The sequence below is a fragment of the Sceloporus undulatus genome, chromosome 9 (genome assembly GCF_019175285.1).
Source record: "Sceloporus undulatus isolate JIND9_A2432 ecotype Alabama chromosome 9, SceUnd_v1.1, whole genome shotgun sequence".
NCBI classification, from domain to species: Eukaryota; Metazoa; Chordata; class Lepidosauria; order Squamata; family Phrynosomatidae; genus Sceloporus; species Sceloporus undulatus.
The window spans coordinates 34,413,102-34,484,388 of record NC_056530.1 but is presented as its reverse complement, the minus strand read 5'-3'; the positions used below and the strand labels follow the sequence as shown (position 1 = coordinate 34,484,388).

At 44.4% G+C, this 71,287-nt stretch overlaps 2 protein-coding genes across 6 annotated transcripts; both read right to left on the bottom strand.

Annotated features, from left to right (window-relative positions):
• Window positions 1–15,852: 15,852 nt before the first annotated feature.
• CLK2 (CDC like kinase 2) lies at window positions 15,853–70,147 on the bottom strand. Of its 4 annotated transcripts, XM_042438922.1 has the most exons (20): window positions 69,947–70,147; window positions 65,924–66,087; window positions 64,488–64,692; window positions 61,062–61,152; window positions 60,596–60,662; window positions 59,110–59,226; window positions 57,214–57,380; window positions 55,658–55,752; window positions 55,287–55,416; window positions 54,961–55,043; window positions 52,710–52,789; window positions 50,913–51,003; window positions 31,727–31,804; window positions 30,343–30,474; window positions 29,296–29,416; window positions 27,666–27,794; window positions 27,047–27,206; window positions 25,786–25,887; window positions 20,020–20,137; window positions 15,853–18,541 (listed from the first exon to the last, which is right to left on the bottom strand). In XM_042438922.1, the coding sequence occupies exons 2-20, from the start codon at window positions 66,085–66,087 to the stop codon at window positions 18,395–18,397; spliced, it is 2,277 nt and encodes a 758-aa protein (XP_042294856.1). In that variant the 5' UTR covers window positions 69,947–70,147; the 3' UTR covers window positions 15,853–18,394. The 4 variants fall into 4 exon arrangements, with proteins under 4 accessions (XP_042294856.1, XP_042294855.1, XP_042294853.1 ...); XM_042438919.1 differs by lacking the exons at window positions 15,853–18,541; window positions 20,020–20,137; window positions 25,786–25,887; ... (3 more) ...; window positions 30,343–30,474; window positions 31,727–31,804 and adding an exon at window positions 48,759–49,227 and having other exon boundaries at window positions 61,062–61,155; XM_042438920.1 differs by lacking the exons at window positions 15,853–18,541; window positions 20,020–20,137; window positions 25,786–25,887; ... (3 more) ...; window positions 30,343–30,474; window positions 31,727–31,804 and adding an exon at window positions 48,759–49,227.
• LOC121915074 (complexin-3-like) lies at window positions 37,595–44,336 on the bottom strand. 2 transcript variants are annotated; one of them, XM_042438924.1, is made up of 5 exons: window positions 44,198–44,336; window positions 42,961–43,068; window positions 42,353–42,523; window positions 40,493–40,580; window positions 37,595–38,889 (listed from the first exon to the last, which is right to left on the bottom strand). In XM_042438924.1, exons 3-5 carry the CDS (start codon window positions 42,496–42,498, stop codon window positions 38,683–38,685), a joined length of 441 nt encoding a protein of 146 aa, XP_042294858.1. In that variant the 5' UTR covers window positions 42,499–42,523; window positions 42,961–43,068; window positions 44,198–44,336; the 3' UTR covers window positions 37,595–38,682. The 2 variants fall into 2 exon arrangements, with proteins under 2 accessions (XP_042294858.1, XP_042294857.1); XM_042438923.1 differs by having other exon boundaries at window positions 42,961–44,336.
• Window positions 70,148–71,287: the final 1,140 nt, after the last annotated feature.

Sequence of the window (71,287 nt, the reverse complement as noted above, 5' to 3'; positions counted from 1 at the left end):
TTTACAAATCACGACTCAATGTGTATCAGGAGGACTTCATAGCAGTCACACTGCTGGCGTGTTGGTGCAACAGCTCCATAATATAGCTATGTCTCTGCTCACACCCCACCATAAAAAAAATTCCACATCATCATTTTGGGTTTTGGCCCTAGTACTTAATCTGTCAAGTCGTTTTGAATGGATTTTCTGCTCTTGAGTATAGACTACCCCTCCTACTTTGGTGTTATCTGCCAAACTTTGATAGCTTGGTGCCCTCTATTTTTCATCAAGTCACTGATTTAGATGTTGATTAGCACTAGGGTCCAGGAAAAAATTGTGGCCTCCCACTTGTCACTTATTCTCTAGGATGAAGAAAGCCCTTGTTAGACTCTTGGTTTGATCAGCCTCAATCACCTCACAGAAACCAAAGGCCCATACAGATGGGCCTATGTGGCGGCCCTCGTCACATGCTAAGGGTGGCCGCGGGGCTCCGCACACACGTGCTCAAACCTAGCAATGCACACAGGGCATCAAAATGGCCGTGCCCTTCTACAGACGGATTCTTTTCGTTGGCGGAAAACCGCCGCCCAGTTTGTCCCTGCGTTTTTCCCCTGGCGGCAAACTAGGTGCTGGCACAGACCCCACCTTTTTGAGGGCAGTCTGTTTACCATGCCAAAACAAGCGTATTAACACCACTTCATACGCCTAAGCGATTTACTATTTGCCCCCACAACAATCTGGATACTCATTTTAGCGACCTCGGAAGATGCACGTCTGAATCAAGCTTGACCGTCCCTACAGTTGTCATTCATAGATTGGTGACGGCCGGAAGTGCTTCGTATCAGCTTCACCTGATACGCCAACTGAATCCCTTACCTGGACGAAAGCGCCTTGCAGCAGTGGTACTGGCCATGCTAATCTCTCCATTAGATTTCTGTAATGCAGTTAACTTTTACAGCGCTTTCTAATTTAAAGGTCCATCTCTTGCGGACTTAAGGTACCTTATCGCGAGTTACTCCATTTTCTCGGATTCAGCCTGCGTTTGTTTTCTCTCATCCAGCCACATTTACCAACCCAAGTGGATCTCCTCTACTCATTATCTAAGTCATTTATATATTTGTTGATGAGGAATAGCCCTAGGCCAGGAATCTTTGAGACTGGCCTTCCAGTTTGAAGTGCAGCCATTGATGATGACTCTTTCAGCTCAGTTTCCAACCAGGTAGGAGCCATCTGACAGTGTTCTCATCTGTTCCATATCTCATTTATTTATTTATGGTATTTGTAACCCCCTTCAGCCCTATAAGGCCTATCAATTTGCTAAACAAAATAGGTTAAAGGACTTTATCACATGTTTGCCGAAATCCAGTATGACTGATATCCGCAACATCCCACATCTATTACAACTCGTGACATAATAAAACAAAAACCTTAAGATTACTTGGCTATACGATTTGTTCTTGACCCTCTGCTGGGTCCTACTGATCACTGTATCAGCAAGATACTTGCACGACCATCTCCGAAATCCATCTTGATATTTTTCCGATATGAGGTCAAGTTGTGACTGGCTTGGGCTTCCTGGATCTTCTTTTTTGCCTTCTTTTGGGAGAAAGTGAGAAGGCACTGGGACAGTGACCCCACTGACCCCTTTGCCATTCTCCTTTGGTGCTCTCACTTGTTCTCCAGGATTAATAAACAATATGATACAGATGTTCTTCGTACTCCGGGATGCAATTCATCTGGCTGCATATTAAAACTTATTTATTTGAACCAGTGCTTCCTAACTAATCCTTATCAGACATTTGACTCGTATTCCTTTGCCAAAGTCTGTGCGGCTGCTGGAAGCACACTGCTTCCTTTTGGAAAGGAGTCTGAAGCTAACTAGGTACTGCCGTATTCTGTCTTTTCATTGTGATCTGTTAAAGTGACCATCCTTACTGAACAGTGGCCCCATGTCTCATTAGTCATTCTTTGTCTCATCATTCCTGATTAATGATCATGTGAATCTTATTTACTAGTTAGGACTACAAATAGGATTCAGGAATTAAAATGAACCTTTTCTATTACTGTTTTTTATGATGATTGTCACAATTCTATGTGCTGGTCTCAGAGGTACAGACTCCTCATGCTTTAATTGCCAAAATGAATACTCAAGACTTACCACAGGAGTGAAAGGCGTTCTCCACGACACAATGCCCAACCACTCCAGAGAATGCCAACTAGAGCGGTAGAAAGAGAAAGAAAAAAACGTTGGTAGACACACAACATTGCCAGAATCTTGACGTGGGAGGCCTATACCGGGATGAGCAGGTTACCACAGGGCTACTCTATGGTTCTACCAACCTGTGGTTCGGCCTCGTTCTGTACTGGACCAGTGCAGCCATCAAACAGCGTTTGTTCAAATGCCCCCACCACCACTGACACTCTGGATCCACTCGCCACTGCAGCCCTCACCTCTCAACTATCCCCCAGGTAGCACCCCTGCCATCTGCTTAAAAGCAGAACAAATGGCCAGGTTGCCCCCTCCACCTTCACAGGTTGCAACTGTGGACTGCATAGCGAATGTGAGGTTTTAGTGGCAAGTAAGGGTGACAGTGCCATATGGTTGCTGGATGTCATGGCAGAATTTCTAGGAATTTGGTCTTTTAGACCAGGACAATGGCTTTTTACAGCCAAAATTGGTCTGGAACCCAACAGATCAGACCAGATTCAGCATCCGGGGCATTAGCCTACATGTCTGTTCTGGACAATGCAAGGCCGGAGCGGAACATGAGCTTTTAGCCTGTGCAGTTCTGCCCCTTTGAAGAGACGTCATTTTGTCCCAATATGATGAGATCAGGCTAGCACAGAGCTAATATTATACTTTAAAATATGGCTGTATCGTCCTGCACAAATAATCCAATTTGATACCACTTTAACTCTCATGGTTCCATGTTATGGAATTATGGGAACTGTTAGTTTTGTGAGATATCTAGCCTTCTCTGTCAGAGAGTCTTTGATGCCACAACAAACTGCAGTCCCAGAATTCCATAGCCTTGAGACATAGCAGTTTTAAAATGGTTTCAAACTGTAGTATTTCTGCATTGTGAATGCACGCTACAGTTAACCTCCCCATTTCCAGATCCCCTTTTGCCAGGGGGTTTTTCACGACTTAGGGAGCTGGGGATGTTAGCAGGCGAGAACGAGAAGAAGGTTAAGAGGTGATGATTGAACACACTACTACATCTTGTAACTACCAAGGATAATGGTGCCAAGCGGTGGAAAGATCTGGAAAGCTTAATTAGAGTCAGAAATTGATGCATGGTTAATCAAACCCTTGGGTATCAAAATGAATAATTGGCCAATTTATTTAAAGAAACACGGGAATTACGCGGATATACTAAGATGGGAATCTTTATAGATATTTAATCACGATGGTGAGTACTGGGATAATAAGAAACATTCAAAAATTAGTGCCTCTTAGAATCACTGCTCTAATTATAATTATGGAAAATCTGGCTTCACCAAATTACAGAATAATTAACTTTTGTTTTTTAAAGATTGATTAATAATCTAGATTTACTTTAAGAATACTTCTAAGATGATAATACATTCCTCGAAAGGAAAAGAAGAAATAAAAGATGTGCGGTACGGGAAGGAAAACAAGACAGGAAGGCAGGAAAACTACGGAAGGCTGTTTAATATAGTATGAAAATACAAGACAAAAGATGGATTTCTGATACTAGACAATGTTTCAGAATATTGTTATGTATATAATTGTGCATTTGTCTACGATACGAATAAGATTCATACAATTATTTTACTCTATTTTAAAAAAAAGAAACTACAAATCCAAAACAGGCTCCCTTGCATATTTATGGGATGGGTTTTCCTCCCCCCTCCGTTTTATCTTCAGCCACGACCCATTCTATCTCTTCCCAGCAAACACAATAGTCTTATGACCACTCCTGTAAACAATATGCTTTCTTACATGGACTTTCATGGCCTACAAATCACATGTCAAGTTATTAACAGTTGCCTTCACAACAGTTTTGTGTTATGGCCTCGTATGTTAATAGCGTTGACAAGTGCATACCAGGACATGTCTGCGTTTCGGCCATCATAAAACAAAACACGAACAGCACCCTACTTGACACTCATTTGCTTACTCTGCAGAGATAACTGCATGATGATATCTTGCTGAGCAGACATTTGTTCGGATTAGCGGGTGCCTTACTGTCTGTGCACCTACTTATCTTGTTGCGAGGATGTCTTCTGCTATCCCAACAGTTTTGTTTCTGGTCGTATGTTCATAATCAATTAGTCACTTATGCCACGATGTCGCGTAAGTGTTCTCGGACCTGGCACCCATTCTCCATCATCAGGGCAAGGAGGAAAACTGCTCTGTCTCCGACGATGGCCTGTTTACAGCTCGCCACCTACAGTGCTTCGGGTCTCTTTGGATGGGTATGCCTTGTTTAATGATGCATGCGTTTCCCTCCTCCTCTTCCCTTCCTTCTGACCCTCCCCTCCCTCTGATCTGCCCTGAGTTGTTGACCTCTCTCCTGCCCTCTTCCTTCTACTACCTCTCCTTCTGTGTTATAGAATGCCCTCCATGCCCCCTTCTTCTCCCCCCAGCTCCTTCATCCTCATCCTTCCTCCACTCACTTCTCCAGGTTCCCCCCTTTCTTCCTGCTGCCTCCCTCTGACCGCCTTTGCAGCCCATCAGTCACCCTGATTCCCCCTTTTTTGCCTCCTGTCCTCCTTTGCCTCCCTGTGACCCCATTCCCCCTTTTTTCGCCTCTTTTTGTCACCCTGCCTCCTGTCAGATTCCCCTTTTTTTCCATCTCTCCTTTGGCTCTTTCCTCCTCTCTCCTCTCCCTTCCTCCTCCGATGAAGGGGGGAGGGAATGCTCTTTTGCCCTAAATCCCTCCCATGACTGGCCCCATATCCTGTCGGCGGGCCAAGTTCCTCTTCGCAGCACCCAGTTTTTTTCAAGAGACGCATTTTGCCTCCGCCCTGATTGCCAATGCCTCGCACTAGCGGCCATTTGTATTGAAACGCTTGTGATGTGATTGCCTCGGACCTGGATTGTCGGAGTAGATTCGGATGCCAATATTTGAACTTCCAGTGCCCAAGAGATCGATTTCTGGATCCGGCGTTAACGTGTATGTCTGAATCGGACCCTAAGTATTCTCTGCCAGTAGACACTCTCTACTGTTGTGTAACTCAATAGAGATTCTCAGGACCCTCATCAAATTACCAACTAACGGCCTTGCTTACGTAGGACGCCATGACAGTCGTTAAGTGGATTCAAAGTGCTCTAAATCCTCGTATGGATACCATCCTGGATTGCGACTGGAGGCCGCTCACCAAGTCCACATCTTATTGCTTCCAGTCTGTACCCTAGTAAGCCAACAAGCAGTGCGCACCAAAGTCGAGTGTTGTTGAGATTGTCCTCTGCATTATGCCGATGGACCTCCACCGACTGTATTTTCTGTGGCCAGTTTCTCGTGACTATTCACCATGATATCTGTGACTGTTTTCGCGCGAGGATATCCGACTGTTGCTTGCTCTGGCCGTGGGTATGTCGTTATTACGAGCAGCTGACCCAACTTGGGCTGCTCCAGTTTTAGGTTCCCCACTTGGAGACACTGACCCTCGCTGGGTGACCTTGCGGCCAGTCACCCCACTTTCTCCGCGCCTTGTCTGTTGTCACGATAATGCCATTTGCCACTGTCCTTATTGACATTTAGTTTGTTAGGCGGGAGAGTCAAGTAACTGTTTACACATTGGAGACAAGTGCGGGATATAATTGTAACTAATAAATATGACAGATAGCCCAGAGGGACGTTTTCTCAGGAGCCAGCACCTTTCTTATTAATTCTTATTAGCTGACTCTCAGTACAAGTAATTCATTCAATAATTTAGCCTACCTAAACTCAAAAGTGCTAGTCTCTGTAGTCTGAAAATTGTTATTTAGTTTACTAGAGGCCCAGCGCCTTCGATGCTTTCCAGAGTCCACTTCTGTGTGCCAGCCTGGGAATACAGGTCACTGCCATGGTTTTTTTTCTATCTGGCCATGAGCGCAAAAGGGAAGGTCGAGGAGCATTCCCTTTCTGGCCAGGTCCATTCACTAGTCTGGTTTGATTATATTCCTTGTGGCCAGGCGGCCTATCCTCAGGCCGGGTCCGCGGAAAATGTCTTTCTGCTTGAGGTCCCAATTTGGTTTCAACGAAGTCTTCTTGAAGCAGCACTCTTGTAGCAGGCAGAGCCCCACTAATTTGGGATAAGTCCCACACCAGTTCTGCCCTTTCGCACTCCCAGTTCTAGTGCTTGCTATCGATCCAGGGCTTTGTGTTTGGGAAGGCACAAAAATTCCTCTGGCTGAGATTCTAAGTACTGTCATGAAACTACAACTCCCAGGATTCCAGCGGGCTGGAACATGACCGTTAAAGTCGGACACACATGTTCTTGTAGTATTGTGTGCAGCTGTGAGGGGGGCTGGTCCCTTATACTACAGTAGTTCTCTTTAACAACTAAGAGGTGGGCCCGTTATAATTAGGGGCCCAGTTGGCTGAGGATCCTATCCCCATCCCTCCATCCATTCCAGTCCATCTCCAGCCTTATGGGGGATTGTATTTATCCCGCCCTTGATTCCAGATCCTGGGACTCGGGCCGCTTACTACGCTTAAAATGCACGGAGACCTGAAAAAGATCACCACAATCAGACAACATTCAAATAATATTCAACTACTACAATAAAATACAAAATATAAGATAAAAATGTCTTAGAATATTCATCTACACCATATAGCATTCTCAGGGCATTTGTTTACAGGTTTTCTGTTTTTGTGAATGCTTTCGTTGAAACGGACAGTTTTCGCTTGTCGTTGGCAGAAGGCATCAAACAAGAAGGGCCCTTTCTGCTTCTCCCTGGGAAGGGCGTCCAGAGGTCTAGGGGGCTCAGCCTATGGGGAAGCCTTCTGCTCGTGTCCCACCAATTGTGCGCTCCTGTTGGTGGTGGGATGGAGAGAAGGGCTCTCTCTGCGGATCTCCGGACACCTTGCGCCAGCTCTAGTTTAGAAGGAGATTGGTCTGCCAATGCCTCCTGTGACCTGTAGCCTTATAGGGGCTCTTTATAGGTCATCACCGCACTTTGAATTGTGCCCGGGCGAAACAGACTGGCCCGCCCGTGGCGCTGTTTCACCTGGGGGCGTTGGATGGATCTCTGTAACCTGACCCCCTTAACCGCCTGGCTGCAGCTCTTTGGACCAGCTGACGTTTCCAAACCTCTTCAAAGCGCATCCCAAGTATGGCGCATTACAATAGTCTTAAACAGGGATATAACCAAGGCCTGTACCACTGTGGCCCTATCTAGCATCTCACGGTAGGCTGTTGTGATTGTGCCACAAGTTTTTTTAACAGTGCAAACGAATCCTGCGCTCACTGCAGAAACCTGGGATCCCAAATTCAAAGCTGTGACCTTCGTCTTCAGGGGGAGTGTTGACCCCATCTACCACAGGCTGGGATTCCCTATTTCCCTGATGCTGCCTTCCACTGACCAGGAGCACCCTAGCATTAGTTTCAACTTGTTTGCCCTCATCCAGTCCATTACGTGTCTGAGATTGAGCGGACTGGTTTAGGACCAAGGGACCGTCTCCTTGGATTGTGGTGTGTTTTGGAACGTAGTCGCGTTGAGTGGTCATTAGCTAGTGCTGATACTGCCACCCTAAAACTCCGGGGGTGGTAACTCTCTCAGCGGCTTCATGTATATGTTAAATAGCATAGGCGAAACACAGAACCCCGAGGGACCCCATTAGTCTCAGGGGGTCGAGTATGGTCCCCCGCCACCACCCTTCTGGGTTTTGCCCCTCCAGGAAGGAACTGCGTCCTTTAAATAGTACCTCCAAGCCCCCATCTAGAGAGGCCAGTCCAGACGAGGATTACCATGTATTCCATGGTATTGTTGAACGCTGCTGAGAGAACCAGGCCCGACCCAACCCGGGACACACTTCCCTCGTCTCGTTCCCTACATAAGTCATCCCCAGGCAACCACGGCTTTTCCTTGTCTCATAGCTCAGGCCTCCAACCCATATTGGAAATGCGATCTTCTGATAATCCATTTTATCCCGAAACCCCCTGGAGTTGGGATTCTAGGTGCTGCTCAAAAAAAACCTTCCCACAAAGTCATACTTCTGAGCTGTTTCATAACTGTCCATTGGGGGAGAAATACCAAGTCCCATCAATACACAGGAGTTCAGCCAAAGTTGTCGAATCATTCCCCCTCCAAGCCATCCATGCATGCCCATCGTGCCACACTGTTGGCAAACTTCACCGGAAACCGTCCCAAATGGGGCGCCAGTGTCGGATGCTGTTTGCTGGAATCCGTACGGTTTGCGTGGTCACCACGTACTCAGAGTTCACCCAATCACGACCCCAGGCTCCTCTGGATGAAGCCCCGGCGGGAAGGGATTTGATAATTGCTGCAGGCCAGGGCACGCCGAACCCGCAGGTGAGTGGCAGCTTCGTGGCGTTTGCGATGTGGCTCCGTGAATAGCTGGAGGTCAGTGGCGGCTGGGCGGGCATGCACGGTACCCCGGGAGTGAGGCTCGTAATGGGCTCCGTGGCATGTAGTCACGGGGAACGCACCTATTCAGATGTAACTACATGAGAAACCTCTTTTCCCTCAGCTACATCTTTTATGTGTGTGATGCTCTTTGCTGGTTTTTTTCGCTTGTTTATGAGAATGAGCAAGATTTTAGCTAAGTGTTGTATATGCTACTCTAATGGATTACACGACATAGACGTAGTTTTTTTTCGTTTCCAAGTTTCGGTTTGATTATGAATGCATGTGTCTGTATAGATGTGGTTTAGTTCTCTATGTTTTTATATGTTTTTACTGTATACATGTAATAAAATCTCACTACAGAACATTAATTTTAAAAGTAAAGAACCACTTCAAGTCCATGGGGGTGCGACTTCCTGCTGTGTGATCACTTAGGCCTATTCTCTGTTCTACATATCCTTCTTTCTTTCCCAAACTGTAAATAAGCCAAATGTTGTGTTTGGCTTCTGGATGTTTTCTGGCTTCCCTAAGTTTCTTTTTGCCTCTATACTACACAAACTCTGTTGTGCCCGCTGCCATACACTGGGGGTCTGGCCTTTATTTTGAGTGTGATCAAGGCTCACGTGCCCCTGAGGAACAAGTGCCTCTGAGCATAAAGCGACTGCCTCTTCGTGCCTAGGTTGTCTGCGGGATCTAGATGTGAAAGCGATTCTCTGACACGCCAGAGGCAGGCATCCAGATTTTAAGATGGCTTCAGCACCAGTTCTCTTTGACTTTTAGATAGTTTCTTATCGAGCGAGGTGCCTGAAGTTGCCTCTCACTGCATCGGTTCCCGGAAAGCAGAAATGGTGCTAACCTTTGGATTCTCTCCCCTTTCAGAGCCTACTACTCAATGGTCAGGAATCTCCGTGGGTTTATGCACAAGATATAACTACGCACATCATTAAGGGACTGGCATCTGCGGGGGCCTCCTAGTACATCAAACTAAAATGGCAGGTTCTACTAGCACTGTTTTAGATCTATAAACTTTTGTGCGTCTATGTGGACCGGTCCTCTTATCCTGACCCCTTTGCGGGCTTACGGTCTGTCTAATCCCGCCCTGTGTTCTTATTGCTTAGCTTCTGGGTAGAAATTTTCCCACCAGAATGTACGTGGAGGACAAACACCGTTCTGCCCTCTTCAACAATGTTTGCGTAAACGTGTTTTTTTTTTCGGAAATAACGCATGTTGTTCGGCCTGTAGAACGCATTACTGTCATCCCCAACAGCCAACTAGCCCTGTGTCCGTTCCTGTAACTGGTTCAGTGGCCCTGATTTGCATTCAGAAGCACTAACTACCACTACTATGAATAGAAAAGAAGGGGAAGTTTTGCCTCTTGAGCACCAGCGTCTGACTTCTAGAACCAGTAGTTCAAGAACATTGCTTTTCTCCACATTAAAACTTGTTTCATACATCTCTGCTATCCCATTTGGAACAAGCACTCAGGTCCGTCCAAACGCCCATGGACAGGAGAAGTTGTGGGACGATTAAGAGGGGAAGAAGTTTTTGCTCCTCTTCCTTTGCAACTGGGCTTAGCAACCTTTCTTCCCCCAGGGACCAGAGACCCATAGGACTGCAGGTAGAGCTGCCTGCTCTCAGCGGGGCCTACTTAACATGGTTCAGACCAGTCCGCACCACTAGAAATGAGGGGCCGTGTTGATGCCACGGAATTGCTAGCTGGATCACACCAAAGCAGCGTTTTGAGAGAGGAAAAAGAGACATAGCAAGTGCGTTTGCGGAGTTCGCTTGCACTGATAGCCCTTCCTTGGAACTGTATCCCTCTGTTGCCGGGGCCCACCCCGATTGCCTGCCTCCCGCACTCACAACATGGATCTGGGAAATGGGGTGCTGGAACTGATTACTGTATGTTCATCCAGGCCCAAGTTCCCCCAGCTGGTCTCTAACTGAACCACTGGCAGTCACTCTGCATGCTGCCAGTAACCAATCCAAGTCAGTCCCCATTTTTAATTTGGTGTTGGGATGGTAGATGCCGTCTTTGTGTGATAGAGATTGGTGGACTCCCCGAGTTTTTTAAACTCCCCAAGATATTTGTCCTGGCTGTCTTTAGCAGCTGAGTTTTCAGATGAGGGGCGGTCTTGCAATCACACACAGGAGGGAGAGCGCGGCAGGAGGGAGGCTTGGTTCTTCTTTTACTCGCGCAGGCAAAATCTCGTTTGGACCTTGGAGGCCTCAAACCTCTGACCTGCCTTGGACGCTAGCTTTTACAAAAGAGATGGGGTACAACCGTTAAGGCACAGCTCTATTGACGGGTTCTAAAAATACATCTCTGCAACGGTTCCTCCCTCTCTCTTTCTTCTGCTGGACACACTTTGGTTGCGGTTTCTTGTCCACCTCTGGCCCACCTCCAAGCCTTGCTAACGAAGCCTTCAACTTTCTTTCGTTTTGATGGTGCGTGCACGGCACCCGGATCCCCTTCTCTGGGTGGATTCTAAGGGAAGTCCCAGGGCCTATCAGCCTTGCCTGCTCTGTTCCAAAACACCGTGCTGCTTGGCCCCTCCCCATTGCTCCCTCCTCCCCATCTCATCTTTCCTTCCACCCCAAACAGTGAGTTAGAACGCAGCTGCAGCCTTACCAAGGATGGGAGGAGGCTGTTTGGCCACCAGCTGCAGGGGAGCTCTGGGTCCGGGGATGCTCCAAGAGTTCACCTCCCTTTTGCCAGTGCGCTCCGCATTCCCTCTGTCTCTGGATGGATGCTCTGGCTGGTCCTGATGCTGCGGGGAGGAGGCCGCGCCTGCTTGCAAGGCTTCTTGGGCTCTGTGAGTTCCCGCTAACTGGAGAGCAAAACTGTTTACTGTGCTTGAGATTAAACCCACCTTGGGGGGGCGGAATGTCCTGGATGCCTGCCCTATTTTGCAGCTCTTTGTAGCTATTGCTCTTACAGGAGCAAAGACCCTTCTCTCCATAACAGTCTGCCAGGTTCAAACTATCGACTCTAAGCCTTTTGAGGAGCGGCTGGGATGTACCCTAATGGTTACACAGCTGGATGGCAGGGTGTGCGCTACACACACAACAGCAACACAAGTCTCCTTTTAGTGAAGGCTTCTACCTTCTCGTTTTCTTTCAATTCACCCAACTGCAGATCGTTCTACTGGGCACCGTGCACCCAGATTTTTAATCTCCGATGCGAATCAGGATTCATTAGGCAGAGTGAGATGGTCATTGCACATGCCGTTTTGGACTGTTATGAAACGACAATACATGTGTGGTATTTGTTTTCACTATTCCTTCATTATTGTGATGGTGGCGAGTGACTTTGAATCGTCTTGTAGCAATAATTAATATATAACTACATAACCTCACATTCTGGCACTACTAGGAGCAGGGCTCCCTTTACTGCTGTTTCTTCAGGAGCCAACGCGCTTTGGGGTCCTCCGGCCTCCTGGGTGCATCATTAAACGGACGAGGACCTCTAAATCCTTTGAGCAAACTACACTCGGCGTCTTGGGGATTCTGCAGGAAAGGGATGGGGGTTATCACAGGATTTGCAAACCTGCGGTATGGGCCACTTGAATCTTCCTGTCTAAACGTGATTGTGTTGCAGGGAGTCGAGGGTGTATGTATTTGGGGTTGGGCGTTGTGGGTGGTTATTTGCCATTCAGTACGAATTCGGTCCCCCTAGAAGAAATTTCCTTCCGCCCTCCATTCTAACACGAACAGCTAGTAATTTTTAACCTCACCAGAGCATTTAAAACTATAATTTAGGCTTTAAAGGGGCCAGTAAGTGACCAAGAGAATGGCAACACAATAAATATAAGAGTTCTAAGTGTGAATAATTTTCAGTGCCTCACTCTCTGCAATGCTAGCAATTTGTGGACTCAAGGACAATTTCACTTTGGGGAACAGAATACATACTGGGGGCAGGGCCTTCATTTTGTCCCTCGCCCCATTGCTGCACTCATGCAAGGGAAGGTGCATGATCCAGCCCATTGCAATATATTCCAGTAGTTATTTGGAAAGCAACTTGACTAGTTTTTTCTTCTTCTGAGTGTAATAGCTGATTCCACAATGCATTGAACCCCACATTCTATCCCACAATGTAATACATCCTAGCCCACTTGTGACACCCTGGTTGTCACAACAGAGGTTGCTCATTCTCAGTTCCCTCATATAACTGCACATTGTTCTGTTCTTGGTCAGCCAAGGCAAGCTCTGCCACACAGGTGGCCACCTGAGGCCCCAGACTTGATGTCATGAAGGAGTAGCAAAGTATTATCGATTTCTGTTATTATTGTACTTTTATGACTTCCAACAGAGGAAAGTCACTTGTGACATTTTCTGCACCATGTGCCAAAATAACACATCTAACTTTTGAGTTCTATGCCAAAATGGCATCAAAATGTGTTTGGATGGCCCTAAAGAATACTGTGTTGCCAATGAATGAACAGCCAAGAGAGTGGTATGTACGTTTTGTGGCGTACACACTCTCTCTCTCTCTCTCTCTCTCTCTCTGTGGGTTATCATCAGTTCAAGATCCATCTTGGCACCTGCAGCAGGTCATGTGGATAGTATGTTTGTGGTTATGAATGGTTGAGCAAGATGCATTTACACTTAGATCAGAATGTAAAGCTGCAGTCACATGCAGACTGTGGACCTTATCACACATGGGGGGTTTGCAGCTCAGATCCACAGTCACTCCTGCTGTAGCAATGCAAAGCGTGATGTTTTTTCACACCAGATCCAGAGTCACTCCTGTCCAGCAATGTGAATTAAGGTTAAAACATGATGTTTTACCACACCTGGTTGCCTTTCCGTTGCCCTTCCAAATTGAGGGGGGAAGTGAAGTCAGTTCAATTCCAAGCAAGTCATGTGATGCGGATTCAAGCAAAGGGGAGTGAGTACACATTGTATTACCACACCAGAGCATACTTTGAAGGTTCAACGATTCGAATCGGCACCTTTGCACATGCTCAGTGGGCCTCTGGACACTGTCCTCCTTCCCTGTCCCTCCTTAGCTGTCATCCTTCATCAGGGTCTAGGTCGGCAGGGGATGATGGGATTGGTGGCAGGCTGAAGGAGGAGAGCAGATCGGGGTCTAGGAGAAGGTAGGGGATGATGGGATTGGTGGCAGGCTAAAGGAGGGGAGCAGATCGGGGTCTAGGAGGATGCAGGGGATGATGGGATTGGTGGCAGGCTGAAGGAGGGGAGCAGCAAATAAAGGCTTAATTCTTTCTTTGTGAAAGACTCTGATAGGAAAGATTTGGTATTGGGCTAAATAAGCCTTCATCCTGAGTAGCATCAGAGGAATAGTAGAATGCTTAAAGGACAGGAGAATTAATGATTGATTTAATGACCCAGGGAACCATTCAACAGTGTCTAAATCAGTGGTTCCCAACCTTTGTTGGGCTGTGACCCCCATTGGTGATGAAAGTCCCGCCCGCAGCCTCCCTGATTGGTTGGAATCACACTCCCCCGGAGTGTAGTGGAGTCTCCTTCCTTGGAGATCTTCAAACAGAGGCTGGATGGCCATCTGTCAGGAATGCTTTGATTGAGAGTTCCTGCATGGCAAGGGGTTGGACAACTCTCTTCCAACTCTACAATTCTATGATTCTAATTATGTTGTCACTAGTATGACTGTTTGATGCTGGATCTCAGTCTATCAGCTGAGGAGACAAGGAACCCTGCAACAGCGCAGAAGGCATTTCTCCTCATCCTCCTGGTGAGAGTTTGCAAAATCAACCGAAGCAGCTGTGTTACCCAGAACTGGGAAAGCTACTCTGGGGGGATAGAAGCCACCACACTGTGGCCCCCCAAAAAACTTGTCCAAGCTGTGGAGGAGGGAACCGTCTAATTAAAAATAATAATAATTGTGAGCCACTCTGCAAACCTTTGTGGCTGAAGAGCGGGGTATAAATACTCTAAATAATAATAAATAAATATTATTGCATATTGGGCAGATACTCAAGAAAGCTGGAGGTATGAGCTGTGACTATAACATAAATAATGAAATACTGAAAACCGCAAAGAACAATGTGTTTTCTTTTTTCTTTTGGGACAATTCTCAGAATTCCCCAGTTGGTGCCCATGCTGACTGGATAAATTCTGCACATTGTAACCCCCCAAAGAAACTTGGCCAAGCTGTGGAGTTTCCACAGAGATTTGTGTCTCAGCATCTCTGTTTCTCAAAATGCAGGTTGGGTGGCTGGACAAGCCAGAAGCAGAGGGCATCCACATCTGCCAGCTGCCTGCTCAGCATTTATTACTGTTCATCAGGGGGTTTGTGAGGTAAGCCTGCTTGGCACTTCTTGCAACCACTACCTGCCTGGCCATTTCCTCATGCTGCCAAGGTACTTTTTGAGAGAGAATGCAAGGGAGCGCTCAACCTGGACTCTTTGGGTTTTCCGCCAGCTCTGTCTGTCTGTACTTAGTGTAGAGCAGGGAAGAGGAAGGAGCTAGGCACAGGACTCTGGCAGGCGAAGGCAGCCCTTCCATTAGCAGCACTGGAGGGCCTCTCGGGAGCTGCTTTGATGGCAAAAGAAAGGGGAAGGAAGGAGGAAAGGAGTAGAAGCTGTTAGGAAGTCTCTCGCTTAGGGGAATTTTAATTAGCTCAAATATAGCCGAGAGGAGGCCCTAACAACACCACGTGCCGGAATCGGGTCCCAACAGTGTATACCAGAGGTGGCCAGCAAGCCCCAAGAGAAAGAGACACTGATGCCAACTAGGCCCAATTAAAAAGGATAACGTATATAATATTACCTTTAAGTGTTTCTTCTCCAATTCTACTTCTAATCTGTGTGTCGAATTTAGCAAATACAGTTCTAGATTTATTTGAAAATTCTTTACTAAAATGTCCGTCATTGTTGTATGAACCTTGTTCCAAAACTGCTTTGCCTTCTTACAGGTCCACCATTTTTCTTACACTTCCAACATGTCTTATTTACTTTCTTATACATTTTTGCCATCTTAGATGGTCTTAAATGCCACATCTTCAAAAACCAACCAAAATGGTGCTATTAACAACTCTGCTGCAATAAGCTGCTGCCACTTCTCAACATCTGCTGTTTAAAGCTAGTGCCTCGCTTTGACAAATGGCAAGATGGCCCTGTCAAGACACAGAGGCCTCTAGTCTCACAACCTTCAGTGAAGCTTTCTCTAGTCTTCTCAGTTAAGCTTTCTCAGTTAAGTGTTTATTACAGCCCAGGAATAAAACTAGAATTTCAGAAAAGAGTGCAACTTTAATCACTGCTCAACCCACACTCCTGTTTCAAACATTAAATTCTGTCTGCCTTCAAAGAGCAGTGAGTGAGAGGTATATCAGTTGATAAGACCAGTGAGTTGAAATGTAATTTATTCCATAAATAAAGTTTCCACAAGTCATCTTGCATTTGGCACAGCAAAACAAATAAGGTGAAAGGGCAGAGATCCCCCAACAAAAGGACATAAAAGTTTAACACGTTCTACTGGGGGAGTAAAGGAAGAACCTCCAGTGAGTCAGGACATTTGATGCATGTACAGATCCAGGAACTCCAGAGACACACAGAAGCAAAAGGAGGGGTGAGGCAGTCAGATGGTCTTCAGTAATGAAACAAACAGAATAAGCAACAGAGGCCCCATACAGACAGGCCAAAATAAAGCTGCTTCGGGTCACTTTGGATACATGCTGTTTAAATGATGCATGCGTCCGAAGAGTCCAGAAGCCATACCAAAGCCACGATCCAGTCCTAAGAACTGGAGCACAGCTTTGGAGCAGCTTTCGAACTCTTAAGAGGACACTTGCATCAGTTAACAGTGTACCTCCAAAGTGACCTGAAGCAGCTTTATTTTGGCAGTCTGTATGGGGCCAGAATTGAGCAAAAATGGAGCTAACGTGAAATCTGAAACTAGCAAAACCTGTAGCATAGGCAAAGATGCAAAATGAAGGTGTGAAACAGAAATCAGGGCCCTTTCAGACTACGCAGTTATAGTGCTCATGATCCCACTGTAAGTGCCATAACAACCTACAGAATCCTGGAACTTGCAGTTTAGGAAAGAGTATTTCGAATTCTCAGCTAGAGAGCTCTAGTGCCTCCTCAAACTACAAACCACAGGATTCCATACGATATTGCCATGGTAGTTGAAGTGGAATACAGCTCTGTAATGTGTAATGTGAATGTTGAAATCTTTCATAGCATCCAAGGAGGCAAAAGCAACATTAGCTATGAGTGGGTGGATATACAGTATGTACCAAATTACAAATACAGAGGGAAAGCCATCTCAGATTTAAGGGTAGATGCAGAACAGGAAGAACATACAGAGAAAGAATTGTAAAGGAGTTGGGTCAAAGCTGTCAGAATTCTTTTGTTTCCCCATTAACATGAATAATCATTTCATTAGCCATGCATCCTGCAAAGTTCCCTGTTGCTTCTGAACTTATCTTCCGAACAACAATATGGTTGTGAATGAGCACTGCTGTACTCCAGAGGATTTTGGGGTGGCTTGGTCTTGAAGGAGCAATCATCAGACCTTCACTTTGCTGAAGACACACTCTGTAGAGGTGAGAACTGTTAGGTCGCTATGGATCACAACATAGCTGCTTGTACTTTTGGACTCTCCCTTGGGTTGTGTGCCCAAGAAACATCTTGATGATGGCCTGGTCTTCAAAAATTACCACCACACCGCTGTGCCTGTCCAAAGCACCCTGGCAACCCAAATTCAAATCCATATATGGCTATGAAGCTCAAGGAATTTTCGGTAGCCACTTTGTCTAGTCTACCTGGCAGGGTTCTTGTGAGGATGAAAATATGGAAAAGAACTACAGCGCCCTGAAGAAAAAGTGGGATATAAAAGCAACAGATAATTATAGTGATACTGGTGGAAAAGCTGATTTTAGAAAAAACACATGAGTGCAAGAGATGGGGAGGAGAACATATCCTCCACTAATGGGAGAAGGAAGAGGAGCAGGAATCATAGTCACCAGCCACCCTAACAATGGAAAATGTGCCACACAGTAGTCAAAATAGGATGTTATGGGCAGATTGGGCATACAAGAGGCTGAAATACCTCCTACCTGCCCTCAAAGGCTTTGGGAGAAAAATAATGGAAGCTGCACAGATGGCCAGAGGCAGTAACAGAAATAGCCCAGAGCATCTAAAAGAAATGGATCTGGTGTTGTAAACAAGGTCATGACAAACCACCCCAAAAAAACATATTTCCTCCTGTTCTTTACTACCTATAAAGCCTTTGGCTACATGAGCCAATATTGCCCTCTGTTGACCACAACTGGCAGAAAAAGCCTGACAAAATGGTGCCAACCCCTCCCTGCAAAAAAAAAGCTGTCTGATTTTTCCACCCATCAGATAATGTTAAGAGGTTGAGGGATCTTCAACAAAGCTGGACAACGTAAGGAACACAGAAGGGAAGGATGATAAAGTCCCTGCCAGTCACCATCTGGACAAAAGAGGGGAAAATGGAATATGAGTGTGAAGAGGCCACAGCAAAGGAAAAGTCAATCTCAGCGAGGTGTACAAGAGGGGCCTCCATTCTCTGCAGCTTCTTTCGTGCATTGGGATGAGGGGAAGTCAAAAACAGCCTCCCATCTCCTGCCCCTTTTATTTTGGGGTAAGGATACAAAAGCTTTCACAGGAAGAGATGGCGGGTTAGAATCAGACAGCAGTGCCAAATCCCATGCTTAACCAGGGTGAGGTGGCGGGCGGCGGTGGCACTGTTAAGTCAAACAGGGCAGAGGGAGCACAGCCTTCTATAATCAGCACACAAGAAGGACTTCTGTTTTGAGAACAGAAGTGTAACTTGGTTCTTCTTTGTTCAGTTGAAGCTGCCTCCATGGAATGGGCCAGATGAAAAGCAGGGCGCGGCTTAACATTCACAAGCCCTGGTTTATGAGGCTCTGAAAGTGCTGGTCGCTGCCCCTGCAGCTGCATTGGCAGCTGCTGTGCGCACTGCTTGGTTGGAGAAAACCCCAGCAGCAAACTCTTCCTGAGCCTTTTGGAAGCTGGCACCTGTGCGACGGTACAGAGAGTGGATCTGAGGCAAGGAAAGAGAGAGAATGGTGTCGTTAGGCTAGGAGTGAGGAAAATGTACCTGATCTTGTGGCCTGGAAAACCTCTTAATCTTTCCAAAATGTTTCTTTAAAACTGGACACTGTGATTAGGGGACAAGTTGTTTTGCCTCAAACTGCCAAATGTGGCAGTTTCCCTTATTCCCCCCCCCCCCCCCCAATTTAAAAATCAGTCAAAATTGCCAACATCGTTTTGGTATACTCAGAAGTACCAAAGGAAGCAAATATTGGGTCCCATTCCTTCCTCATGCAGCACTGTACAGCAGAGTGAAGGTGTGGGAAATCCACTGTAGGCGATAGCACAGAATAGTCTCCATCTTTTAAAAACAGGGAATGGAAGACTTCTAAAGTCAGTATTTTTGGGGACACTGAAATGGCACATTGTGCAGACTTTATTTTTGTGTTCCTCCACTTCCACAATGCTACACCTAAAAGAGGTGCTGAGGGAGCAACATGTGTGTGTGTGTGTGTGTTTGTATGTATGTTGTGCTACAGAAACAGTTTAGGCGGAAAACTGGAAAAATGAAGAAACAACCCAACACTCTGTTGCCCCCCAGCATACTCTTCTTTGTTATTGTTTCTGACCTATGGCAACCTTAATATGATTCTATTATGGGATTTTCTGGGACTGAGAGTGTGTGACTTGCATAAGGTCAACCAGTGAGTTTTCATGGCTGAGCAGGAAATCTGATCTCCACAGTAATAATCCACCACATTGGCTCATTACAGGGCCTGAAAATAATAGAATAAACTGTCTTGTAGTTGTTAATTATTCATCTCTTTTCACATGAGTGTATAAATCATTGTTATTTTTATTTGCCAAGTCAGCCTCTATTTATGGTGATCCTATGAATGAAAGACCTTTAAGCGCTCCAGTCACCAATTTATTTATTGATTTCCAAGATTTATACGCTGCCTTTCTCCACAATGGGATGTCCAGTTCAGGGAAGCTGTGGATTTCATGACAGAGTCTATCTACCTCCAATGTATGATAGCCTCAGTTTTGTCCTTTTGGTTTCTACTAATCCATATTTATAAACACTAAATAAAAAAATGAGACACAGACTGTCATGCACCACTCTCCTCTGGCACTATTTTTCCCAGGGGTCCCTTGGATCCCAACCAGCTCTGGCCTCATCTTCCTCTGAATACTTCTATTCCACTTCTGGTAGCTGCCATTCCTGTGCATGAGGCTATGTTTTTTCTGTATTTCGTCACTGACATGTTAACCTCTCTCTTTTGGAATTTGGAATTTTTTATGAGTTTTCCCATTTGTAATATATGAAATATTTAATAAAAATATAAACTGGAAAAGAAGAAGATGATGATGCCAACATTCATCCATAAGGGATCTTTTGGTGGCTTTTACGAAGTGAGTCAATGAGGGGAATGAAGAATAGGGTGAAAGCCTGGAAGAGAGCTAGCCTGTGGCTTCTGCACTCACTCGCTTCAGCATGATAATGCCCAGTCCAGCCACAGCTGTAAAGAGGGTTGCAACCAGCATCATGAGGATGGCTACACCAGTGTTCTGCTTCAGTGCTGTGAGGCTCGCAATCCAACCACTACAAGAGGTAGGAAAAGAAGAAAAGAGTACACTCTTCAGAGTCCACAACATATTAATTGAATGTTTGCAAGCAACTCTAAATGGAGTCCATGCACAACTCAGGCCAAAAAAAGAGTTTTACAAATGAATAGTAAATCTACATCAGATTTACATTCTACTTCTGCATATACCCTGACAGACAAAGCAGTTTATATATATGTTTGAAAAACAAAGTACCCTTAAATTCATCCCAAGATTCCCACAATCACTGAGGGAATTCTATTATTTTTCACACCTGGTTAAAAACAATACAGTAGGCCTTCTGTATCCACAAATTCAACCATCCATAGTTTGAAAATACATATATTTTAAAAAAAATCTAAAGGCAAACCTTGATTTTTGTCATTTTATATTTTATATAATTTACAACAAGCTGGAATATCCAACTGTAGAGGAAGATGAAATAGAAGGATATTGAAATCTTGTATCATATGTATCATATGTAAATAAGTATGTCTTGTTTGTTTATTTTTTGTTAACTGTAAATGGTTAAGTATTGTATGTCCTTTGTTTTTGAAAAGAAGGGGGGCACATGGGCTCTGGAAGACTAACAGTGAAGTCCAGGAAATAACATTAGTACTGTAATTAAGTCCATTAACAACATAATGTGAAACCTTTCTTTTTCTCTCCTGTGTGAGAATACCTGCCCCCTCCTTTGGCAGAGAATACTGAATTTCTGAAGAAGTCTCTGTATTGTTGCATCTGAAAAAACTTTTAAATGCTGCTTAAAACACATCAAATGCAGTCCCATTTTTAAACACACAAACACACACACACACAACTTTTGCTGGAGGTAAAGACCTCTAAAAGTCTCAGCCCTTTGTTCCCTCTTGTTTAGGATTCCCCTGTTATATCTAAAATGGAGTATCCTAGTAATCTAGAAAGCACATCCAGGAGTAGCTGTGTTGGCCACACTGCGAACAATAACATCCAAAATCCACAAAACAGTGATACCTTTCTCCCGTTTGATTTGTAACATCTTTGCCCAATGAAGAAGCCACAGTTCATCTATTGTGTGCATTTTGCTTGGCTAATAAAGGTATTGTTGTTTTTGGATGTTATTGTGCTTTGCTCTATAGGCTGGCTAGAACAGCAACCCCTGGGTATGATTCCTAGAGTAGGAGTCTCTCTTAGGCCCTATACAGACAGGCCAAAATAAAGCTGCTTTGAGTCACTTTGGAGGTATGGTGTTTCAATGATGCATGTGTCCTAAGAGTCTGGAAGCTGCAACAAAGCTGCACTCCAGTCCTTAGGACTCTTAGGACACATGTATCATTGAAACACCATACCTCCAAAGTGACTCGAAGCAGCTTTATTTTGGCCTGTCTGTATCAGGCCTTAGTCTCATAACTATTTGGGAGAATTTCTTTCCCCTCTCTCTTCCAGAGAAATGGGGAAAAAACCACCTTTGCTAAGCTCTCTTCCAAGTGGTTAGAATTCTGAGACCGAGGTTTAATTCGCATGACAGAAATAATGCAGTTCAACAGTGCTTTAACTGCCATGGCTCAGTTCTATGGAAATCTGGGATTTGTAGTTTTGTGAGCTATGTAGCTTCTCTCAAGGAGCTCTGGTCTGACAACAAACTACAAACCCCAGAATTCCACAGCATTGAGCCATGGCAGTTAAAGTGATGTCAAAGTGCATTAATTCTGCAGTGCACAATAAGTCATGTTTACTCTGTTACCCTAGCTAGCCAAAGAGGAAGGGAAGGGGGCAAGCTCTTCCTCCGTTTCCCCTTGCGTTGGATACTGTCAATGCTCTGGTGACTCCTGGGGTTTCCTGTTCCTTCCCGCCCACCCTTTTATTCCCCTCTTCCTTCCTTTGCCAGGAGAGGCCAGGAGGAGGGCGGCTGCAGGCACATTTCTTGGCATGGGCTGCCCAGGTGGTTATGCAGCCCTTCCTTCCACAGGTGGAAATTCTGCTGAGCTTGCCCGCCTGCCCTCTGTCAGGCACCCCATCCAGACAGCATTGTTCCTTCCACAGAAGGGCCTCCCAGCCTCACCTTCCTTCTGCCAAATACTGTACAAAAATTGTGAGGCTCCAGGCTCCTTTTGGAACTTGGGCTGGCTAGCAGCAAACTATCCAAAAGCAGCCGCTTTCCTTGCTTAGGATACTTTCTCTCTTCTCTCCCTGCTCCCAGTAGAACAGTGGACCTAATACCAAGAAAGAGGCATGGTGGGTACTAGAGTTGTCACCCAATAGGAAAGGGGGTGGTAGTCTGAAAATGTTTGGGGACCACTGATCTAAAGGGATGTCCTGTAGAAGATGGAGCAAGTTTGTTTTCTGTTGCTCCAAAGACTAGAACTCAGCCCAATAGATACCAATTGCAAGAAAAGACATTTTACCTAAACATTAGGAAGAATGTTTTTATTGTAAGAGCTGTTCAACAGTGCAATTGACGGCCTTGGAAGGTGGCGAACTCTTCATCTTTGTAGGTCTTTAAACAGAGGTTGGATGGGCATCTTTCAGGACTGTTTTAGTTGTGCATAGCAGGGGGTTGGACTACATGGCCCTTGTGGTCCCTTCCAACGCTATGATTCTACACGGATTTTAGTGACTGATCTCCAGTATCAAGGTAAAACCCACCACATGCAGGGGACATAAAAGGTTAGTGTTACTAGCATCATTATAGTTCAGTTACTTAGCATACAGTAACAACAACAAAATAGACACAGACAAGTTAATTAGACAAGTTGTTGTCTACGCTACCACATTATTATTAATTTGAAAATTTGCATTTTCAAAAGCTGATTTCAGAGACATCTCATATGAAGTATTTTGCTGATGCTGATCAGTGGCATCACTAGGGTTGGTGTCAATAGTGTGGTAACTCATGGTGTCATCCCTTTTCCCACTGACCTTCTCCCATAAGACACCATACACATTACTCCTAAATCACAATCCCCATATATGACTGAATGTCACTAGCGAAATTAAAATTATACTTTTAATAACAATACCATACATATGGCCTAGATGTATTTACATAGCAAAATAGGGTTCCTCATAAAAAATGGAAAATCAAGGTTTGATATTTCAATTTATACTTGTTTTTGGAACATTTTCAAACCGTGGATGTTTGAATCTATGTATAAGAAATCCATGTGGTTAAAGTGAAATTTTGGGGGGAAAGTTACGTTTTTAAAGAAAATTTCAAAAAAAATAATAAAAATTTTAATTTTTTACAATCATCTTTTTTAAAACGGGCAAATGAAACTAGTAACATAGGATTGCAGTGCTCATTTGCTGTACTTCCTAGCCAAAGGCTTCAGTGTCCCAGAAATAAAGACTAACGTTGTTGAAATTGCTAAATAATTTAGCAACAATCATTTTGCAGCACCAGCTCTGAAAAGAATGTTGAGAAACTGGAGGGTGTCCAAAGAGGGCAACTAAAATGGGGAAGGGTCTGGAAACCATGCCCTATGAGAAATGACTTAGGGAGCTGAGTATGTTTAGCCTGGGGAAGAGACGGTGAAAGAATGTGTGGGAGTGTTTTTCCTTTGCTGTTGCTAAAGGCTTTTTGAAGGCCTGGCTTATCAGTTGCTGTGACCATTGAAACAACTAGATGAAGCTCTCTGGGAAAGAAGGCAAAACAACAAAAGGAAAACTAATTGTTTTGAGAACTGTAAAATGTAGAAGCCCACCAATTAGGGGCGGTGGAACTATAACCTTTTCAAATGCCTTCGTTTGATGTATGTGTCCTTGTTCGTTAGTTCTATCCAAAGATGCCTTACTAGACACTTCTATTCCCTTATGACTGCATAAATAAAGAGCCTAGTGATAATCTCCACAAGCCTTATTTGCTGAGTCTTGGGGAAGAGTTCAACTAGTTCTGACCAGAGGTTGGTTGGGGTCAAGAAAAAATTGATTAGCATTATTATTTTTGTAGGACTAGATGTGGCCCTGCAAGGCCTCTTGAAGAGCTACTGTGCTCCCTAGATGGTCACCCCTGAGCTAGGCACATTTACCCAAATTACATCATTTGGGGTTGCCAACAAGGCATACCTGTGAGGTAACAGTGTACTGCTTGCATGTTTTCTGTATGCTTATAGAAAGAAAACATGCCCATTTGGAGGGGGGAATCCCATCATTAAACCGAGTCTTTCTGAGTAGTGATTTAAATCATAATTTAAATCAAATTGATTTAAATGAAATCCACCCTGCTTGCAATGCATTTGAGTTTAAACAGAGGATAAGCATATTTCACTTACAGACCAATTTCTGGAGCAGATGGCCATACAATAGGGGTGGTTTCAGGGGTAACTCCTGAAACCCACTTCTGTAGCTCCTGAAGCCCCACACTAGTCCGCCAACCCCCAATTTTGTTTTCTTAAAAATTGGTGTGTTTTTCAGACAAATTTTGAATCAAGCCATGCAGAAAGATTAGTACTTGAAAACATGTGGGAATATCACCACCCCACCCCAACATGCACCCCATTACCCCCCAATATCTCTCCTTTCTCTTCTGTCGTCCCTTTCAGAATGGCAAGAGGAAGTAATGCAACAGCACTTTTATTGCCATTCTGAGAAAAACTCCAGAGATATTTGGACTCGCTTGTGGAGGAATGCAGACCATAGGATCATCTGGGGGAAAATTGCCCCCTCCCCGAGTTGCCCATCTGTGAATTAATAAGACATTAAAAATGGTCCCAATAAAGACATGGGTAAAATCTCAGATGTAGACATTTTAAAAAATCTGAGAATGATGAAGCCATAGGGAATTTGGCTTGCAGGGAAGAGAACAGAATATTGCAATGCTTATTTTCTTATCAAAACCAAACTTAATTTACTAATTTTACTATTTCAGCAATTTTGTAAGTTAGAAGATAACATTGAACTATGGTTTATGAAGTGAACCATATTTATGACATTCATAATTTTAAAATAACTTTAATCTTGTGCAAACACAATTATGAATGTGCTCTAGATTAAAATGAGAACTGCAGACTTGGTGCCAATATCTCAGCCTTGGGCTGAGGTAGAAGAAATAGGGGAAACTGAAAACAGGAGCCACAAATTTTATAGGAAGCAAAATAAAATGTAATGTTTTGGCGGAACAGTCTTCTCTACTTGCATAATGAAACATTTTGTATTGCTAAAACAGGTGAGCACAGGCCAATTTTCCCCCTTATCCTATCTCACCCCTCCTGAGCCATGTCCAATGCAACAATTTCAACCAATTTTTGTGGGGGGAGGCCAGAGGGTGGAGTACTGCTCCATTTTGCAGGTGTGAAAACTGCTTGAAAGGAAATGAGGGTCTTTTGGGACCCTTAGGGCCACGTTCAGATGACGGGCTACACTGACTATCCATGTGCTAGAGGAATAAACTAATTTTGGTTTTAATATGAAAAGTACTGCATGCAATTCAATTTTTCTCAAAATTTCTCCCCCCCCCCCCCCCAACATCCTCCCCCCTATCAGTTTAAAAATGTTTCCCCTCTAGTAAAACTGCTTGGAAGATACTTGTGGGAAACTGCAGAGCATGCTAAAATCCAGCCTGCATCTAATGCAACTCACAGCTCCTCTCATTTCTGCTCACTCAGCCGCTTCTCCTGCGAGGAACATCCAGCTAAAACAAACAATACAGAAATACAGGGATTTCCCTACCTGAATCCCCAACCTGGAATGCCAATGGCCTGAAGAACATAAACCACATCCTGTGCAAAGAATATGAAGAAGAAGACAAAGAAGTTGAAAGAGCTGTCGCTCCTGAAAAAGAAGAAGAGAGTAAGCAGCCATTTAGTGTCACTTGAGCCATGAGCTTTGTCCACCTGACTGTTCCTAGAGGATTATAAGATGTTCTAGTGCTGGTAACAACCACAAGGCTGTTATGGTAGGGGTGGGTCTGCAGCAGTACTGGATCCAGAAGCCATTTTTTTCTGCCTCAGGACTTTCTGCAGACTACAGGGAACACTAAAAATGGAAACGAGGGCCCGTTCCGCATGGGCACCCTAGTACGTGCTCGGCATGTAATAGGGTTAGGAAGGGGTGTTCCTTTCTGGATGCTCCTAAACCTGGCACACGCTGAGCGCGTACAAAATGGTGGCGCCCATTCTACATTGGCGCCATCTTGACATAGCGGACGCTTAGCGTCCGCACATCACGGTACACTAATGATGCCGCAAGTGCGCCATTGGTTCCTTGCGGCGTCATTACCGCGCCGCAAAAAGCCGCTTTTTGCGGCTTCTTTTTGCTGCTCGGAGGAGTCGCGCGGTTTGGCCCCTGAGGCTCCTCCACGCAGCAAATGAGGGCGCTTTTCAGACCGCCCTTTTGGGCAGTCTGTAAAGCGCCTAACAAAATCCTTAAACAGAACTACAAGTGTCTAGAAGTGTGCTTCTCACACAACCAGGCAACAAGCACAAGTATTAAAGGTTCAGGAGCCCTTTCCAGTTTTAACCCTGGCGTCCTTATTGCTTCTCGAGGCTTCAGGAGAAGCAATTCACATTTCTGGGAGCAAGAATCTAGGCATCAGGTTGAGGGTTGAAAAACAGTCTTAGAGAGCCACTTGTCCTGTCCCTGGATTAGGCCTAAATGTAACTACAGTACTTGTCCCCACAGAACAATCACTGAATCAGGTGTTAAATGCTAAATTAACAGTGATGCATTGCATTGATTCAGTGGTTCAAGTCTAGTTAGGACTAGCATCTGAGCAGATGCAACAATCCCATATACAACAAAGGAACTTCCTGCAATGGCTCAATGCACCCATATGATGTGGACAGAAAACTGGGGAAAAGCTGCTGAAACATCCAACTCTTCTAGGGTCTTCCTCGAATTTAACACTCCTACAAATCCCTACAACTCCTGTCATCCATGGAAGTTTTTTAGTGACTGGTTTACAGCACCAATGCTGTTTGGGCTGCCGTACTTGAAGGCTTTGTACATCGGCCGATACCAGCACAGGAAAGAGCAGGGGGTGAAGATCAAGGTCCACAGGATGGAAAGGCCAAAGCCTGAGCCACCTGACGAGTCCACACAGAACCAGGCCAGTGACGCCAAGAAGTTGAAGAAGAGAGTCACAATGCTGGCTGCAACACAAATACAGAGACAATGTGGGTTAGGCAATCCTTTAAAAATTATTCGTGTTTAGAATTCTCAGACAGAGATATTTAGGGCTTCCTCAAACTACAAACCCTAGGATTCGATAGGATATAGCCATGATAGTTAAAATGGGATAACTCACTGGTGACCCTGGTCAAGTCACACTCTTTCAGCCTCAGAGCAATGGCAAACCCTTCTGAAGAAACTTGCCAAGGAAACTCTGTGATAGGTTCACTTAAGGGTCGCCATAAGGCACACAACTGTGTAGTATGAACAGGACCCAAATCACTACAGGGCTGTCTACACTGATGGCAAGGGTTCTCCAAGATATCAAGCCATGGCCCTTTTTTAGGGCATGAGGATTGAACCTGGAACCTTCTGAACACAAAGTATGGGCTCAAAGTACTCTTCTCAGCTACAGTCCTTCTGTTCAAGGACTTACTTACCCATCCAGAGGTAGTACATGGTAGTGACTGTTTTCTGGGACTCCACAGGAATCTCAACCGGGATATCCTGATAGAAACATGGCTTCACAGGACAGAAGGAAGGCAGAGGAGGCCAATTGTTTGGTCTGGCTGTAAGCCCAAAGTGGAGAAGGATGGAGAAAAGATGTCAGGTAAGGAGACGCATCCAGAGAGAGTATTTATGTTGTACCACTGGACAAGTAGTAAGTTATTTCCTAATAATATTGCAAAATCCAGCTGCACAGCCTTTGTAGGAACAGAGTTAAGAGTCGCATTACTTTACCACTTCATAATTTTCATGGAACTGTGTATCAGCTTAGTACTACAGCTAGCATATGCTGCTTTCCCCTCCTAAGAACATGGCCCACACTGGAAGATGTTATCTTTGAAGAAAACTCTTGCAATAAGTTGCATTTGTAAAAAGATTAAATATTTTTGGTTGTTATCAGAACACGCTTTATCTGTATGGGCTGTATCTTTCATGTTTATTTTTTTCATAGCTGTTGAAATGGGCACACAAACATTGGGAAATTTCTTTTTGAAGAAGATCCATTATGAAATGACTACATAAGTCCCAGGAGCGGCTGTCTGGAAGTAATTAAAGATTTCTCCACAGGAAGTCACAGATTGATTGCTACCAATTGCGTGGCTACTGCAACTAAAATGTTGTGCCTTCAATTTGGGACTGTCTGGTATAAGCAGCAACAGATTAGAGCAGTGATGGCGAACCTATGGCACGCATGCCAGAGGTGGCACTCAGAGCCCTCTCTGTGGGCACATGTGCCGTCACCCCAGCACAGAGTTTGCCAGAGTTTGTTACTAGAAAGCCAGAGGGACATGGCACTTTGCAATAAAGAAGTGGGTTTCGGGTTGCAGTTTGGGCACTCGGCTTCTAAAAGGTTCAACATCACTGGATTACAGCTTCCAAGTTTACAAACAATTAGAAATTTCACTTATTCTGAGCCAAATTCTTTTGTCCTCACATATATTCAATTTTGATTTTCCTGTAGAATTTATGGCATTATTTCTGGCATTGCTCCATGTATGTTAATGTAGTAATTTTTGACATTTCATTTGCTTCTGTATTTTTGTATTCATGCTCACTTTCATGTTCATGTTTACTTTCGGTGGATATATTATTTATATTGTAGTTTATTGCTCATTTCATTCCATTCCATCTGATGCTGATTATACACACAAACACACAGTTCATGAATTTGTGATGGTCTTTTTGGGGTTGGGATTCCAGAGAAAGAATAGGAGGTTCTCATTTTCAGAAAAGCTCTACAGAGATGGACAACCGTGGAAGACAGCAGGACCAATTTCTGTCCCAGCACCCCCCTGTTCAGGCCCCCCCCCCCCATAAAAAAAAACCAGCCACGGAGTGGCCAAAACTGGAAATTACTTCTACTTCCAGTCATTACCTAGCAATTATTTGTGATGTGTAAGTGTAAGGGGGTAGCCTGACATTTATTTGCCACTCAAGGGCTTAGCATAGCAGCTTCATACTCTCTCCTCCCTGTCCCAATTTTAAAAATGTTTTGAGGTTCAAGGGCCTGGAGGACCCCAAAATAGACTCTGGAAGCTACAAATCTGGTCACTCCTGCTGTACCTGCTCCACCACCCAAGGCGGCATTCTGTAATTCTCGCTCCCTTCGGTCCAACTCCTCAGCTTTGCGATTCAGTTCTTCCTGGCGCTTCAAGAGTTCAGCTGTGGCTGCTGCTGTTGACTCCTAGTGGGAGAGGAGAACAGAAACAACTGGAGGGTACAATCTATCACTTGTTTGTCCTTCGTTTTGTATACGTCAGAAGCGTCAGAGTGTTTCTCACAAGCACCACCTTCTGACAGTTCAAGGTACGTAACCACGCAGTGTACTTCAATGCAACAATGTATGGTACCAGTGTACACTTAGACACAAAAAACGAAATGTACAGATACAGACAGTATAGTTGAACTAAAGCATTCAAAGATAGACCTAGAAATGTATCCACATCCCTGTGAGGGAACTGCGCATTTGTTATAAAAGAAGCTCAGTTCATTGTTAGAAGAGATACTATAGTGCTGAAGGGAAAATGAGAAAATTATTATTCTGCAATAAAGCACAGAAGCTTCAGTGGAGACCAGGGGGGAAATTTGGACTGTGAAATGTTTGGGCACATTGCTCTCATCAGTTCCACCCAGCATGGTCGGTGGTAAGGGATTCTGGGGATTAAAAGCTTCAAAAAGTAGAAAATGAAAGTAGGGCCAGATTTAAAAAACTGAAGGGTTGTAACCTGTAACCATCCTGATCACATCAGCATGAATTGTGTGTGTGTGTGTTTTAAAAAATCAAGCTTCTAGCCCCCAAGACAATCGTGCAATACAGTCACCTCCCATCTCTGAAGCAAAATCAAGGGAGAGAAGAGTACCAGTTTCATTGCTCATCCCTGCCAGGAACAGAAACCCATTATATGCAGACATTGAAAGATTGATGCTTTGACTGTTTCATACCAGTCACAAAAGAACAGCTTTTTGTTTACCAAAAAGGTTCAATTCTGCAACTTGAAAAACACCTAAGTTTAGGTTTGGTTATCAAGCAAATGGTGATTCTGAGAAATCCTATTCGTTCCCCACCCCCCAAGATCCTGGTGTTCTTATATCCATGCACTTTCCCATTACCTGAGTACCATAAGAGCCATAATTCCTGGGCTCCGTAGGGCTTGATTTCTTGGGTGGCTGCAAGGCAGGTGCTGGTGGCACTGAAGGGGCTGCCAATGCTGAGGCTGGGGGTTCATATGGAGGGGGAGGCTGCTATAAGGGAGAGAGAAGAGAAATCTTAAAAGCCTACTTGTTGAAGGAACAGTTTGGGCAATTCAAAAAAGCACTGAGCAGACCCCACTGAAAAGAACCATATACCAATAGCTGCATACTTTGCCATCACACCAGACAGGCCTGGATTTTGAAGTTAAGGGAAAACTGATGTCATTGAAAAAGCAGCCCATGTGTGATCCTGGATCTCATGAAGTCAGGAAGCCATTTTGAAAACAGGCAAATACCAAGACCCAATGAAAACAGGCAAGTCCCACTCAAAACAAAGCAAGCCTCCTCTAAGAACACAAGGGAAAGGGCTATGACACCAAGGCTAGCAAACGCCGCCTCTATTGAAATACCAGCTGCCTTGGACCCTCCTTTAACTGTCATGCATCAATGGCCATTTCATCAATGACGAGTATAAAAAAATGAATCCTTTGAGCTTGCTTTTTCATCCTCCCTCCCCATCTCTTCCTCTTTGTATGTGATGTTTTCTAGATCCCAAGCTGTTTTTCTTTGCTGTTGTATTAGAAAAACAATGTTGTTGACATGCAGGGGTGCAGGCAGTTGTAGGAAAGATACAGACCACCCCTTTGGGGTGGCCTGCAGGCGTCACAATCCCTGCCGGATCGGGGCCTGAGCAGCCACAGTGGCAGCCCAGGAGGCCCTGATCCGCCGCTTTTCCAGGCCTCAGGGAAGCGTCAAAATGCCACTTCCCCCCAGGCTGGAAAGGAGTGTCCTTGGGGCTTCATGCCCCAGGACACCTCAGAGTGCCACTGCTGGGAGAGAAGGGGCCACTTGGCCTCTTTCCACCCGGCTTCGTTCCCACAGCCATTTGGTGGCTGCAGGAATGAGGCGCTCCCCAGGAAGGAGCTCCATTTCGGAGCTCCTTCCAGCGCCGCTGAAAGGGCGCCACAAGCGCCCTGCAGTGGCACGAGCACATCACGCCCGCGCCACACCATTTGGATGTGGCGCAGCAGTCACGTCAAAATGGTGGCACCCATGTGTGCAGGGCGCCACCATTTTGATGTATGGGTTGCAGGGCGTCTGTAAGCGATGCCCCGAGGCAACCCTAGCACGTATACCCTACGTGCTAAAAGGCCCATCTGGAGAGGGTTGTAGAGAGGTTTATTGTTACTGTGGTTTGAGTCAACATTTTAAAATTCAGTGATTTTTTTACAAAGTAATTTCTCTCTCCCTCACCCACATCCACAGACCATTTCCGGTACTTCGGACAGAGTGACACACTTACCTCTGGTTTGTCAAAAGGATTGTAGACATCCAGAGTGGCATACTCTGAGGTCGGCCTGTGTTGGATGATCGCAGGGTCCTAAGGGAAAGAGGAAGTGAGATTTTGGAAGCAGGAAGTTCAAGCACTCTCATTCCTGGTTACCTTTCACAGGAAGCCAGAAAGAGCTAAGTCATTCCTTTTTTTTGTTAAGTTATAGGAAAAGTGAAAGTTGCCATAATAAAGTCCTAAGACTCTCCTCCAAGAGGTTTCTCTCTCACATGCAGACACTTCCGCAGAAAGACAGGGTCTGCTTTGCTGGATGTGAGCAAAATCCCCCATCTGTTCTAGCATTTCCTTTCTCATCCTAGCCAGCCAGATGCTTCCTGAAAGCCATTCCAAGACAATCCCACTCCTGGAAAGAAGGGAAATATCTTTTTGAGGAAGGAAAAAGTCCATAGCTAGTGACAGGGCACCTGCTTTGAATGCAGAAGATTCCAGAATCGTCAATATCTCTAGGCCAAACTGGAAAAGACAATGTAGCGCAAACAAGTAATGAGTGAAATTGACAAATAGCCTGACCTGGTTTAAAAGCAGCTTCCAAAATAAAGCCACCCTTTCTTCAGAACCAAGCAGACTAGAATCCTACTTTCATTTTGAAATGGAAGGCCAACTCCTCTGGACACACATGGTCCCAGGTTGAATCTCCAAGTTGAGGGAGGTGATAAGAAACAGAATTCAGCCTGAGATCCACTGTCAACCAGCATGCACAGTCTTAAACAACATAACCCTCAGACTCTTCATAGGTCCCTGCTCTCCCTCTATGGATTCAGAAAATGTTTTTAAATGTGAAGGCTTAGTTCAGATATTATGCAAAGTAACAATAGAGAGAATTTCTGAGCATACACAGAGGGGCGCTCCAAAGAAGAGGTACAAGGACTCCCTGAAACAACGTCTCAGGCTTGGCCAAATCGATCACCAACAATGGTCTGCCCTGGCCTCGCATTGGGAGGCATGGAGACGCATTATCCACGATGCTGCAGCCTTTTTTGAAAGCTCACACCGAACAAGTCTCAAAGAAAAATGACAACGCAGAAAGAACCACAACCCGGAAACAACACCCAAGGAGACATTCTGCTGTGCTTTCTGCAATCAGACCTGTTTGTCCCGGATTGGCCTTTTTAGTCACCAACACGCTTGTAGAAAGCGTGGGATGGGTCCTTCCTGAATCTTTGTTCGCGAAGAAAAGGCAGAGAGAGAGAGAGAGAGAGATGTGAAAACAATCCAGGAGCCAACGGTGTGATGTAGCAGCTCATAATGCCAACATGATTCTAGGCTGTATCAATAGGAACATAATATTCCTTTTTTAGAAACATATCAGGAAACCAAAAAATGGCTTGCCTTAGTTTGGAGAGAAACAGCTGGAGCTGTAAACCTCAGGAGTAGTCCACAGAAGAAGAAAAGCACACACAGATATTTATGTGTTTATCTTTTGGAAAGCTTAACTAGCCACTCAGGGCCAGGCCAAATATTAGGCCAAGGCTAAGCAGGAGAGGAGTAAACAGCAACGAGCCCAGTTCTCCAAACACTGGTCTGAGCACAGCTCCAGGGACGAAAGGCACAGATACTCCTCCACCCAACACACCCAACCTATCCATGGAGGAAGCAACACAGAGTCCGCAAAGCAGGGTAAAGAACTGTCACCCTCCAGGCATTTATTTCCACGCAACATCCTCTAAACTCTCACTATTGTGGCAACTACAAGCCATGAACATGGGGAGGCAGATCCAACTAAAGAAACAAAGGCCTGTTACAGACAGCCAAAATAAAGCTGCTTCGAGTCACTTTGCAAATATGCTGTTTCAATGATGCATGGGTCCTAAGAGTCCAGAAGCCGCACCAAAGCCATGCTCCAGTCCTAAGGGTTGGAGTGCAGCTTTGGTGCAGCTTCCAGACTCTTAGGACACATGCATCATTGAAACACCATACCTCCAAAGTGAGCTTTGCAGCTTTATTTTGGCCTGTCTGTATAGGCCCAAAGACAAGGACCCAGTTTCCTCCCCTGTTGCAGTTATACCTCAGTTACTCTCAGTTACTACTATTTAAGGCAGCGACAGGAGCAAAAGAATGACCTAGGGTTACATAATATAACTAAGGTCCGAAACACACTGCAGAAATAGTCCAGTTTGAGACTGCTTTAACTGCCTTGGCTCAGTGCTAGGGAACCCTGGGAACTGTAGTTTGCTGTGGCTCCAGAGCCACAATGTCTCAGAAAACTACACTTCCCAGAATTCCCTAGCATTGAGCCAGGGCAGTTAAAGCGGTCTGAAACTGGGTTATTTCTGCGGTGCTTTGGACCTTTAGAAAGGACTTGAAAGCAGACGACTCCTTGAGAGAAGATGCTGCAGCACCAGACAGGATACTATATGCAAGAGTTATTATGGACTTGCAACACACAACGACAACAACAACAGCAACAACAAACTGGTGAATGCCTAAACGCTGCCTGCGCTGTTCCTTGAGCCGCTGACGTAAGAGAAATGCAGAACTCCGGGACATTTGGCTTCTAGGAGGAAAACCAAGAGACGCCCTGCACTGCAGGCACAGCCCGCTTGGGCTCCTGGGGCTTGTAGTTCGCCGTGGCAAACTAGAGCAAGGCCCGATGTCTCTGAAAACTACAACTCCCAGCGTCCCACAGGAGCCCCGGCAGACAAAGCAGCAGTGAGGACGCGGCCTGAGGGACGCCGTCCCGAGCGAGGCGCAGGGACGCCGCTGCTTCTTCCCTGGCCCCGCTTTCGAGGCGGGAGCCCTCCCGCTCCCTCGCCGCACCTGGAAGGGGTTCGCGGGGTCCCCCTCGAAGGGGTTTCCCTCGCCGCTGAGGGCCATGGCCGCTGCTGCCCGCCTGCCTTCCTGGGCTGAGAGACTGAGTGCTGCAGCTGCTGCTGAGATTCTCAGCCCCCATTGGCTGTCGGGCCCGGCGCGTCACCAGAGGAGGGGCGTGGCCTCCCGTGCGCGTGACCGGGAGGGAGGGCGGGGCTGACGGGAATCAATGGAACGTTCCTTCTTGGCCGCAGCAGCAGCAGCAGCAGCGGAAGGGCGTCAGTGGGGGAGCGCGGTGCATGTCGGGGATTGTAGTCTCCGGAGGGAAGTGGCCATTTCCACGACTGTGTATATTCTTAGCCTTCGTTTTCTGAGGAACATAAGAGCTGTGTTGGTTTGGAATATACTTATGGAGCTCTAAGCAAAACATAGGCTTAACAATAGCATTTCACAAGCAACCCAAATCCTTAACTCATTCCTTTCATTGGTCCTTTGTGCTGAAATTAAGGGGGAAACCTTAACATTTAAACCCCAACATTTGCATTCCCTCCCAAGAAAGAAACAGGCCCTGAGCTCTGGGTGCGAGTCCTGCCTTCTGCTGCTCCTAAGAAGAAAGAACTTTGGAAGGGTCTGGCCCCTGAACCTTATTTGCAAGTAGACATTTCCCAAAAGACAACAGCAAACATACATGGTGGTGTTACTCAATGGGCTTCGTAGTCATTCTCAAAATGGAGGACCTTTTGCAGTTCTTCCTCCTGGACAGAAGGCTGAAATGTAGGACATGTCCTGGAAAAGGAGGACGTCCGGTTGCTCAGTCTGTAGGCGTTAAGGGCAAAATATATAGCCTCTTGATAGCTGGGACTCTCTGGTTTCGAATGAGATACACTTCAAGGCTAGTTGCCTTGTGTGAATCTGTCTCGGTTAGATCCACATTGAACAATTATAACACTTCAGTTCCAGTTTAACTGCTGTGGCTCCATCCTGTGGATTCCTGAGATCTGTAGTGCGGTGAGAGGCGCATAGTGTGCTCCCATGAACTACAGTATTGCAGCCTTCTGGCAAAGAATTCTAAGTATCTCACAATAGTTACAAATCCCAGGCTTCCATAGAATGACACAAGAACAATTAAAATACGTACATAGTTGTTGTGGGGTTTCGGGCTCTGTGGCCGTGTTCGAGAAGAGTTTGTTCCTGATGGTTCACCAGCATCTGTGGCTGACATCTTCAGAGAAAGCTAGCATGGAAGAGAGTTGTGTGTGTGTATATATATATATATATATATGCGCACACACATGCACATGGTGTGACCCTGGGTGAGGAGGGGTGATTGTATTGTTCTGTTGTTGAATAGCAAGGCCTCGGGGTGGGAGAATATGCAAAGAAGATTTGTGTCTGTTTAATTAGGGAGCCGTTGTCTGCTAGTAAATCCCTGACCCTGGCTGGTTTTCAGTTGCATTTGCTGGGTCCTGATTTTGGTGTTTTTCAGGACTGGTAACCAAAGTGTAGAGAGCAGAATAAAGGACTCTATGGCCTGTTACAGACTGCCAAAATAAAGCTGCTTGGGGTCTCTTTGGAGGTATGCTGTTTAAATGATGCATGCATCCTAAGAATCCGGAAGCTGCACCAAAGCTGCACTCCAGTGCTTAGGAATGGAGTGTGGCTTTGGCACGACCTCCGGACTCTTAGGACCCATGCATGATTTAAATAGCATGCCTCCAAAGAGACCTCAAGCAGCTTTATTTGGCAGTCTGTAACAGGCCAAAGTAATATTTGTCGACCTCACCAAAGCCTTCGACACTGTGAGTAGAAAAGGTCTGTGGCAGATCCTGGAACGACTAGGATGCCCCCCCAAATTCCTCAAAATGATTATCCTGCTACATGAAGGCCAGCAAGGTCAAGTCAGATATGGCGATGCTCTTTCAGAGACCTTTCTAATAACTAACGGAGTGAAACAAGGTTGTGTTCTCGCTCCAGCTCTATTTACAATCTTCTTCAGCATGATGCTCCAAAGGGCTATGGCAGATCTCAAAGAAGAAGACAGCATTTATATACGCTACTGTACTGATGGCAGCCTGTTTAACTTAAGCTGCCTGAGGGCCCACACTAAGACTCTAAACCATCTAGTCCGTGAGCCGCTTTTTGCTGACAATGCTGCGCTCGTTGCCCATACGGAAGCAGCTCTGCAGCGCCTAACATCTTGCTTTGCAACAGCTGCAGAGCTCTTTGGGCTGGAAATCAGTCTGAAGAAAACGGAGGTCCTCTACCAGCCGGCACCACAGGAAGAACACTACCATCCCCACATCACCATAGGCACATCTGTGCTTAAGTCCATTCAACACTTCACCTACCTGGGAAGCATCACACACACACACATCACTCACTTCCATGCCTGCATTCTCTGAAGATGCCAGCCACATATGCTGGTGAAACGTCAGGAATAAACTCATCTTGAACATGGCCACAGAGGCCCCCCCCCCCAATAAAAAAAAACCTCAGAAAGACTATGGATGCCGGCCATGAAAGCCTTTGACTTCACAAATTAAAATACAGTCAGCCCTTCATATTCACGGATTTTTTATATCCACAAATTCAAGTTTGCAAATATTTTTAAAACATACATTCCCAAAAGCAAGCCTTGCTTTTGCCATTTTATATAAAGGACACCATTTTTACTATACCATTGTATTTAATGGGACTTGAACATCCACGGATTTCATTATCCACGGGGGTCCTAGAACCAAACCCCAGCAGATACCAAGGGCGTACTTTAGCATAAAATTAATTGGCTCCAATAAAAATAATGCCATGCTGTACTTTTAAAATATTACAAAGGGCAAAACCTAGACATACAATACATTTAATATACTGAGTTACTTTTTCCAACATGTATCCATTTTTGTGTGATGTGTTAGTAATTATCGGGATCACAGCTTCCAAGACTCCTTTAGCCAATATGATAATCCTACTGAGTGGGGGATTGTAGGAGTTGTAGTTCATAAAAGGGAACATTTCCAAGCTCTGCCTGGATGGTGATTTAAAATAAAATAAAATACAACAAGGATAAAAGAGCTAGAATGCTTTATTGATACAAGAGACTGAATCTCATTCCTCATGAACACCTCCCTTTAAAACTACTTTAAAGTAGTGTCACCCAAAAGACAACAGCAAAGTGGGTCATAAAGAGCTCAGACCAACTCTGGGTAGTAGGTTGATGAGCTTTCCAGAGTTTCAAGCATGGCTGTGCCTCTCAGTCCATTACCAGATTTGCCAGGGGTTGAATTGGGGCCTCATGCATAGAAAAGCTCATATACAATGCAGCCATACTGATTTAGCAGAGACAGTCTCATCCCACTTTTTCAACTGCTTTTAAAATGTCCTAGTTTTTCTCTAACCTCTCCATTTCCCCCTTTGTCTGTCGTTTATTTCACCTGCTGCAAACTGAGTTCAAAGCGCAAAAGTCGTTTGCGCTCCACAGTGGAGAAAAGGCAGAACCTTGCCCTTTGTTGTAGATCCAGGCAAAAGCAAACTGCTGTAGTCTTTCCAAGCTCATGTGCTCTTCCTTACTAATAACCTTTGCCATCTTGAGCACACTCATGTTGCTTAGCCACACGTGTCCAGTTTTCATCTGTGAAATGCTGAAGGTTATAAGACTTCCACAAAGGCTCCGTTACCAGGGCACTGAGTTTTAGATGTGGCAGCATTCAAAGAGCAGTGTCTAGTTCATGAAAGTTCTAATAAAAGGTGTGGGACATTGCGGCACAAATCAGGTTCCAAGTGATGCTAAGAGAACATCAAGATGGTGGCTGTGCAGCTTATTTCTAGAGTACCCATCCTTCCATTCATTCATTCATTCGTTTGTTTGTTTGTTTATTTATTATATTAATTTGTCTCCCACTTTTCTCCCAAAATTGGAACCCAAAATGGCTTCTATAGCTATACTGAGAGAAGACTGCAGCCTTTGGCAAAGGTATGTAGGAGTCACCAACTTCTACATTTCCCCAACAGATGTAATGTTTTGGAACCAAGACTGCCTGGAGGACTTCCAAGTGCCAGCGTTTGGAGAGGCTACACCTCACTGAAGCATTGTACTTTCTCCTACTGTCGTTGCAGCGAGGTACGCTGGAGAGAAGTTCATAAATGGAGGTGAGGAGAGGGATCATTCACATCACAGGACACTGCACAGGCTGCTTGAGAGACTCCACTGCGTTTTCTGCAGTGATCCTCAAGGAACTGAAATCCAGACCACGCCAGGTAGAGAAGATGGAGCCAGACTCCGAAGAGGCCTTAGGCTTCACAATAACCAGGAGGTCTTGGGGGAGTTTTGTCTTACCCCCGGCCATTTCCAATTGCTTCTTATCTGTCCGGTTCTGGGGTGGGGGGAAACAGGAGGCAGTGGGTAGGAATGTTGGGAGGAAAGATAGTTTCATTTAGTTTCATCAGGAATTCTGTAGAGTCTCACTATAACCTTGCACCTTTCTTGAATATCCTGGGCTCCCCAAACAGTGCGGTGACTACTTTCCAGAGCTCTGGGCCTCTTGGACTACATCCCCTGTTATCACTAATATATTTAGACTTAGGAGTTTATCACACAAAGGAGATTGGGAGTTTCTCCAGTGAATATCCCGGAAAAATCACGTAATTACGTGAATCGATTACACACGATGTTGCACAAAAACTGCCATTAAAGTGGTCACAAAGAAGCATTAATGTGCATCTTTTTACTTTCGGGATTTCAGCAACAATGCATTTCTGATATCCTTTATTTGTGCAATTGCATGTGATGACCATTGGCACAATTTTTTGCTTTATTTGTGGGATGCTTTAAATGCACTTTTATCTCTTTTTAATGCTGAAATTAGCCCCAGCGTGATAAACTCCTAACTTTAGAAATCATGGTCATTGCAGTCCAGGTGCTCACTCCCACCTAGATTCTGATCTTTTAATAGGAGAAGCCTGTGGAATACAGAGAGGAGCCTGATAGCAGAGAGGGTAGCGTTACTAGTTTAGAGACAGAGTTTGAAGAACAAAGGGATGGAGCAGGGACATAGCCAGGATTTTAGGAAGGGGGGGGGTCCAGACTAAGTGCCACCATTATAATGGGGCTTGGGCGCGGTGGCACAGCAGCACACACCATTCATTTTTCTAATGGGGGGGTCCGGACCCCAAGAACCCCCCCCCTTGGCTACGTCCCTGGATGGAGAGAATAAGAAAAGTTGCAAAGATGAGCCAAAAAACACCTCCCCTCTGCCTTGAATCCCTCATGTTGCTGTCTTATATTTTCCCCAGGAGACTTCAAACATAAAATTAAGACCCTGAAACCTTTGGAGATTTAGTAATACAAGGAAGATTCACCCTTTCTTTACTGGCCACTTTCCTTATTTACTGAATTATTTGATAATTTCAATCCAGTCTGAACAAGAATGAAACTCAGAACTAGAAAAAGCTTCTAGAAATTCCCTTGCTAAGGGCAAAAGGGGCCAAAAAAAGTAGCTTTTCTAACTTCGGGTAGAAGCTGAACAAAGGCAAAGGACATGTTTCTTCCGGTGCCAAAAGGCAACAAGAATGGTCAGCAAGTAAATTTGCCTATGGCATGAGATACCAGAGCTGGGATGCTGCCACTGAAAAGGCCTTGTCAATTGTAGCCTGATCACTGAAAACAGGGATACACAGAGGAAAGACAAATTAGATAATCTAAGGCCTGTTGCAGACTGCCAAAATAAAGCTGCTTGGGGTCTCTTTGGAGGTATGCTATTTAAATGATGCATGGGTCCGAAGAGTCCGGAGGTCGCGCCAAAGCCACATTCCGTTTCTAAGCACTGGAGTGCAGCTTTGGTGCAGCTTCCGGATTCTTAGGGTGCATGCATCATTTAAACAGTATACCTCCAAAGAGACCCGAAGCAGCTTTATTTTGGCAGTCTGTAACAGGCCTAACATTTATATTCTGTACATTGGGAAGAAGGGAGGCCCCACCTTTGGCAGATGATATTTCTCCCGGAGATGAGCCCTCATGGAAGCACGTTCGGCCTTCCGTTGAACAAAGGCTGCTTCCCGCTTGTTTCTGCAAGGAAGAGGAGGAGGAGGCAAGAACATTATCTTGGAAATAAGATGATTATGAGATTTCATCTGCTGAAGGTTTTCAGTTAGCTAAGCAAGCAAGTGGGGTCTGTGTTAGGCATCAGCAGTGCGTTTATCACAATGGTAGCAGGACAAAATCCAGGATCCCCCCTCCCCCAAATTGTCTCACTGACGCTTGCTTTAGTAGACTGTCATGGTGACATTTCTAACACTTGTATATACATTATGTAATGTAATACATTACATCAGCAGCAGGAAACTGGACTACTTAATAATAATAATAATAATAATAATAATAATAATAATAATAATAAATAGTTTATTTATATCCCGCATTTCCAATTTTGATCAAAGCGGCGATAATAATCTAGGAGCAGAGTCATTCACATGCTGCAGGTGTGTGTAGAGAATTATTTTATACTGTTTTAACTAGGTAATTTTAATTGTTTTTAAAGTGTTTTTATCTTGTGAGCGGTCTTGGTTTCCTTTTGGGGAGAAAAGCAGCATAAAAATGAAACAATAAACAAACAAATAAATAAATACACACTAACAGCATTTTGGATAAGTCTATTCTGGATCTCAGAAGAATACAATTATTCGTTGGCTGTCACAGTATATTGACTGATATTGGAGAGACAGATCTACTCCTGGACTGTTCCTCTTCACAGCTTCCTTATGGACATTTCTATTAGACGTGGCCACCTAGATATAGTTCACTTTTAGTATGAGCAGCTTAACAAGGTGGAGGCTAAAATGCTTTGCTGCAACATTTAAATACTTTTGTTGGTTAATCACTCTCATACCTTTATGCCTAGATATTGTATAGATAATTTATAAGTTGCTTTCCCCGTCACAATTTAAAATGAAATCACAATAGCCAAACAAAACATTATTAAATTACAGACTGAAAACCATTTTCAGAGCTGAGGCCCTGATGAAATAACACAGCTTTGACTGCCTTTCAGAACCCCAGTGAGGATGGAAGACATTGGCCTGTAACAGACTTAGATGGAGTGTCGTGTCTTGTCATTTGAATCCATTGGTTCTTGTTTCCAGAGCAGCAGAAAACAGTCACTCCATCTTCTACCTGACTTCTCCTCAGATATTTAAAGATAGCTATCATGTCACTTCTCTGTCTTCTCTTTTCTTCACTAAAGTTCCTCATCATAAGGCTTGGTTTCCTGACATTTGACTATCTTGGTTGCCCTTCTCTGGATGCATTCTTGCATGTCAATGTCATTGAACTTTGGTGCCCAGAAGTGGGCAGAATATTTCATGTGAAGCCTGACCAGAGCAGATTAGAATGGAACTACTACTTCCCTTTATCTGAATGCAATATGCCTGTTGATGCAACCCAGAATTGCTTTGGCTTCTTTGTCTGCTGCATCACAGACACCCAGCATCCCTTATCACAGTCTATGGTGGTTAGAACTGCTGGGACTTACAGTCCAGCTACATCTAGAAAGAAGTGCTTTGCCCACCCCAGACTAAAGTTTTATGATCCTCTGGCCAAAATAGTAGTAGTAGTAATAATAATAATGATAACAGAGATGTAGCCAGGGGGGGGATTCTTGGGGTCTGGACCCCCCCTTCCATTAGAAAAATGAATGGTGTGTGCTGCTGCACCGCTGCACCCAAGCCCCATTATAATGGTGGCACTTAGTCTGGACCTCCCGCCCTTTCTAAAATCCTGGCTACGTCCCTAATAATAATAATAATAATCATCATCATCATCATCCACAAAGGGACTCTTACTGCTGCTTCTGAGACATCTGGGGCTTCCGATCCCGGCTAAAATATCTTGGAGTACCAGGATCTTTCTCCTTAGGGAAGTCTGCTGAGATACAACACATCAGTTGCTTGGCTGGGGCTGCGAATGCTGATTTCACGACAGATTCCATTTCAGAAGAAGGCTGGAACACACAGCTGTTGATAAATTGTACAAAATGTCCACTTCAGTAATAAGAAAACGAGTGAAAAGGGTATGAATTCCCTTCCGGGTTCTTAGGGTGCATACATCATTTAAACAGCATGCCTCCAAAGAGACCCAAAGCAGCTTTATTTTGGCAGTCTGTAACAGGCCCCTGATTATCAACATCCCTGCACCGGTATATGATCATTTCAACTCACTGCTATTTTAAAACCTGGCAACACTACTGGTGTCAAATGCCATAGAAATTAAACAAAATGGAAAGTAACCAAGCAGTTTTTGCTTCTGTGAGATTTGTTAACGCACCTATTTGTTGTTATAGCTCTGTGCTATGACCCCAACATATGGCAACTTTATCCTAGGGTTTACCTGGCAATATTTATTCGGAGGAGATTCACCACTGCCTTCCTCTGAGCCTGAAGAAGTGACTTACCCAGGTCCCAGCAGGGATTGAAACCCTGGTTTCCCACAGTAGCTCAAAGCAGTATTGCACGGTGCTGTCCAGTTTTCATCTGAGCCTGGAGGTGGATAGGCAGCATCCCTAGGAAAGTAAAGGAAATGCATAAGGCAGTAGGGAGAGATAAGGGAAGGAGGTCATGCAATTAAAAATAGAAAGATCTAATGGCTACCATCCTAGTTTTGTCCATCTCTTCATTTAATAAACAAATCCTACCCTTCTGAGGCTTACAGACCACTCAGCTGGGCTAAAGTCTCTTAAAAGCAATAAGGCACACTATCATTATACAAAACACAGATGCTGCTTTTTAAAACTACAACTCCAAGAATGCAGTGGCAGTTAGTGGGGGATTCTGAGAGTTGTAATCCAAAAAGCCCAATTTCTGAGCACTGAAATTTTGAATATATAATTACAAAAGGAAAAAACAACAACTTGATAATGTAAATGCAACTTTATACCAAACTCAAGTGGCACAGGAAAGTCTTTATGATGTGATGAAATGCCATGAAAGATAATACCAGTCTTGGAAAGAATACCAGCAGTGCCTTCTCAGTAGTCATCCCAAATTTAACCTCTCCTTTCTGCCTATTGCTATTCCAGAAGGATCTCGCACCAATATTTCGAATATAGACCAAACAGAATCAAAACTTAACTTTCTGCCCAAGAAGCCAGAAATTACCAGAGCCCATTGCTACTCCTTTCTCACTTGAAATGTTACCCTTCCGGCAAGCTCACCTGTGTGGGAACCTCCTGGTTTCAGCCTTTTACCTGGGTCTACGTGGCCAGTCTGCTCCCTTTGAAAGTCCTGGGAGGATTATTAACGTTCTTAGCCAGCTCAAGTTCTTTAAACTGAGATCAGGACCAACAGAGATTCTCAGGGTGACACTAGGTGACGCCTGATCCAACTGGGTGACAGCTGGGCAGATGGCACCTTGAGCAAAGGAGGACATCTGTCCACCGTGAGAAAAAGGGCACATGCTGCTCATCTGAGACAAAACAACTCCAATCTTAAGGTATCCAAGGTATCCACTCTCAGAACGAATGCTTTTGAAAACAGCAAGTTCCTTGTCCTCAGAATTTATTCCAAAAGCAAGGGAAGCAAGTACTGGGTAGAAACCAGTAGCAAGGATAGTCAGGGAGCCATTAGTGGCTGCAAATGATTATCTTCACAGGTTTCTGACACATTGATACAAATACACAACCTGTCACTCACCTGGCAGTCAAATCATTTCCGGCAGTGACAGATGGCTAAATGTCTTCTGCACAGATTTCTAAGCAACCGTTTCAGGAATGACTGCAGAGTATTTGGCTATCTCCTCCTCCTTGTTTAATATTACACACACACACACACACACACACACACACACACACACAGAGAGAGAGAGAGAGAGATGGGACTTTTGTATAACAATTTGGACTGGGAAATTAAAGGGAGAGACTTCTACAGTGTAAACCTAGGCATGTCTACTCAGAAGCAAGTCCCAGCGGGTTCAGTGTTTCATTTTTCTGCCCTAAGTGCAGTACATTACATTTCTCAATGTTATAATCCATTTTGTTAGTTTTGGCCCAGCTTTCTAATCTATTGAGCTCATTTTGAATTTTGATCCTCTCTTCATCCACCTTTTGTTTTTACAGTACATAGGTTCTGTTCTTACAGAGTATAGGTTATGAATCAGAATGAACCATTTCTTTTAGAGATAGATCCATAATTTTTCATGACCTACACAGTCAAAGACCTTGATCTAGAAAGGACAGGGTGGTGTTCTTTTGAAATTCCTGCATGAAGCACAAGTGCGCAGAAGCCTTATCTCTTTTGTGAGATCAGCATGTGCTTTACAAAAGTACAAGGATATGTGGCCACCCAATATCTAGTCATTTCCTATTTCCTCCAGGAGCAGATCTTTGGTAAAACTTGGTAATGGGCCTTAATTATCTAGCTACCCCCCAAAATACTTTGCATGATATCAGCTCCTAACAGTACAGTACTGTTGGAACAACCCATTTTCTATGCACCTACAGTGAGGATTGCCACAGGACTCAGAAGGAACTGGGAACCTCTGGGTTTATGGCAAAGGATGGTATTGTCCCTGGTGTTTGAAAAATCCCAGTGCTTCAGACTGTGTTCTGCTACACCGCAGCGCATGCCCCTGGACCAGCAGCAAGATGGAGATGGAGACCAACAGCAGAACCTATGCAGTTAGTCTCTGGTCTTGAGAAATACCTCCTACTCCCAAGATAGGTCACACAATATACTGACTCAAGGATTTTGCTGTCTAAAGAGATCGATCAGAGTAGCACTTCAGAGGGGCTTAGACAGGGTTTAGATGGCTGTAAACAGATTGCAAAGAGGCCAAGGATAAACCATGGCAGGTGGTACTTAGGTTTGAGTCTTAAGCTTCTTACAGAAAAAGATGTGCAGGTGAGACAGCGGGGCAGTGTGTGGGACAACAGTACTCTTAGGCTGGTTGCATCTGGGTGCTCAGTCACACAACTGTGGATGTTCTGCTTTCCCCATGAAAGAGAGCTAATGCTTGTAGAATTCAGAAGCTTGCAAATCAGTTTAATTTTTATCAAAGCAAGTTCCTAGTCCTGACAGTTGTAACAGAAAAGCTTGCCCATCTATTCTGTCATCTACATCCTTCTTAATAAGATGGAATTAAAAATTTTTTTTTTGCAGAAATACTGAAATATCCTATTGCAGAGATAGGAACTGTGTGGCCCTCCAGATGTTTTCCAGTCACAACTCATAGTATTCTTTCCCACTGGCTTCCTTCTCACTCACCCACACTACTGCCTTTCTTAGCTTCACAAAATTATGAAGATGTGCTAGAAAACTTGCACATATAAGCCTTTCTGAGCACAACATGTGGACATTTTAGTCTCTCAGAAATACCCATTATACATCTAAAGGACTGCCAAAAGGGACACTCCAGTGTGGAGTTGCTTAACTAAAATGTATCTAGAGATATAAATATCAGAGGAGAAAACCCAGTTTTTTCCAGTTGCCTTCCTTTGGCTGTATCTGCACTGCAGAAATAATCCAGTTTGACACCATATTAACTGCCATGGCTCAATGCTATGGGATTCGGGGGATTGTAGTTTGTTGTGGCACCAGTGTTCCTTCACAGAGAAGGCTAAATGTTTCGCAAAATGGGTCCTGAGTTAATTTAGGGCTTTAGACTCATCTGATGTTCAAAAGAAAGAAATGCAGAGAGAAGAATTTTTCTGATTCTTTTGTAGCTCTATACAGCCATCTAGAGATCAAAATGAAAAATTGTAGGGGGAAATTCCCCCCTTCGTTCTCTCTAAGATGTCAATATGACAACTAGATTCAAGACAACGAAAGCCACTGAAACAAGAAGCCCATCTTATATTCACCGTCAAAAAAAGCAGACATGTCCCAAAATGTTTTGGAAGAGATGAGATGGGTGTGACAGAATATGACACAGATGCATTAGGATATAACACAAGAAATATTAAAATCAAGCAAAACATGAAAGAGGGAGGTAAAGGAGATCAAGGATTCGATTGGAATAAATGAAACGTTCAGATTTTAGACTTTAAAACTGAAAATTTTAAGAAGGTGAGAAAGATTTTAGACTACAGCAGCATATAATGCGCCCACGTATAATTCACCCGCATATGCTGAAAGCAGTGCCGGAAGAAGTGGTGCTGTGCGCCAGAAGGAACAATGGCACAAGATGTTATAGGCCCCATACAGACGGGTGGAAAGTGCAGTCCTCGGGCCAAAATTAGGGTTTCAGAGTGCGCAGTGACTGCACGCTCCTGAGACTTAGCATGTGGCGGCGGCGCCATGAGCGCAGTTTGGTTGCTGCGGGCTCCCTCAGCCCTTTCAGGGCAGTCTGTCAAGCCCCATAGTTTTCAAATAAATTCCTGCTAGAACGTTACACAGTAGGATTATGGATTTTTGTCTGATAAGTTGAAATAGGAAAGGATTTTTCATTTAGATGCGGAAAATGGAAGGAATTAGCTTTCTATTTAAGAAGCAAAGGCAAGGTAATTTATGGGAAAGTACAAACATGAACAGGAGGAAATGTAGAAGGAAGATGACACAAAAGATCAAGAGCAAAGACTAAATCAGTTGGATGATGAAGAGGAGTTTGATCTACCAGATGCTGCAGATGTGGACTCTTCTACCCTCTTGTTTTAACTATGGATTACAAATGTCTTAAGCTGGAAGACCTAATGATTCCTAGAGAGAACACTTCTCAAGGCATATATAGGTCCTCCAGTATAATTTTATACTGCCTATGTTGACCATAGAGTTGTATTGGAGGACTTTTTTTTTAAAAAAAATAAGTCTTTATTAAATTATTTTAACATATATGCAAATAATGTTGCATATACCCCATTCCCTACCCTCCCACCCCCTCCTGCATGGCTTGACAGTTTAGAATCAATACACAGTTTACAATTAATACCTAACATTCAATATGTGGGATTTAATTACATTATTGACTTCATTGTACAGTACTCCATATTCCCTTTTGTTAAGGGTTAAAGCCAGCAAACTGAGAAATGCTTTGATGTGTGTGTGTCTGACCATGAGCATCCAGTACCAGGACAAGGCTTATTAGCCATAGCTGATGCTCATAGGCACAAGGTCATTCTGCTTGCCTACGTGCAGCAAAGCCTGGATGATGAAACATGTGTCTGCATGGACAGGAGGACACTTTACAGTGTGGGACAGGAAGTGGCTGAGTTTGGGAGAGCGCATGGTCTGGTGGAGTGTATATAAACTCAAGGGCTTCCAATAATTGCTTGTGGGTTTGAGTAGGAGTTGGTATTCGTTTGATCTGTATAGTAGCATTGGTGATTTATGGTTAGCACTCTGTAAATAAAGATAGCACTTTCGGGAGCCCTGCTACTGAAAATTGAGAAAAAGGTGGAGACATTTTTAAACCCCACAGTGTAAAAATGAATGAGCACTTTCCCCCTATTTGGTATCTGGAATTGGGTGACTCCTAATACACAAACAGTAAAATCACCTGCCTTGTATTTTCAGAGGAATCACTGCTCTGAGTTTTCCTTCTTTCAACCCAGCAGGCCTCCTGATCACAAGGGAAGCCCAGAAGAGCAAATCATACAGAAGCACAGTGAGCAACCTCCAATGACAGAAAGCATCTTCCTGAATTTCAGCATCAGGACTGTGCCCAACAATCCACTAAAATCAACCCAGCAGCCCAATTTCACCAGAGGTCAGAACACCGGGTTGCAACAGACAATCTCTTATCCACTTATGGATGTACTTCTCGCTCATAATTTATAATCATAGCACACAATAGTTTCTGGCTTAGTCCTTAGCTTTTGTCACCAACTGAAGAAAATAAAAACCCAAGTACATATAGCTGCATTTGGTTATAGTCATCATTAATTCCCTTCCCCACTATTGTCCCCAACACTACTGAAAAATGTAGACTGAAAACTCTTTGAGGCAGAAGACCATGAAGGCTACAGGTTCTAACTGGTTTCCCATTTGTGGAGAAAGATAGCCAAAAAGAGCAGCTCAACAGACAGACCCTTGCTGTTACTTCACATGATATTTTATTTTACACAAACTGTACAAAATTCATATAAAACTCTGGCATTGAAATAGGCTATGGTTTTTTTATCCAAAAATAATTCCCAAAGGGGATCCCACCAGCCTTATAACTTATATGGGGCAGGATTGGGGAAAACGGATGCAACAGGGCAGGGATAGGAATGGAAACATCTGCAAGAGAAATGAAGAGGGGAAAAGAGGAAGGCATGAACCCAAAGAAACTCCATTTATTTACATGGCTTGGTTGGCAGGGAGGGTTGCCAAGAGATTTTCTGTGTTTTGTATATACACTATCTCACATATTAACAAGCTTTACATGATTAAAAAAGGAAACCAGGAGTGTGGGAAAGGGGTTTGACTCAGAATTTCCTCTGTATCTTCATTTTAAAAGCACCAAAATGCATGAACACACACCGCACAAGCCTCCACAGGGGCCAAGCGTGCGGAGCAATGAGAGGGGAAGGCTTGGAATGTGAGGCCAGGGGCCACACCAGTCACCGGCTGATGTCTCGGCTAGCATCCCACGGTTTGGGGCCAGGCTGTTGCGACTTGAGGGAGTCAAAGAATGAATGCTTCAAGGCCTCGGCCAATGTCAGCCGCTTGGCTGGCTCGTACTCCAACATCCCCTCAATGAGGTCAAACAGCTGGTGGTGTTCATCTGCTTCAGATACCAAGTACCTCTGCAAAGAGAAGGGAAAGGACAAAGATTTTCAGTTATTTGTACCTTACTGATTTAGTTGTGAGTTGATGAGTCCTGGTATGGGAAAAAGGTGCTAGGCAAGTCAAAGAAAGATAACAAAATATTCTAGGCCAAGCTTCTATTACACTACTTCAATATTAAAAAAAACTTTCTAAAAACATGAACACATTTAAAAAAAACTGTAAGGAAAACTTGGAAAGATCCTTCTTTGCCAGACACCTTGGGAACACCCTCCATTTTAAAAGGACTTGGCAATCCATAAATCCTGCTTTGCAGGCCAAAGGCCAAAACTTCAATCCTCAGGACAGGACAGACTGCAGTTCTTCAAGTGGTCATCTGTGAGTTCACCCAAGTGGATTATCCTGTCCTTGCACAGTATGCCATCAGAACCTTCTGGAACATATGCTTTTTGGTGGTAGCTCCACACACCCTCACCTCTATCTCTAACTGTTCCTGCTCATTTACCTCAGTTCTTAAAGACATTGCACAGCAGTGTCCATTGGACCAAGAATATAGGACACACCAGGAGGGGAGGAAGGACAGGCTTGTGTGACTTCGCAGATGGCCACTCGAAGAACTACAGTTACAGGTATGTAACCTATGACTCAAGCAACAGGGAGACTAGCAAGCTATTCAGTTAAGGAAGAGCAGTGTCATGCCAGAACCATAAGATATGTGACAGTTCAATTAAAACCTTTATTGAACATGAAGCAACTCGGCCCTTACTCAGTGATAGTAACTTTCAAACTTGAAAATAAGACTGTCCCTCAAAGACTGCATCAGTTCTGGATAGAACATCCAGTCTGTAGTGTGATATGAAAGTCAATGGTTGTGTCTACATGGCAGTCCTGCATACAACACCCAGTGGTATGCCTCTCAGGAAGGCAGAGGAAGCACCTATCGCTCTGATGAAATGCACTTGAATTTGAATGGGAGGTTCTGGACTTTGTTGTTTAGTGAGGCCTAAGAGTCCCGTCTGATCCCGTCTAAATGCCTCTACCTAAACTGCAAATCCCAGGATTCCACAGGAGGCAGTCATAGTAGTTAAAGTGGAATAATACCACCATAACACTGTAGTGTGATACTGTATTCTAAACAGGCGTCAGGCCTGGCACCAGAGGGTGAAGATTTCTGTGCCCCTTTAGAAAGTTTTAGGCTGGAATAGGCTGGCCCAGCTCCATCAAGGGCTAGCCTGAAGGTAGAAGCTCCTCCTTCCATAACTGTCATCCTTCAGCCTGGGAGGGAGTGAATAGGCTGGCCCAGCTCCACCAGGGCTAGCCTGAAGATAGAGGCTCCTCCCTCCATAATGGTCATCATTCGGCCTGGGAGGTAGTGAATAGGCTGGCCCAGCTCCACCAGGGCTAGCCTGAAGAAAGAGACTCCTTCCTCCATAACTTTCATCTTCCAGCCTATGATGGATTTGGCTGGGAGCAAGGGAGAAAGGGTGAATCTGAACCAAGGAAAAAGAAACTCTTGGCTGGGTCAGAAGCTCTGAGCTCCAGGATTACAGAGCTCAAATGGAATGTTAGTAGGAAATAAGGACTGACAAATAAGTCAACATGGGTTTCAGAGGAAAAAGTCATACCAGACAAATCTGATCTCTTTTTCTGATAAAATTACTCTATTACCACAAAAAGCAGCAACAGAAGCTAGGCACTATCTTACCCGCAGTGGCTTGCAGTTCTCCCGTACATAGCGCCCAGCAGAGGTGTTCTCATCCCAGTCTAGGCGGCCATGGTAGAAGTATTTCTGCTTCCTGAGGAGAAATGAAACATGATAAGGAAGGTCAGATACACAAAAAGCCACTGTGGCATAACTTTTTGGAAAAGTACAGAAGCAATAGGAGACAAACAGATAAATTAAAGGATGAAAATAACTTATTGCCTTGATACATACAGTTTATTTATTAAGTTTATATTCTGCCTATCACCCCAAGCCGGGACTCTGCCATAGACCTTTAAAGTACCGTATGAACCCCATACTTGCAGGGATATGTTCTTGGACTTTCCTCAGATACATGAAATTGAAAATAGTTGTGAATGCTATATTTTGATAATACTGTATGAAGTGTGTGAAAATATAGTCAAAATATTCCCCTCCCGCAACAAAGGGAGATTAGCTGAAGGGAAGAGTCACATGCTGGGATGCTGCTTGTTCCCTTCAAGTACCAAGGCCAGCTGGAAGGTGATAAGCACATAGTGAACACCCAGGGCCTCAGAGCCATGGCAGACACAACTGGCCAGGGTCCTTCCTTGCTTTTTCCTGGCTTTCTTCCTCATATAAAGATGCCAGTTCCCATACAATCACTGTGCCAGAGGCTCCATGGATGAAAGTGAGGGTAGCTGGGGACCAGGCTACCTCCATTAAACTCCTGAAAGCAGTCCCCTCCCCAGGTAACAAATCTAGCAAGAAGACCAGCTGCATGGAGCTGTGTGGCCCTTTTGGCCAAAAAGGAGATGGAGCCTGGTAGGACAACTCTCTAGGAGCCAGCAGTCTGGAAGAAGAGGTGAGGAAGGACTCCAACCTTCCATAGCTTCCATCTCCTTCCTCAGTCAAGAGAGGTGCATGCTTTCATGCAGCCAGGCTTTCTGCCAGACTTAGCACCCACAGATGGAACTGCTTTCAGGACCTCATTGTCTGGTCTCCCGCTGCCCTCACCTTCATCCGCAGAGCCTCTGGTACAGTGACTGTGGGAGCTAGCAGCCTGACATGAGAAAGAAGGAAGGATCTTAGCTGGCAGGCTGGGCTCCTGAGTTTTGCTGTGTGGCTGGCCTTAATGCTTGAGGGAAACAATGTGAGCCCCAACATGTGAATCTTCCTTTATGCTACCCTCCCCTCTGGGGGCAGCAGATGAGCAGGTAGGGGAGGCTGTTTTTTGTGAGATCACAGGTAAGTGAAACCCTGGGAACCAAGACAATGGATACAGGGATCATATTGTAATATTCTTTTTTAAATGTACATCAAAACATAAAGTCAGTATCACCATCATTTAAATCTACTGCATTCAATGTAGTGTTGACTATAGAAAATGTAGCTTCATGTCCTTCTTCAGCTACAAAGCTTGCTTAACAGCTGTGCAGTGTGTCACCTCTGAGGGAAGGACTTATTGCCAGCCAAAATAGAAAGTGTTCTGACTTCAGTTAAGGCCCCTAGGTCAATGCCCATTCTCTCACCACCAACCTATCTCAGAGGAATGCTGTGAGGAGAAAGTGCATTTTGAGAGAACCAAATATACAGCCTGAGTGTCTTGAAGAGTAGGGTTTTTAAAAAAGACATGTAAGACATATTTAAAAGTCTCATAATTTCACCTACAATACATCTATGATTCCATGTTATGCCACAGTTCTTTTCCTTCCAGCTCCAAAGGAAGGCTGCCTATTTGATGTTCTAAGCACTTCGAGCTCCCCTTAATCTTTCCTATCTTTTCTCAACCCACCCCAAAAAGCAATGAATGCCACTCACCTGGTCTTCCGAGTCATACGTGATGGGATAGGACCTAGAATCCGCTCCATCATTGCCAGATGTTCTCGGTTATCGTGGGTCTAAAAGAATACATTTGAGAGGGATAAAGAAGAATGAAGCACAGAAGCCATCAACTACATCCAGGACATAAAGTTTGTTTGAAGAGTGAGAAGAGCAAATTGGGAACGGCTTAGCTCAGAGAAGAGCTGCCTTCAATCTCACACAATTTTTTGCTCTCTCTCTCTCTCTCTCTCTCTCTCTCTATATATATATATATAAGTTTTCAGAACAAGAGTTCCATGCCAAGATTCTTTCAGTTAAGGCACAACTTGTGTTGATTCAGTGATACCGAGTCAATGATTTAGTTCAAGAACATCAGGAATGATCAGATGAAGGTTCAACCAAGTCCAAGCATCCTTTGCAAGAATTCTGCAACCAGCAGCCATACTATGGAGCCTGGCACAAACTGGCCATTGGACCACCCATGTCTTAGCCCAGAGATATGGAACGGTGGCCTTCCAGATATTCCTGGATTCTATCTCCCATCAGCTCCAGATAGACTGCTCCATGATTAAGGATTATTGAGGCCTGTCTAACAACAGGGGTTCATCTTTCTCATAAGTTTGTGATCATCCATGTCATCAGAAGGAAACTCCCATGGACATAAAGGCCCCTGCTAGACTGTCTGTAGCTGCGAAAGACCTCCCTGGTTCTTTCAAATAAGGATGAAATGTTTAGCCTTCTTTCTTTGTTCTTTTTCCTGCTTTTATACCCCACCTCATTCTTTTGGACCAGAGATGAGCAACTGCTTGGAATCAGGGACCAAATCACCCCCTGCCCTAACAGCACCCCTGATGGTACCCAACTCATCTCCTCCTGTGGCTGTACTGGAGTCAAATAAGAAAGTATGGAAGGAGTTCTGTTGCTGACATGCATTTCCAGTTTTTAGGCAAAAACTGCATCCAAAACCATGGGCTTTGGGTTACAAAACTGGGCTCTGGAGGTCATATGTGGCCTCCACCCCACTTCCCCTGCTTTGTTGTGTTGTCTGACTTCTGCCACTTCTTCTCAGCCTTCACTGTCTAGACTAGTTTGTCTGCTCTTGTCCCTTTTGTGACTGAATCTCTTCTAGAATTTTGCTATGACCCTGCCACCCACAGCCTCAAATTTAATCAGACAGCTCCTGTGTCACAGAGATTGGCAAGGGGTTCAGGCAAGGCTGCATATTGTAACCCTACTTGTTCAGCTTGTATGCAGAAAATATCAGGAAAAGAGCAGGTTTAGACTCAGAAGGAGGAGGAGTAAAGATGTGAGGAAGGAACATCAACAATCTAAGATATGCAGATGGCATAATATTACATCATGGACTTGGAACTTTTAATAAATAAGATCAAGGAAGAAAGAGCAAAAGCAGGGTCACTGCTGAATATAAAAACAAAAATAATGACCATAGAGATGCTACACAAATTCAGTCTAGACACTGAAGAAATCAAAATAGTTAAAGATTTCCCATACCTTGGATCAAACATAGATCAGAAAGGAGACTACAGTCAAGAAATCAGAAGAAGACTAGGAATGGGCCAGTAGCCATGGAAAAACTAGACAAGATTCTAAGAGTAAAGTTATACAACTAAGCACTAAAGTTAGAATGGTCCAATCCATTGTATTCATCACCATGTACCGATATGAGATCTGGACAGTGAAGAAAGTGGATAAGAAGAAAAGCTATTCTTCTGAGATGTGGTACTGAGGAAGTGCTAAGGGTACCATGGACAGCCAAAATGACAAATAAATGAACAGATTAAGCCTGAACATTCCCCGGAAGCCAAGATTAAATTAAGGCTGTCATACTTTGGCCACATCATGAGGAGTGATCACTCATTACAAATGATAATCATGCTAGGAAAGTTACAAGGCAGTAGAAATAGTTTGAATCTACAGGACTTAAGCAGAGCAGTGGAGGAAAGGTAGTCTTGGAGATGTCTCATCCATAGGGTCACCATGAGTTTAGGTTGACTCGAGGGCAGTAACAACAATACAAGCAAAGATGTCCAATCCCTCCCAGACACTGTCATGACAATCTAGATGAGGCATAGAGGCTTATAGGTTTTGGGGGCTGCTACTCCCATTATCTGTAACCACTGGCCATGGTGCCTGCAGCTGATGGAAGCCCAACTCCCAAAACAGCTAGAGGGTTGCAGGTTACCCATCCCAGTATGACATGAATCCGCCTCACTTTTGGTACACTCACCTGAAACAATGTGAAACCCATGTAGTACTCAAAGATGATGCAGCCAATGCTCCAGACATCACACGGCTGGGCCCAACCTAGCTCTGAAAAAATGAAAGAGGACTTGACCTCATTGACCTGTAAACTCAGCAGCTATCCAAGCCATGGCACCCCACTCCATTCCAAATTTTGTATCACTATGTGTGTGTATGTGTGTACGTGCACGCACATGTGCATGCACACACATGCATCCCCCCTATAGGCATGCTGCACCGGCAGCATCCAAGCCCGAATGTTATGTAACCAAGCCCATCCCATCCAGAACCAGACAGCCCCTTCATGCTGACCTAGAATGACCTCTGGTGCCCGATAATGCCGCGTAGAGACAATGGTGCTATGATGCTCATGGTCGAATGTGGCACTTCCAAAATCGACTACTCGGACAGCCGTGTTCTTTACACTTCGCTCATCTCTCTTCTTGTGAAGAAGGGGAGGGGGAAAAGATGGGGAAGCAGCAGTTAAGGGTACAAAAAAGAAAAAAAATTAGTTGTCCCTGCTTAGCTCTCACTTTATCCATCTTCTACCTGGTATCACACAGGATGGATAGTTGCTCTCAGGATTGTGCTTATTTCTATGTGAAGCTGATGCAATGTCAGCCACCTCAGCTGTGGCCTTCTTTAGGACAATGTAAAACTGATTTCCCAAACCATAGGCTCACCTTTTCCAGATTGTAAGTCATTTCATAATCCGAATTGACAAAGAGGATGTTTTCAGGTTTGAGATCTGTATGAGTGAGCTTGTTTTCATGTAGAACTGTAGGGTGTGGGGAAGGCATAGAAGAAGAAGATTACTTCATTTTAGAAATAATTTTATTTTATATTTATTTATTTCATTTTTATGCCGCCTTTCTCCCAGAAAAAGATACAGCATGGCTCACAAGATAAAAATATTTACAATAAATGTTTAAAAACAATTAAAATAATCTAGTTAGAACAGCATAAAATTAACATTAAAATGTAAAAAGTGAAAACCATAATTAAAACACACACTCCGTTTAGAGGTCACTTTGAATTGTGCCCTGAAATAAACTGGTAGCTAGTGAAGCTGTTTCAACAAGACAGTTATATGCTCCCTGTAACTGGCCAGCATTCTGGCTGCAGTGTGTTGAACCTGCTGTTTCCATACAGTTTCCAAAGCAGCCCCACAACGAGCACATTGCAGTAGTCCAAAGGGGATGCAATCAAGGCATGTGTCACCACTGCCAGATCTGGTGTCTCAAGGAATGGGTGCAGCTGGTACAACTAGTTTCAACTGTGCAAATGCACTCCTGGCCACTGCTGAAACCTGAGCATCCAGGCTCAGAGTTGAGTCCAGGAGAATATCCTGAGGCAAAGTCCCTATTTCCTGATCTGCCTTACAACTGGCCAGGAGCACTTCTGTCTGGTCTGGATTTCTCCACACCCAGATCACTATCATTCTGTCTAGAACAGATAACCAGGTCTAGAGTGTGTTCTGTAGCATGGGTAAAACCAGATATTATTTGGCACAGCCCCATGGTTGTTATGGTGGACATGAAGTCCTCAGCTGCTCCCAACAGAGCAGTCTCTGCATGGATGCTGAAGTCCCCCAGTACCAGCTGAGGGGACTCCAACACCACTGCTGAGACCAACTCAATCAGCTCAGGAAGGGAGAGTGTTGAGCAGCAGGGTGGGTGGTGCACCAACAGAATCCCTATTCTGTCCCAGCCACCCATCTTCAAAAACACACACTCATACTCAGCAAACTGTGGGACAGGACACCTGGTAAGGGAGATGGAATCCCAATAGACCACTGTAACTCTACCAGGACGATAAGGCTGACTTTCTATACCATATCTCCCCCTATCCTTTACTGTCATGGTGGCTGCTTCCCTCCCATACCCTCCTTGTGACACATATTTCTATTGCTGGCTGGCTGGTTGTTGGTTAAAAATTACTATCAACCCAATGCACACCTCCTTTACCAACCAAAAGGATTGACCCTTACCCTCATCCCCCCAAGCAACTCCCCCCAGCAGGCACCCAGCTTTTATCCCCTTCCCAAGGAAAACAGTCTCAACAGGTAGTAGTCTACCAGGTGAGATCAGGTAAGGAAATAAGACTTGAATACAAGTCTACAAACATTATTTAAAAGACCATATTTCTTTTTAACCCACCATTTATTATTTATACACCCATATTGCCCTGATTATTCCCTTACTCGTCCACCCACCCTGTGCCCACTCCTGATACTCACATTTCACAGCCTGGCACACTTGGTAAGACATATGCCTGATCTGGTGGAGGGGATAAGGCAGGTAGTTGTTGTCCTTCAGGAAGTCAAAAGTGCTGAGCCCCAGAAGCTCAAAGGAAATGCACATGTGACCATGGTAGTCAAACCAGTCGTACATCTGCACACATAGGCTGGAAGAGAAAGAAAGGGAAAAGAAAGATAAGAAAGCAGTGAGAATGCACTAAATAATTCTGAATACTGAAGCAATTCAGGGAGAGATGTTAGCAGCAGAGAAATGGGGAGATGTTCTGAGCATGCACTAACAAGTACCCACATGGGTTCTGGTTCATGAAAAGAAGTTCAATAGAAAGTAATATCAAGATGGTATTTAAAACCTTTCAGGGGACAAATGTGATCAGACTCACATGGAAAGTCCTGGGTTAAACCTCTCCCTTTCCCCCAATCCTCCTGATCAGTGAAGTCAAGGAGGCACTGCTGCATAATACAGCCAGTGTTCTGTTAGTGACATGCAGAAGCATTGAGTCCACCTTACACTTGTGTATGTGGGGTTTTTTTGTGATTACAGAGCTTGGTATTCTCTTCCTACTTCTACAACAACCAAAGCTGTTTCCAGGACTTACTGCCCCCGCTCCCTACAAACCATTCAATTGCTAGTGGACAGCAGAGGATCAGACTAGCATTTGTCTATGTCTGCATAGCTAGGCACTCACCAATGACATAATCTCCTAAGACCTCTGGAAGACATTAGTGGATCTCAGCAGACGTTCACAGTCTGCATCTTGCTATGGGAACACAGCCAGACACTTCTCTGATGCCTCCTTTCTCCTCTCCACTAGCAACAGAATGGCCATGTGGGTGGGGAAGGCAATCACACAGCAACAATGAGTCGTGGGGTGGTGACATGACAGCCATAGCAGATTGCTGCATGAAGAACCTTTATGCTATGCTTGGCCATATAGGATCTTGACCTGGTCCACATCTGCAGCACACCCTACTTTCTCCACAGCAATGATCAGGGCGGCTTTTTCTAAGTGCAAATTTGCACTTAGAAAATTTCAAAAGCCTTGGTCTGGCCCAGATGAGAAAGACATGGGAAGAACCTAGGATTTGGGTGATAGGGATGGAGAAATCACAGCCGCACTGCCACACTCAGAAAGCACAGTCCCATACACAAAGGAAGGGACAATGAAAGGCACTGATGTCTGAGCATCTCTGAAACAAGAAAATGCCCATCAACTGTAAAAGTAGCCCAACATATTTTAAACTGTATGCATTTGTGTGTATCTGTATCTAGGTATTCACACATACATCATTCTGAAAGAAAGAATAAAGGACACCTATTTCAACTTAGGCCCAGTTTCCCAAAACCTGGAGAATACCGAATAAATTTACTCCTCACCTTTTACACTTTATAAGTAGCTATCTGTAACTGATGAAATGTATAGCTCATATTTTTTACATCAACCTATCATTTGTGTTGAGATTACTGACTGCAAGCTTCTTGAGCTTTCTCTTAGTCCATGTAAAATAGCAAGAAATAAGAGGCACTAAATTATATTATTCATAAATATTTTTATATTACCCTGAAGCTAAGGTCTCCAGGGCTGCTTTCATTAATCTACTAGATCAGCAAGAAACAGAAATCATTTCCACCAGGTAGTATTGCAAGAAGCCAACTTGTGACAGGTCCTTGTGTCCAATGGAACTCACCAACCCTACATGTTAAAAACAGCCTAGACACGTTAGATGTCTTGGATCATAATTTCTAGAAGCTCTCAGCCAAGCACTCGCAGAGCTCTCTTCCTTGACAGGGAATTTGTGGAAAGTACCTGTGCTTGAGGACCATGTACACATTCAACCTCCCTTTCTTTCTGCACCCAGATTCACAGAATCACTCACTTTTTGTTTTCTGGATCTTTCTCATTAATCTTCTCAAGCACATTGATCTCCAAACGAGCTGCCTCTTTATACTTTTCCACATTCTTGATTATTTTTAAAGCCACACGTGTGTTGCCCCTGGGGAGTGAGGTGGAAAGAGGAAGTGATTTCAGAATTAAGTTGTTGGAAGGATGGGGGAAAAGACAACACTATACTGGTCTTTCTAAATCATTTCCCTAATGTGCTGTTTCTCTTGCACACATTTCAGCTTTATAGAGAAATACTAGATTCTAGTTATTGCATGTTGTAACCTATATATCAATCTGCTTTGTCGACTCTATTCTTAACATCCCTGCTCAGGTCTTGCAAACTCAAGTATTGGAAACTCCTTTTTTTACTGCCTTCAGGTTTACCAAGATTTTTTTTTCCTAGTCATGTTGTCTACATATCTATATCTATGTGGATATCCATGCACCAACTGATGATTAATACTTTGTGCATCTGTTGCAGTCCACCAAGCAAAGAGCAGCCATATCAGACTTAAGGCAATCTAGGCATAGATATGGGGATGCCAATCCTCTTTTCACAGGAAAGGTGCTTAACCCACAATGATTAATTACACTGAAAAGAACTTATCAGCAATTAAGGAACATATTCAGGGGTAGCAGTGTTGGCCATATAGCAAAATAAAACAAAATCCTAAACCCAAAAAGAGTGATACTTTTATGGACTAACCAAAATGCACAAAACATATCATGCAAGCTTTCAAGGCTCCACTGGCTTCTTCACCAGGCAAAAGATTTTTTTTTTTAAAAAATCATACAGAAGGAAAAAAATGATGGTGCTGGAGTCATAGGCCTATGTTTTGTATCAGACGTTGTCTCTGTTTACTTGGTTTAGAAGGATATAACACAGACAGAATCATTCTCCATTTGGCCATGTGGGGACTAAGAGAAAGGACAGTTAAATTTAAACCTCATTAGCAGTAGTAAAGTAACTGCTCTTGAGTTCCAGACTGTCTCTAGTTTTTGTGAAGCCCTAGGCTCCTTTCTTAGGCAGAGAACATTGAATTTCTCAAGATGTTTTTGTATTGCTAGATCCAGAAACCTTTTAGGTGCTGTACAGGTAAAATTCAGCCAATTATAGTCCAAAAGAAAAGGTTTTACTCTTGTTGGAGGTAAAAACCTCAGAGTTAAGTCCCAGTCCTTACCTCCCTCTTATTTAGCAATCAGGGCCTCCAAATGTTATTGGATTCCAACTCCCAATGGCCCCAGGCAGCAATATTGATCCTTATCCAATGTTCAAAGGTAATGGGAGTTGTACTCCCAAAAAACTGGAATGCTATAGTATTCCGTTTGTTGTGGCTGCTTCCAGCGCTTGGAAAAGTTACATTCCTAGACTACTACTCCCAGGCAGAATGACCACTAACTTCAATGGAATAATATGGCTCCTGATTTAAAAATTCCTAGCAACAAGACCTGCTTCCTCCCTCCACTGATCCTCTTACCTGCGGTGATCCACACACTGTACGACCCGGCCAAAAGTACCCTCTCCAAGGGTGCTAATGATCTCATCTAAGGTGGGGGAGAGAGAAAGAGAGAGAGAGAGAAGGTGGGGGAAAGAAACAGGAGGGTGTGAGATAATGAAAAATATATATGATCCATATAACAACATATCACCACAAAAACTCTTTGCCAGCTCAAGGAGCTGGCCTCTGAGCAAGCTAAGAAAATCCCTAACATACTGGCATAAGTGGTTAACAATAAGGAAAGAAAATGGAAGAAGGGGGAATTGGGGGAAAGTAGCATTTTTAAGAAAAGGTGGAAAAAGGGGACTGGCTTTTTTTCTTTAGAAAAACAAACACTGCAAAAGAAAAAAATAAGAAAAGAACAGCAGGTAAAGCTAAAAGAACAACTCTGTGACTGCGAGGGGAGCTTAACTAGAGACTAGATTATGTTACGATTTGGCTGTACATCTTTCTTGGAGCCAGTCGCCGATGCGATAGATGAGGTGGCCTTCGTCGTCGTCTTCCACGCTCTTGGCTCTCCTGCCGCTTTGTTGACTCTGCTGCGAGGGGCCCCCCAAGTGCAGACACAGGTGGAGTGTGGGGAGGGTTTTCGTTTCATTTTTCATTCATTCATTCACCCGGCCAATCGGGGCGTTTTCACACCAGCGGAGGGCCAAGCCAGCCAGCCAAGCGTCACCCATGGAAATGGTAGGCCCGTGGTAGATTTGGAGGAAGGAGGGACGATTCCCAGGCCAATTCATACGGCACAGAGGCGCATATATATGTATAAAAACGATAAGGGATATTGCAAGGGAGAAAAACGTCAAGATAACACAGACTAGCTCAGGATTTCTTTTATATATATATATAAATATGTATATACGTATGTATTAAAAAAAAAGAAAAATAAGCAAATAAATATATATATATCCAAGGAGGAAGAAAAGATAATGAGAGAAAATGTTTTGCAAACAGACCACCCCAAGCCAACACCAAAAAGAACCAGTCAGAGAGGAAGAATGAACTGTTGTATCCTAGGATCCAAATGCTGCAAGAGCACAGAGACTGTGCTCAAAAACCAGAGAAAAGGGAGGCTCACATGAAATATTCACCGCACTCTCAACCTGACCCTCTGCATGTGGCAGGTAAACACTGGAGCCAAGGAAATGCTGTAGCTGCCTACTTGCCCTTGCCATTCTCCCAGAATCCTCCTGTGCATTCTAAGCCTAGAAGCATATGGGGAAAAGACAGCAAGCAGCTGCTGCCTCAGTCACTGCTTCATTCCGCAGTGCAGTCACCACCCTAGTAAAAAGTGGAAGGAGAGGAAGAAGAAAGCAAAAAGTGATGCATATCCTCTATTATCTGAAAGAGGATAGTATTTAGAGGTATGAGGAATGCCTTGTCTACAGTGCCAGTCTCAGCAACATAAGGCATGGTACTCATGCTCTATTTCCAGTGCAAAAAGAAGGGGTAGAAAGGGATCATAGCTCATTGTTGGAGCACTTGTTCTGCACTGATGAAAGTTTCATTTACGGTTACAGAAGAAAAGATAAAAAATGAGAGAAAAGACAGTCTTCACTGTGTCTGATTCCCCAGGGAGAGTTGCTAGTCAAGATAGGCAGTGCTTGGCCAGATGGACAACTAGATTATGAGCAGCTTATTGGACCAGATGTCCAAATCTAACAGCATATTTACACCGTTATGTTTTCTACAGATGCCAGGAAATGAAATGTAAGGTCAAAATACCCTCTTCCATCTAGGCCCCTGAATATGTTAGGAAGTTCAAGAATAAGTAACAAGTAACCAGAACATACAGTGGCTCATCTGGTTAGCCAAACTGTTCGTTGTGCACCCTTCCACCTCACAAAAATGACATATTTGTGCAAATGGCTAAACTGTGTACAGTGCTGCCATTCTTCATATAACCTGTACAGACCAAGAGCTTAAAAACTCCAAAGGCCCAACTGTTTAGCACCTCACTGTTACAATGAGATACACTAGTTTCATACACACATTGACTTATGGTGACCACATGAATTCCATAGGGCTGACAAGGAATACTCAGAGGTGGCTTTGCCAGTTCCTTCCTGTAAAATATGGCCAATAGCATCTGGTATGCATTAGCAGTCCCCCAGCCAACTGCTAACCAGGGCTGACCCTACTTAGCGTCTAAGATCACACAGGATCTGATGCCTTTAGGGTATTTAGACACACACACACATTTCTCATTCTACTGCAAAACCACAATAACTGTTGGGTAACACAGACTAGTTACTTGCTCAAATAAATGGCAACTGTATATGCTAGTGGGTTGTGTGTAAAACAGCGTATAGCAGAAGGTCCCAAATTCAAGCACTGGCAAGAAAATCCCCACTCAAAATTCTGGAGGTGCTGACATGGTTGGAACAAATCTTCTCCAACACTGACACACTGCAGATGTTTTGGATTTGAACTCTCATCATGCCCAAACATTTTAGCCATGGCCAAAATGTAGTCAAATGGATGTGGAGAGCACCAGACTGGGGGAAGGAGGGCAAAGACAATACTGAACAAAATGGACCAACAGTCTGACTTCGTATAGGACAGGGTCTTCAATCATTATGGCCATGGAAGTCTTTGGGCAGTGGTGGGGAACCTTTGTTCCTCTTTGCACTACAACTCCCAATATTCCTTGGCATTGGCCATACTGCCTGGAGCTTTTGAAAGTTGAAGTACAAAACATCTAGATGGTCAAAGATCCCCTAGCTTTACCTTAAGAGAGCCACTGCCAACTGATACAGACAATACTGGACTAGTTGTGCAGGTAATCTGACAGTGTGGTTCCTTATTCCACATGCCTTTAGGTTCCCAAGCAAGGCCAGGCCTATGCTGTTCACATTTATACTGAAGCCAGCAGGAAACCCAGTAAAAGCACTTACTCCTTGCATCAAAAACAGAGATGAAGACAAGACATCTAGGAACAAACTAAGGAGAGACACAGCAAGGGATGGTGTGGCTGGGATACAGTGAAGTAATTTGTCCATATATGCAGGTGTTAACTTCAGAAGAAAATGCCCTCTGAATTTTTGTCACAAAATCACATTAGCTTGTCTTTTCAGAGAACTTTTAAAATTCCCCAGGTCATGATCACCTTGGCACTATTTTGCCTAAGCCTCCAACAGCAGTTTAAGTGGTTTTTGCAAAGGGGATAATCAAAGGTTAGGAAACTCAGCACAACAGACTCAGAATCTCCAACCAGAAGTCACTTTTCCAAATTCAGGGCTTATGGCAGAAGGAGCCCTGGTGGCACAGTGGTTAAATGCCCGTACTGCAGCCACTCACTCACAAACCATAAGCTTGCGAGTTCAAGACCAGCAAAAGGGCTCAAGCTCGACTCAGGCTTGCATCTTTCCAAGGTGGCTAAAATGAGTACCCAGCTTGTTGGGGGCAATTAGCTTACACTTTGTAAACTGCTTAGGGAGTGCTTCAGTGCACTGATAAGTGGTACAGAAATGTACTTGCTATTGCTATTGCCAACTAGCAGAAATTTCCAGAATTAAGGCATATGCCAGATTTGTGTGCTTCCCAGTGTTGGCCCCTGGGAGAAACAGGATGTTGAAATAGACAGGCCTCTGGTCCCATCCAGCAAGCTTCTTATGTTCTAAGCACCCCACAGCCACTCAGAAAGGGCTGGTTTAATCTGGAACCATCTATCAAAAAGAGATTTCTACGATTGCCTAACTCAAAAGCAGCATGAATATCAGTGAAAAAGAAACTGGCCTGCAGGATACATTAGTGATCCCCCAAACACTGAGAGTACAGTTCTATTTCCCCATGTCAATATCAGATGACCTTTAGAGGTTTGACAGCGGCAACCTATGCAATGAGAGTAGAGGAGACAGGAAGTACTCACCGATGAGGAGTGGCTGAAGGAACGGCTATGACGGCGTCTCCGATGGTGCTTTCGCCGACTGCTCTTGCAGCTACGGTAGCTGTCATCACGGGAACGTTGGTACTCGTAAGAGTGGTGGTACTCAGCCTCATAATAGGGATCTCGCCGATATCCGTCACAATGTCTCCGGTCATAGGCTCGTCGATCAGACGAATGGTCATCATAACTGGGAGAAGCCCAGGGAACAGAGAGAAAATGCAGTCAGATCCAAAAGTGAATATAAAGGCATAGAGCTAGTTCAACTGTTGGCTGTGCTACTTGACCCTGTAATCTATGGGTGAAGTCTTTCAATTCTTTTGGATTCCAAGGCCCAATAAATGTAAAGGGTACAGCCTGCAATGTTTTTGTGTTTCTGTTCACACTGTTTCTTTTGTATTTCATGGACGAGTGGTCCTTCCAGTCACAGCCTTCGTCTGGACCATGAAATATATATCCACAGCCAACTGAGGATATCCTATTGCACACCTGACAGGATGGCTTCAAGCAACTTCATATCAAATTAAAGTGCCACAGGATTCCTTATTATGGGCCTAAACAGACAGGCCAAAATAAAGCTGCTTTGGGTCACTTTGGAGGTATGCTGTTTAAATGATACATGCATCCTAAGAGGCTGCAAGCAGCTCCAAAGCCATGTTCCAGTCCTAAGGACTGGAGTGCAGCTTTGGCATAGCTTCTGGCCTCTTAAGATGTGTGTGTCATTTAAACAGCATGCTTCCAAATTGACCCGTAGCAGCTTTATTTTGGCCTGTCTGTTTGGGCCCTATGTTGCTGGACCTCAGCTCTCAGAAGCCTTAAACCAGCATGGTCAGTGATCAGGGATTCCAGGATTTATAGCCAACCCAAGTTTGTATACAAACCTGGAATTCATCAGGAAAAAAATAAGTCTATACACAAGTCTGTTTTCCTTTGCATCATTACACAATTCCCCCCACCCCCAAATACACAAATTAAGGCACAAATATATTGTACAGGTACAAGAATTGGTGATTTGTGATAGTTCAGTTTGCCCACAGGCCTTCCAGATACTGCTAGACTTCAGCTACCCTAAGCCCCGCTACTGAATATCCAGCTGCTGAGACCTATAGGTCAATTAACTGGATGACCAGGTTCTTCATATCTTCTATTTAGTATTCCCTCAGCAAACTCTGGTATTCTTCCCAAAAATTAGGGGTAATAAAGCTGATGGTTACTATATGTTTTGGCCACAACCCCCATTATTCTTGTTCTCTAGGCATGCTGGGTGGGGCTGATGGGATGCGGTGTCCGCTTATCCCAGGCCAAAGGGCCTCCTCAGACCTCACTCACCTACAAAAAAGGCAGTTCCCACTTCTGCTGCTACAGTCATACCTTTGCTAACATTCTGGTTTTGCTTTCCAAAAGCCCCTTCTCCGACTCACCTGCGGGATCGGACATGGTAGCTATCTTCTCTGCGATGCCGCCGCTCACTGCTGCTTGATGGTGACCGGCTCCGCCTCCGTTTGTGCTTGCGGTTTCTGTAGTGGTCGTGGTAGCTGCCCCGGCTGCTGTGTTCTGAAGAGCGGAACCTTCTGGAATGAGGCATCTGCAAACAAGGAGATGAATGTAAGGATACCACCTGAAAGGCTGAGCCTGAAGACACCAAATGTCAGCTAACTATTCATGGGAAAGATCACATTTTCAATTGTAAATGTCATTTTAGCTATGGGGTGGGGGAGTTAATAACAGTGTCTTCTAAGATATTTCACACCAAGGAAAATACAATATGCACATACTTTCAAAACCCAAACTGGCCATGACAGTCATCATTAATTGTAAGGACTGCTAAAACTAACCACAGTTTTTAATAGCCTTAGATGTTACTACAAGGCTATTTTATTTTACTTTTAAAATTATGAATGGAGCACAGCAATGACCCTAAGCATCTCTTATATCATGTTATCTATAACAGTGCTACTCAAAATAGTAGCCCCAAACAAGTTTTTTTGGGGGGGAGGGCAGCTGTTGTAGCTGATGGGCTATTATCATATGCGGAGTGAGAAATGCTAGTTGTCCAAAATGGCTTCAGAAAAGGAAGAAGCCCTAGGAAACACACTGCAAACATATGTTGCATAACATGCTGCACATCACGCACCAAACATGTTGTTGTTAACTGTCCTTGAGCTAATGCCAACGCATGGGGACTCTGTGGATGAGATATCATCAAGTCTCCCTGTTCTCAGCTTCTCTGCAGGTTCAGGCCCGTGTCTTCCCTGATTGAGTCTAACCATCTGCCATGTGGTGTTCCTCTCTTTCTATTGCTTTCCACATTTCCTATCATCATTGTCTTTTCTAATGATGATTTTTTCTTCATGATGTAACCAAAGTACAACACCCCCAATTTAGTCACCTTGACCTGTTACAGACTGCCAAAATAAAGCTGCTTGGGGTCTCTTTGGAGGTATGCTATTTAAATGATGCATGGGTCTTAAGAATCCGGAGGTTGCGCCAAAGCCACACTCCATTCCTAAGCACCGGAGTACAGCTTTTGGTGCAGCTTCTGGATTCTTAGGATGCATGCATCATTTAAATAGCATACCTCCAAAGAGACCCGAAGCAGCTTTATTTTGGCAGTCTGTAACAGGCCTTTGGCTTCCAGAGAGTTTCAACCTGATCTGCTCTAGAACCCATTTGTTGTCTTCTTGGTCATCCATGGTATTCTCAATACTTTCCTCCAGCATCACATCTCAAATGAGATTATTTTCTTCCTATCAGCTTTTTTTCCTATTCAGCTCTTACATCCATACATGGCGATGGGGAATACAGTGGCTTGGATTATCCTCATTTTGGTGTTCAGAGTTGTGTCTTTACACTTTATAATCTTGTCCACATCTTTCACAGATGCCCTTCTCAATTCTAGTCTTCTGATTATTTGACTGATTCTTCTGATTTTTTGACTCTGGTCAATATTTGAACTCTTTCCACTGTTTCAATTTTCTAGTTGTCTATGATGAATTCTCTTCTGCAATCATTTTTCTTTTTTCCAATGTTGAGCATTAGTCCAACCTTTGTTACCCTCTTAACTATGCTAAACCTTTGTTTGTTTCTAGTAGTATTGTGTCTTAGGTTGTTAATGTTCCTTCCCATACCTATCTTCACTCTTCTCATACCTGTCAGTTCCCATAACTATTTTCACTCCTCCTCCTGAGTCCAAGATGGCTCTGCGTATGTTTTCTGCATAGAGTGACACTATGCAGCCTTGCCTGACTCCTTCACTGGTTGAGAATCATTTTCTTTCTCTGTATTCTAGCCTCTTGTTCTCCTCTTGGTACAAGCCACAATTTTTCATCATCAGTGCAGTGAACGCCTTTCCTGTAGTCAATAAAGCACATCAGGTTTTCTTTTGGCGTTCCCTGGTGTGCTCCATGATCCATCCATGTAACGTGATCCTTGCTGCTTCTTCATTTCCTGAAACCAACTTGCACTTCTGGGACCAGACTTTCCTACAGCATTTTGAGCATGACTTTGCTTGCATGGGAAATGAATGTATGGTTCTGTAATTGATAGTTTTTGTGTCTTCTCTTCTATGGATATAGATATGTATATCAATCGCTTCCAATCTGTGCACCACTGCTTTGCTTTCCATATTTGTTGGCAGATTTGAGTTATATCTAAACTTGATTCTGCATTTGTGGATTGTTGTTATATTGCAATGTCACCGATTTGTTCTTTCTAATTGCTTTCAAATTGGTTTTTACTTCACTTTCCAAATTTTGGGGTTGGTTTTATTTATTTATGGTATTTATACCCCGGCCTTCAGCCCTAAAAGAGCTTCCTGTGTGTTGTTCATCCTTTGCATGTTTTGTATAGCTCCTCTGTGTACTGTTTCCATCATTTTTAAAATGTCATTGTGGTTGTGTATTATGTTCCTCTTCTGATCATTGAGCACCTCCATCCTTGGTTTGAATATCTCTTTGAATTCCTGCTTTTTGTGGAAGACGTCTCTTGTTCATCCTTTTCTATTGGCGGCTTCTATTTCTCTGCACTGGTTGTTGTAGCAATTGTCTTTCTCCTTAGGCACTAATAGTTGGATGTTAGCAACAACCTTACTGCAGATATTACAGCTAAAATGTATAACAACGCACCACTGAAGCGGAGGAATTGCCCTGGATACCCATCTCTCCTACAATAATGGTGTGAGAGAGACCAAGGTTTGTTGTTGTTGCTGTGCATTTCCAAATAACCTCCAATTTATGGCAATTCTATGCTTGTGTTTGTATGCGCCTTTGACTTACGGTGACCCCATTAATTTAACAGGGTTTTATTAGGCAAGGAACTCTCAGAGGTAGTTTTGCCAATTCCTTCCTCTGAAATATAGCTTACAGCATACAGGGATCTGTTAGCAGTTTCCCACCAGGGGCAGTGACCCTAAAGCAAACCTAAATAGGAGGTTTAATTATTGTTGCTGATGTGTACCCTAAATCATTTCTCGCTTATGGGTACCGTGAGGTGATCCTATCAGTGGATTTTCTTGGCAAGGTCTGTTTGGAGGGGGTTTGGCATTACCCTCCTCTGAGGCTGAGAGCGTGACTTCCCCAAGGCCACCCTGAGTGAGTTTCCATGGCTGAGCAAGGATTCAAACCCTGGTCTCCCAGAGCACCTATCATTGGCCTGTTACAGACTGCCAAAATAAAGCTGCTTTGGGTCTCTTTGGAGGTATGCTATTTAAATGATGCATGGGTCCTAAGAATCCGGAAGCTGCACCAAAGCTGCCCTCCAGTGCTTAGGAATGGAGTGTGGCTTTGGCACAACCTCCGGACTCTTAGGACCCATGCATCATTTAAATAGCATTCCTCCAAAGAGACCCAAAGCAGCTTTATTTGGGCAGTCTGTATAGGGCCATTGATAATTTGTTAGATGCCTTCAAAATGACGCCGATCTATGGCAACCATATAACAATACCCTCATTTACATGCAAGGAAAGGTGTGCGCCAGACTCCTCGCCCAAACAGGGCCACACATCTTCCCTACCAAACGCACTGCATTTATTAGGATTGCACTATTAACAGTGCTAGAGTCCTTGCTGCCCCCCCCAAACCCCCATAAAAGCTAATGAAAGAGAACCTGCCATATTGCTCCTATTAAAAACCTGTTGTAACGTCAGCAATAATAAGAGCACTGAAAACTCAAGCCACTCTTCCTCCTGCCTACTCTGCACACAACAGGAGCTTGCAAAAACAAGGTGGCTTGAATAGATGTGTCACACATCCGTAGTAACCCCCAGTGAATCAATAGGTCTACTTTAATTGGGCCTAAAGACAGGGCTATACCAACTCCAGCCATTAAATGAAAGCCAACCAGGCTCATTGCATAAAGAAGTGCCCTTTGAAGACGGTGCTTAATATTGCTGTTGCCTCCTTCGACCCCCTTCTCCCTCCCTCCGCTGCGCATGCGCACTCCCGCACCCTCTTGGCCGCCAGCCCCGTCCGCTTGTCCCACAGGAAGTCCGTCTTGGCGGCGGTGGCGGCGGAGGCCGGCCGACCTGCCTGCCTTCCGCCCGCCGCCGTTCGTTCGTTCTCCTCCCGGTCGTCCTTCTCCCCTCCTGTAGCCCACGGACGGAGCGGGCAGCGCCTCTGACGGAAGGGACGGGCCAGGCGCAATGCGCATGCGCCGCCGACACTCACGCACTGGGCGGGCGTCACGGACGGGTGCGTGATGACCTCACAGGGGACTGCAGAGATACGGCTTGCTTTGAGGGGCCTCCCCCGAGGGAACTTCCGGGTGTGCTTCTCCTGCAAAAGAAAGTGGTCCTAGTTGTCTGTGGGGGGGCAGTTCCAAGGAATGCCTTTATTTGTTGTTGTTGTTGTTGACTGCCTTTGAGTTGCTCTCAAGGCCTGGCGACCCTCTGGATGAGAGACCTCCAAGAAGGCCCTCCACAACCCATAAAACCCATCAGAGTGACCTCCTTAACAGAGTCCATGCTCCCTCTGCATGTGGCCTTCCTCTCTCCCTACTTCCCTTTCCCAGCATGATTGTCTTTTCCAGGGAGTCCTTCCTTCTCATGATGTGGCCAAAGCAGGACAGCCTCAATTTGGTCATCTTGGCCTGTTACAGACTGCCAAAATAAAGCTGCTTTGGGTCTCTTTGGAGGTATGCTCTTTAAATGATGCATGGGTCCTAAGTCGCGCCAAAGCCACACTCCATTCCTAAGCACCGGAGTGCAGCTTTGGTGCAGCTTCCGGATTCTTAGGGTGCATGCATCATTTAAACAGCATACCTCCAAAGAGACCCCAAGCAGCTTTATTTTGGCAGTCTGTAACAGGCCTGAGTCCCCCCTGCAATCCAGGGCCCCCTTCTAAACCTTCTGACCAACTCTAGCTCTTTCATAGTCAGGCATTGCCACCATCCACCCCTCCTTCCTTTAGTGCCAGGCACTGATGCAGCCCACATCTCACACATTCCAGACTGATCGTTCTCAAAACTATCCTGGCCACCTGCACACATCCCATTCCCCTTATGCCAACTAGCTATCCACTTATCCATAAGTCACAGCAACTACCAACCTAACCATCTGCCCCAAGCAAGCAAACATGTAACATATTTTATTAATTTAAACAACAACTCCCCTCCCGCTATTAATTCAGAACCCTGTCAGAACCCTTGCCTTCTTACAGTTTTAGATGTCCTTCCTTCTGTCTTCACTCCACCTTCTTCTGAATCTAACTCTGCTCTTCTTTTGACATTTTCCATATACAAGTTGAACAGACGGTGAAAAGAGGCATCTTTGTTTATTAGAAGCCATTCTG

Excerpts from the sequence above, each read along its gene's own strand:
- LOC121915074 (XM_042438923.1), bottom strand. The coding sequence starts at position 43,091 with ATGCATTTCCTTTACTTTCCTAGGGATGCTGCCTATCCACCTCCAGGC. Across the intron at positions 40,581-42,352 it reads CAGATGTCTCAGAAGCAGCA|AAACAAGCGGGAAGCAGCCT; the intron begins GTAAGAGTCCCT and ends TCTTCCTTGCAG. Across the intron at positions 38,890-40,492 it reads AGAAATATCATCTGCCAAAG|AACCGGACAGATAAGAAGCA; the intron begins GTGGGGCCTCCC and ends CCCCCACCCCAG.
- CLK2 (XM_042438922.1), bottom strand. The coding sequence starts at position 66,087 with ATGCCTCATTCCAGAAGGTTCCGCTCTTCAGAACACAGCAGCCGGGGC. Across the intron at positions 52,790-54,960 it reads TGGGTTTCACATTGTTTCAG|ACCCACGATAACCGAGAACA; the intron begins GTGAGTGTACCA and ends GTATTCTTTTAG. Across the intron at positions 27,795-29,295 it reads CGCCTTGGGTGGTGGAGCAG|CCAGACCAAACAATTGGCCT; the intron begins GTACAGCAGGAG and ends TTGGGCTTACAG.